Raw genomic sequence first — 72089 nt, 5'->3', positions numbered from 1 at the left:
CTATTTCATTAAAAAATTCTGACATGCAGACTGAAACATGCACTTTTAATACCAGGAGCAGACTTCCATGGTGAACAGTAGTTTTACTACAGTGATCTAATGAGCAACTAGAGTGCTAACTTTCAGAATTTATGGCAAATGTGTGACATATCTGAATACCTTCATGATGGAATCAAAGTAAAAAACTGAAAGCATTTCCTACTGAGGAGACTGCAGTACATGAGGAAATTAGGAAACTTCATATCAAATAAATCTCCCAAGATGGCCACCGGAGACAAAAGAGCCCAAATGTAGCCCAAAATCACCCAGATGTAGCCCAAATATAGCCCAATGACAGAAGTGTGCAAAACACTTATTATTTTGTGTTTTTGCAGTGTTATATAGTGCAGACTTGTCAGGTATTGGAGTGCTTTACATGAGCATTGGTTACATCACACAAGAACAAATTCATTTTGGTTGTAGACATGGGGAGACTAAGTGATTTGACCAGAATCACAGAATGTCGAGTTGAAGCAGAAACTCCAACCTGCTTCCCCAGTTGCAAAGTCTGCAGTTCTGGAAGTAACGCCACATCCTCTCCCCTAAGTGCAGCATTTAATCAAGTGGTCAACTGGATAAAAAAACATAAAGATAACAAATAATTTAAAAGTGCTTTATCACTATTTGAAAACTCAGAAAATATGTCCTTATTTTAGTCTTTTAGAGCACTAACCATAATTTTGATGCCAATAAGACCCTCTCATAAATGTAATTTCTAAAGGAAATGCTCTAGGTATTACAGTTTTGATTACATCAAGATGACGTCAGGCGTTCCACACTTTTGTAATAAATATAGAATGTTAGCAATCTAGTTGTTCATTAGGATACTGTTGAGAGGCAGAGGCCAGGGGCACGGACTCTGAAAATTGAAGGCAGGTAGGAGGGTGCAAAGGCAACAATTTAACCACACTGAGCAGGCAGGAAGGGCTGTGGCAGCACAACAGACTATGGAGGGCAGTGGAAAGGGGGGCAGGGGCAACAAACCAACAATACAGGACTTGCAAGAGAGGCTGTGGCAATGTAATAGACCATTGTGGGCAGAAGGAAGAGGCAATGGTAGTACAACCATACATGCCAACAGACCCGATTCAGCCAGGAAACGTCCAATGTTTTTAAGCTCAAATGGGCTTTATTTGATCTGTCTCCTGTCTACAATCTCCTCTTTTTCAATGTAACTCAAAGGGGAAAATCAATACCCCAGGTTTTTTTCAAAATCTCCCTCTTACCAAGTTCAAAATGTTAGCAAGTATGGTACATTGGATCATGGAAGGAAATGGGGTAGGGGCATGGACTTGGATAACAGAGGACAGGAGGGACATGGAGAGGTGCACCAAACTGACCCTGCAGGGCAGGCATCAGAGTTTGCAGCAGCACAATACACCACACAGGGCATGCGGGACGGGAGTGCAGCACAACAATCCATAGAAAGCAAGAGGGAGGGGACAGGACCATGCACATGGACAACAGAGAACAGAGGGGCAAGAGGCAATGGTAGCTAGCTGACCATAATGGACAGACAGGAGAGAAAGCTGCAGCATAACAGACCATAAAGGGCAGGAGGGACGGATCAGGGGCATTACAATGGAACAGACAAGCCAGGAGGGAGGGAGTAGGGGTCTGCACATGTAAACAGAGGGCTGGGGGCAAGGGGGCAGGGCAGGAGCAGCAAGATAGCCATGGAGGTCAGGCAGGATGGGCACTAGAAGCAAGACACACCATGAAGAGCAACAGTGAGACTGTGATGGCATACACACAGACCATGGAGGGAAGGTGGGAGTGGGTCAGGGGCAGCTAACTGACCACACAGGGAAGGTGGGAGGGGCCATGGCAGCACAGAAGACCATGCATGGCAAGTGGGAGGGTTAGTGGCAGCACAATGGCTATGATGGGCAAGAAGGAGGGTGCAGGGGCATGCACAAAGGACGATGGAGGATAGAAGGGAGGGTCAGGACCTGTGCACAGACAAGAAAGTTCAGGGGAAAGGGCCTCACAACAGACCGCACGGGGCAGGCAGGAGGAGCAGTTGCAGCACAACAGACAAGGGAGGGCAGAAGGGTGTGGCAGTACAATGGACCATGTAGGACAGGAGGAAGAGGATAGGGGCATGGCATGTGGACAGGCAGGGTGGAGGTGGCAGGGACAGGTTACAGTCATCTGACAATGCTAGGCAGGTGGGAGGGGAACACTCAGAGTAGATAGGAGTGGCAGGACATTGGAACATGGTGGGCAAAAAGGATGGAGCAGGGGCATGCACAAAGACATCGGAGGGCAGGGGGAAGGAGAATAGGGGCAGCAAGCTAAGCACAGAGTTTAAGCAGGTGGTCAATGATGTGGCATAGAATTGGGCAATGGAGGGCAGGAGGAGGGGACTGGTACATCATACTAAATTGAGGGCAGTGGCAGCACATCAGACCATGCATGGCAGGAGGGAGGAGGCTAGTCCATGGATTCACACAACAGAGGATAGGGAGGAGGGGGATGGAGCAGCAAGCTAACTGTTCAGAGAAGGCGGGTATTAGGAACTTTATTGTTTTTAAAACGTGTGTCTGTGCGAACTACTTAAAATATGAACAAGTATGCAGCATAATCTCACTTTTATTCAGGAAGAAGAGGACGTTTGTGACTGTGACTCCGAGCTCACTTGGCAGAAACACCCCCTGACCCTCCACCCCCTATCGCAAAATGTAATGCCCGTGAAAAGGGTAGGTGAACACAGTGTTATATAGAACATAGTCCTGAGAGCACGATTGAAAATGAAAACTAGATATAGTGTATGGTATAAACTATGCACCAAAAAGTGTGATATAAGATGAACCGGGCGTGAAATATAATATGCAATACATTGTGCGCAATGACAGATTCATTGGAGAGCGCGAGATAGCACAGGCACTAGCGCGTGCTATGCGATGTGCGCCTTGGAGTGTAATATGCACAGGGCAGTGTTGTGTAACCTAACTAGTCTCTAAAGTTGTAATATAAAATATGTGCTGGGGAGTGTAACGTTGCATATGCACTGTGACAAAGATATCGATCCCAGATTGTAATATGTATGGCATTGAGGAAGGCACGTTAGATGGGGCAATATAACCCGTGCGAAGACAAGTGTGGCATGACATATTCACGGGGTGGTGTTACAGTGCACATGGGCTAGAGAGTGTCATAGCATATGCACTAGCTGGTGGAATACAACACAGAGGTGTGTGGCACTCTGCAGGCAATGGTGGGTGTAACACAGCATTGGGCTCTGCCAGGAGCGCGCTGTGACTCTCAAGTGATGTTCGTCCCCTTTCCAGAGAGTAAAATAAAAAGTATTACACATCCGGCAGTGGATGTGTGTTTTATTAACCGTGAGGGGGGTTTCTTACATAGTTTTGGTCGAATTTTTGTCGAATCCCCTTTGAATGGCTTGGTGTGCATGTGTATTAAATGTGCCCGCCAATAGCTACCCATGTTTGTATAAATAAACGACAAGGGTGTCTACCGGGATTAGGCACGGTAGGGCATCAGACATGTCAGAGCTTCACTAGTGGTGTAAATACATTCCACGTGGATTCATTGTATGCATAGTCGCCTTTTAATGAATATCACTCAAATCGTCATGGTGATAGGTACGTACGGTTTGTCCAGCATGTCCAAGGTGTGTCTATAAATATATATTTTTTTAAATAATATAAAACAGTGGCCAGCCCTGGGATTGGGGTCAAAAAAATATAATTAGGAGACAGGCCCTGGGGGATGGGGTCATCAGGGCCAATAAATTAGAATAAGAAGGGGAACCACACAGCCCCCCTTCTTAAAAAATTAAAATAAATAAAAGACTGGCATCGTGCCGGAGGCCATGCCCCCACCTTGCAGCACTCTGCAAACGCGCCCCCTGGCGAGTTGTAAGTTGGGGAATTAATTCCTCTTCAATACTGAGGGTCCCTGAGGGCCAACTAGCCCAACAGGCATCTCCAGTATGCGCCAGGGAGCTGCGCTGCAGACAGGTGTTCTGAGGCCAAGCCCCTTTTTACACCTCTCTGCAACGCAGCTCTGTGGCACTTACTGGAGGTACCTAGTGGTCTAGTTTGACCCTAGGGATCCTTAGGATTCAAGGGGACTTAATCTCTCAACTTAGAACAGCCACAGGGCGCGTTTACACAGTGGTGAAGGGAGGGGACGGGGCCTGAGGTGACGTGTGCAAACACGCACTATGGCACGTTTTAAATTGGGGATATAATTTCCCTTCAATACTGAGGGCCCCTGGGGGCTAACTAGCCCACCAAGTGCTTCCAGTAAGCGCCACTGAGCTGCATTGCAGAGAGGTGGTCCAGGCTGTGCCACTTTTTACACCTCTCTGCAACGCAGCTCTGTGGCACTTATTGGAGGTACCTAGTGGGCTAGTTGGACCCTAGGGACCCTCAGGATTCAAATGAACTTAATCTCCCAACTAAAAACGGACACAGGGCGTGTTTACACAGTGGTGAAGGGAGGGGACGGGGCCTGAGTTAACGTGTGCAAAAACGCCCTGTGGCCTGTTTTAAGAGGTAGTTTTAATCCCCCTGCCCTATTATATACTAGGGGCTTACAGAGGAGGTCATGCTAATCACAGGGGGACCCCAACGCATAATGTTCCCTAGTGTATGTAGGTGTTTTCACTGTATTCTAAGTGTCTTTTTACATAGCACTGGCTCTAGGACTGGTTAGTCACACTCAGTTACCACCAGTATCCGTCTGAAAAAGTTGAGGGTACAGGATGATTTTGCAACAAGGATTCTTTCTGCTCTTCTTTTTGTTCTTTCTGCACGTTATCCTTCTTCCTGCACTTTTCTTCGTCTTTGAGGACTTCTGTTGCTTCTTTCTGCACTTCTTTTTTTTCTTTCTGTGCATTTTTTCTTCTTTCTTCACATGTCCTATCTCTGTAGGCATAGTTAGAAATTAGCATTTAAAAAACCATTGAAATTCACAGAAAAAACCATAGGTTTCAGGCACGTTATAGTTAGGAATTAGCATTTAAAAAACCTCAGAAATTCACTGAAAAAAACATAGGTTTCAGGGGTGTTATAGTTAGCTGGACTTTTCACTTGTACAAAACCATTGAAATTCCCCCATTATAGTTAGTTCAGCTAACTATAACTCGCGCGCCCGCAATGCACTGCTGATGACGTCACATATTACATCACTCATGACATGGTCAGTGACATGACTCATGACATCACTGATAACATCTCAAATGACATCACTGATGACATCATCCTTGTGATAGAGTGGCAGACCTCCTCTCACCCTAATATAACCTTTGATACACACATTCAAAAATAGAGACTAAAATTTTCAAAACAATGGACATACCAATACCAGTTACAACAACCTCTTCAGTAATTCTAAGATCCACATACACATCCACTCATTCACCAACAGTCCTATACAGTCACTCATACATGTACTCACTCATCATATGTACTCATACACCTATACATCCTGTTACACATTGCCACTCATCCATAGAGTTATTCACACACATAGTCACTCATGCTAATAAAGAATCAAACATACATTTACTTGCATATACAGTTATACACACACCACCACACTTACTTCTACGGAAACTTACACATAGTTAGTCTTTTAAACAATCACTTATAGAAACACATACTTATTCATACAGGAACTCTTTCAATCTCTCACTCTCACATATACTCACTTATATACACTAATAGTCACATATACTAGTTTAAAACATATGTAGTTACTCATAAAGACACTATTAAGACAGTCATTCACTCACTAATACACCCATACACACACTCATCCACCCATACAGTCCTGCACACATGCTGTCTTCAACACATACAAACAGTGAGTCACTCATTCATGCACCTATGTACTACGTAATACCCCCCACCGAACCATGCAGACACTCAGACTGATACTCACAAAACCAACTAATAACCTATATAGACACCCATGTAGCTACTCACCAACCCATGCAGCCACTTATACACAAAGTGAGAGACTGATACAGATATTTACATATTTAAACATTACTCATAATCATTATTCACTATGATACACTTAATCAGTCAGTTACACAATCAATTTTTCAAAAACAAATCATCCATTTAGACACTTATATACCCATTTATTCTTCCATCGACCTTGAGCTATACATATATAAAACATATTTAATTTTCAGAAAAACAGACATTCACTGGATGATGTCATCAGTGATGTCATCAGTGATGTCATTTGAGATGTCATCAGTGATGTCATGAGTGATGTCACTGACCATGTCATGAGTGATGTAACATGTGACGTCATCAGCAGTGCATTGCAGGCGCGCGAGTAGTTAGCTGAACTAACTATAACGGGGGAATTTCAATGGTTTTGTACAAGTGAAAAGTCCAGCTAACTATAACACCCCTGAAACCTATGTTTTTTTCAGTGAATAAATATACATATATATATATATATATATATATATATATATATATATATATATATATATATATATATATATATATATATATATTATATATATAAATATGTTATGTTTAGAATGTTTTTTCCTGTTTCTGTTTTTATATTTCTTTTATTATTAGTGTTTTACTTTTAAATTATTGAAGAAGGGAGATGTGTTATATTGTCTCTCATTAGGTCCTAATGGAATGTTGGTATTGGATTCGGGAGCCTGGCTTCAGTCAAGTTCTGGAACACTCTCCTCTTGGCAGTTAGCCGTCTGGTACCCTCTTGGCCAGACAAATAAAACATATATGTTTGTAACTCACCGTGTGCTGATCTTTTAACAGGGTGTATTAAGCTTTTCAACTACTAAGATCAAGAAAATTATTGCTTTTGTATTGTCATTTACACAGTCATTCTTGATGTTAATAAGGAATTTCCAGACATGTCATTGAGGAATGGACGGTACAGTGACAAGCCCATAATTTAGCAGCACTAAGAGACACTGGCAGCTAAAACCTTCGACCATTTTTGCCTTTCTAGCCTGGACCACTTGCATTTTGAACTCTTTAACGGCCACTTCTAAACTATTATATTATATAGAAGTGGATAGCTTCTGATATTTGTCTTATTACCTGACCATAACTACTTCGTTCTACACACGATGTCTAGCATTCTTTTGTAATCTTGTGCTCAAACACATTACGCTATGTTGTAACATGCAGTGTTTTTCATGTCTTTGTTCTGTTGTTTCAGTGGTGACCGGGAGAGCCTGATGTTCGACTCCAGGCAGTTGGCCTTGAGCTGGCGTGGAGAGGAGTCACGTTGGACCTTTAAGCTAAATAAAGCTTTCACTTTTAAAATCTATTAGTTGTATTGCTTCCCTACAACATAATTTTGGCGATGAGTTGCCAGCTCCAAGACGAGGTCGCAGCGTGAACTTCATGGTCCTGAGGAAGGCGTTCACATTTATGAGAAAGACTGTCTGCGGACTAATGGGAGTCGAGCCAAGCGTAGACAAGCAGTCAATCAAAGCGTGAAAATATGTCTGCATAGTAATGGTGAGTCGAGACAGGAGTACACAAGCAGTGAATTAAAGCACGGAAATAAGGAAATATTGAGTGGAGCAGAGTGACTCCACAAGGTAACCTAGCCAGCGTAATAGGTGCCAGTGCAATAAAGTGAGACAGCGTTGGAGTGAAGGGAGACGAAAGAGCGCATACTGTTGCTGCTCCTCAGCACAGACGGCGAAAGTGAAGGTGGAAGAATGAGGAAAGGCAAGCGAATGCAGTCACATCGAGCTTGAGCTACACTGGCCTACAGTTCACTGCAGGTGTGTGCTAATGCCGTATGGAAGGGCGCTGCCTTATCGAGCGAGAGGAACAACTGTCACTGTGAACCGCTGCTTATAATTGTACTGTAGCTACAGCTGCACCGCGCTCCGAGCGTAACAGAGCAAGGAAAGTCACCTTCTAATGAGAAATAAAGACTGTGCATAATATAGCAGTTACTCTACCATGCAAGGGGATCGGAAGGCTTCTTTCCAAAAATCCTGTTTCATCGATCGCATGGAGGTGCGTATGTCATGCTGTGCGTTGCTGAGTGTAAATTGGTGTCAGTGAGGAGCAGCCCTCTGGAGACTGTTGGGTGCAATTACAATTCAACGTGACACTTTAAAGGAAAGAACATTAGGCATCGAAATCACAGTCAGAAAAGCATGGAACTGCATGTCATTGACACATGTCAAGATTGAAATATACCTTTCTTGTGAGATCATTTAGGGAACTGTGTTGGTTTTTAAATTTACAGGTTTAAAATTTGAAAAAGGCACAGCATATTTTGGGAATTTTAGTACATTTTGGAGTCTGTGTGCATATATAGCTGTATTACACATTTAAAAATGAATACATCTGCAATAGCACCACCACCACCATTTTTGTCGCAACCAGGGGATCCGCCTATTGAGTTAGAAGAGTGGATGGATATTTTCGAGAATTAGTTAGAGGCCTTAGATGGCCAAGCATTCCGTCCAAATTGGAAAAGGGCTATGTTACTTAATGCCTTGAGGCAAGAAGGTCAACATATATTTAGATACCTACCGGCTTCAGAGGGTCATCAGGATTTGGATGTGCATGAGGAAGCTAGAAAGAATTTAGAGATAAGGTTTGTAAAAGAAAGGAATGTAGTAATGAGAAGGCACAACTTTTATACACAGCCTCAGCGGTCTGGTGAGTCGGTGGATGAATTTGTGACAGGGTTAAGAGAATTGTCATTGAGGTGCCAATTTGGTCAGATGGCTGAGGAAATTATGTGAGACCAATTAATAGTGCAATGTAAGAGTCGCAAGATGCAAGAGAGGTTGTGGGCAGCAAAAAATAGAACGTTAAATGAAGCAATAGCCATAGCGAAAATGGTTGAAGAGCCCGAGTATTGCATGAAAGAGATGGAGAAGAGGGAATCAAGAGTAGAAGTGGAGGAGGTAGATTCTACTAAACAAGAAATTGGGGCCACTGGGAAAGTGAGGCTTCAGTCAGTAAGTTTAATAAGAGTTTGCAAGTGAATAAAGCAAATAGTAGGATGTGTGGGAGGTGTGGCAGTCCGAATCACCCAACTGATGCAAAAAACTGCTTAGGGAAGGATTGCAGGAAGTGTCGGCACAAGGGGCACTTTCCCCATATGTGTCGTGGTGGAGGGACAAGCAGAGTGATGCCAATTTCAGAACAAGCACATTCTGGGAGTGGGTGTGTGGTCACTAACAGAATTTCATATGGAGATGGAGATGAAGACTGTCCAAATCGAAAGAACAGACCCAAAGCTGAATTTGAGATAAATGGGACATGTGTTTCTCTAATTGTAGATTCGGGGTCGCTCTACACAATTATTCCTAAAGTTATGTTCTGGAAGGAGTGGCCAAATATAGTTCTGATGCCAAAGGACATAAATCCAGGAGGATATCAGGGAGAGACAATCGAGATCCTGGGTTACATGGACTCTGAAATAACTTTTGGAGGAAGAAACATCTCTAGGAAAGTGTATGTGGCGGAATCTGGCCCCCCCTATACTAGGGAGGGTACCTCAGTATGATCTACATATTGTGATTAACCCACATGCACCTAATCAGGTCATGCTCATGGAGAACTTGAAGTTGACAGATATTGCTATGGGTGCAGAAGAGGTGTTTCATAATGAAATGGGTCAGTTGAAGGGTTATCTTCATAAGATAGAACTTAAAGAAAATGTTGTACCGATACAGCATAAGGTGAGAAGGGTACCCATAATGATTAGAGAGGATGTGAAGAAATTGCTGGATGAAATAATGGAGAGTGGGGTTATACAACCTGTAGAATTGTCCAGTTGGATTTCACCATTAGTCATTACACGGAAAGCTGATGGGAAGCTTAGGTTTGTGTCCACTTAAGGAGTCTTAATCAGATTGTTATAGCTGACAACTTTCCCCTTTGCAATATTAATGAACTGGTATCGAAGCTTAAGGGCGCGAAGTTCTTCACAAAGTTGGACCTAAAACACGCTTACCATCAGATCAAATTGCACAATGATTCAAAATCATTGACAGCATTCATTACTATGGAAGGCATATTCCAATTTACCGGCATGTCATTTGGACTATGTTCGGCAGCAAGTGTCTTTCAGAGAGTGATGTCAGAGGTGCTCAGGGGCATGACAAATGTTATATATTTCCAAGATGACATTCTTGTGTATGGTGACACCGAAGAGAACCACAACTTGGCATTGAAACAGGTTCTAAACAGAATTACGGAAGCAGGACTAACATTAAGGAGAGAAATTTGTTTTTCTTGCTGAGGCAATTGAATATTTGGGACACACGCTGTCAGCTAATAGAAACAGACCTAAGGAAGACTTGTTGGGGGCTATTAGATTGGTACCTTCACCTCAGGACAGGGAACAGCTGAGGTCTTTCTTGGGTCTGATTGAGTTCTATGCGAAATTCTTAAAGAACTTTGCTGCAAAAATGGAAGATATGAAGATCTTGCTGAGGAAGGGTGTGAAGTTTAGTTGGTCACCCATTCAAGAAAAGTATTTCAGCAATATTAAAAAGGACATATGTGAGACGGAGATGTTGGTTCCCTTTGACATAAGGCATAAGTCAATAATTACTGTGGATGCAAGTACCTGTGGTGTTGGAGCCATTCTGAACCAAGTTCAGACAGCAGAAGAAAGAACAGTGGCGTTTGCGTTGTGTACTGTGACGCCCACCGAACTGCACTCTTGGGTGATTGAAAGGGAGGCGTTGACAGCTGCATGGGGCATGGAACAATTCAGAATATACATGTGGGGTAGTCAGGTGATTTTGAGAACGGATCACAAACTTTTAATGAAAATCCTTTCACCAGGTGGTGCAGGGAAAGGTTCGGCGAGGCAGGCGAGACTGGCTGCGAGACTACAGGAGTACAATTACACCCTTGAGTTTATTTCTGGATGGAGGAACGTACCAGCAGACTGTCTCTCACGATTACCTTTGGACTGGGAAAGTGTGGACAGAAATGCTGTAAGGAGGAGTGAAAGTGAAGAGGTGGTGGACTGTGCTAGTGATGTACAGTGGTCTCTGGGGGCAGTAAGTGAAGGGGAGTGGAAGGTTGCGATGTCACAGGATGATGTGTTAAAAGGAGTTTCTGGACTAGTGATTAAGGGGGCGAGTAGGGAAGAGTACCTTTCCCTTATTGCTGAGACCATTTGCTAAGGTGTTGGTTGAGTTGTCCTTGGTTGGGGACGGTGTATTGGTCCGGTGCATTGTTCCACCCATCGGAGTGCATAGGAAGTTGTTTGCCATTGCTCATGAAGGACATTTTGGGCAAACAATGACGAAGAAGATCAAAGCAGAATTCAGTTGGCCAGGGATGGATGAGGAGGTGGTCCAATGGGTGGAGAGGTGTACAGTGTGCATCGAATGTGAGAAAAGACTGAAAGTTGGCTCTCAGAGTGATTTGGGGAGTAGTCATGATCCAGGACAGGCATAGAACACGGTTTGTGTGGATATTATTGGTCCATTTGAGGGGCTTAAGCATGGCAAAAAGTTTGCATTTGTGTCGCTAGATGTACATACGAGGTCGTTTGTGGTCAAGTTTATGGCTGAGATAAGCACATCCTCTACAATTGATAGCCTTACAGAAATGTTTATGGAGAAAGGGTATCCTATGAGCCTTATCAGAGACAATGAGACGCAGTTGGTCTCCCAAGAAATGAGAGAGTTTTTGGGAGCGTGTGGGGTGCAGCATTCTCGCACCGCACTATACTATCCTCAGGCAAACAGTATTGTAGAAAGGGCAAACAGGATGGTCAAAGGGGCTATCCAGTTGGCCGTGGTGAATGGTTTAAGTGTAGAAAGGACTGTGTCGCACCTGGTGGGGCGTATCGCACAACTGAGAACAGCGTAGCAAAAACTTCTCCTCTTAAATTGATGCGAGGTAGGGAGCCAAAAACAAGGTTAACTCACTTTTGGTTGAGGAATCTGTTGAAGGGGATCTGGAGCCCAGAAGTGTGGAAGGAAGGAAGAGAGATGTTCCTGCTTTTCAGAGCACAAGCGGGAGTGACAAGATAGTGCATAGTGAATGGGTGAAGATTAGATCTGGCAGGATTGTCAGAAGGTTGAGCAAATTTCGAGGATCATTTCAAGTCCGTAAGGTCTTCAAGCACTACTTGGTTCTCAACAATGATCAGAAATGGAATTTAAGGAAGGCGGCGAAGTTTGGATCGAAAGAACGGGTAAGGAACCACAGTGAGAGTGAGTGTGAGAGTTTCCCATGGGAAGATGTGTCAAGTGAAAACAGGGAAGTTGGGGCTCCTTCTTCAAGTGTGAGAGAGTCTGTTCTCACAAAGCCAGAACATCAGTTACCTGTTGTTGCTTCATCTTCTATTTCCACAAGTGTTACCTCGAAATGATGGTAGCGGGAGAGAATAAAGTATTAAGGGGCATATGTATCAAACTCCCCTCTAGCGAATCCTAATTTGCGATATTTTGCGAATCGCAAATTCAGATTCGCTAAACGGGATGTAAAAAATAAATCGCTAATCATTTTCGATTACTTAAAAGTCGCAAATAAATCGCAGAATCCCGTATTGCGATTTCTTAATAGCGAAATTCGCAAATTAAGAAATCGCAAAAACGGGAATCTGCAAGCCTGGTGCAGGCTGATGACATCACAAACAGGAAACTGGAGTGATTGCCTGCACTTGCTCACCTGAGCCACACCCAGAGGCTGCTTGTGGAGTGTGAGGAGGCTTTCCTGGAGACAGCAACCAGCAATGGATCCCAAACAACAACAGCAGGGCAAGGATGCTGAGAAAAGAAAGCGAAAACACAAGTTTTCTCAAAAGGAGCAGGTGGTCCTCATTGAGGAGATGGTCTGCAGCCATGAGCTCCTCTTTGGGAAGAAGGCACTCAAAGTCCCAGAGGCCAGGAAGAGGAAAATCTGGCTCGAAATACAGAGCAAGGTGAATGCTGTTGGAGTCACCACACGTACCATCGAGGAGCTGCGCAAGCGGTGGTACGATATGCGCCAGAGGTCCAAGGAGAGGGTGGCAGCCAGACTCAAGGATGCCAATCAGACTGGAGGAGGACCATCCACTGCAGAGCAGCCAACCCCCCATGAGGAGCTCGTGGAGTCTACCCTCCTGCCTGAGAGCGTTGGTGGTGTGGCTGCAATAGACAGCTCCGACCCCTCATCCAGCAGACAAGGTAAGATGCATGCAAAATCAACCTGCACTCCTCCCCATCCCTTGCACACTCCCCCAAATGCGCATAGTAAGCTCCCAAAATGTCAATCCAGGCCAGGTCTTACAGCACACACAGCAATGCATCATGGGACTCGTAGTACTGTGTCTGACTGTGTGTCCATGACACCATCAAAATTAAATGCAACATATGTGTTTTGGGGATCATTGAATGAAAATGTGTCAGAGGTTAGCCGTCAAAGAATTGTAACTTTATTGAGTGCCACATGCAGACAGTAACACAAACTCATGTAGTCCCCTTTACATCCACAGCACATGGCATGCCACAAGAAGACAGCGCAGAGGGAGAGGAGCCTGCAGACCCTGCGGACTCCAGCGATGACACAGACCAGCAGCCAATTCAGCGCAGGAAGCGCGCACATGTGCCCCCACTGCCTCCATTTGACGAGGAATTCCCAGCAACAGGCGATGACACCGACAGGAGAGAGGGGAGTCAGGGTGTGACAGAAATGCCCTGTCATGACGCACAAACATCAAGGCAAAGGGCACAAGCCACATCCAGATCAAGGCCCAGGAGCAGCACTGCAACAGAAGGAGAAGGGTCCGTGTTCTCCGGCTTGGAACAGTGCATGCTGCAGGAACAGCGCCTGCAAAGCAAGGCAATGCGGTCAATAAATCGCCAGCTATGCAGCATACATCAGGACAATAGGAACATGGTAGCGGCAATACATGAGCTCTGTGCCACTTTGAGGGACACCCAAGCTGCCAATGACAGGGCTGGACGACGTGCCAATGCACGCCTACACAATTATACAAAGGCAGTCAACCGCCTCTGCACCACCACCAGTGCACTCACACGCAGAAGCGTAACAATGCAGGTGGACATGGCACATTGCTGCCAGGACATTGCACGAGGGCTTGCGCAGGTAACCACTGCTGTGGAACAGCTGCAGACAGCCAATGCTGGTGGCAGCGCACTAATGGCCTCTGCTGAGAGTGAGGACACATCAAGTCGCAGCAGCATCACTCCAACCTTGCCAGGTGAAAGACGCCACAGTGGCAGACAAGTAGCAGGCCAAGGGAGCACCATGGGGGGCACTCACCCTGGACGGCAGCACCAGAGGTGATCATCTGCGGGGACACTGCCTGCAATACGGGTGCATTAACCCGAAAAGGCTGTTTGCCCTATTACTTGTGCCTTCTCTGCACTGTGTGTACAACATGTGCTGGGGACAATTACTATTTCTTGCATGTGAAGTGTGATTAAACACTTGACACATCATCAGGCTTTGTTGTCTCATTTCATCCATACTCACCTAAAAGTAGTTTTGTGTGATCTCAGTCCGTCTCTGGCGTCCAGCAGCTGCCCCAACTCCTGGTGCTGGTCTGGCAGGGGGAGCAGGGCGCTCGTCATCCGATGTGTCTGTATCGGTCACATGAATTGTGGTGCCTTTCCTCATTGCCATGTTATGTAGCATTGCACAGCTTGCCACAATTTTACAGCAGGTCTCAGGGCTGTATTGCAGTGCGCCTCCACTTTTATGCAGGCACCGGAAGCGGCTCTTCAGGATTCCAAAGGTTCGCTCAATGACGCAGTGTGTAGATCTGTGTGCCCTGTTGTAGCTCCTCTCACTAGCATTTGCAGGATCCAGGTATGGGGTCAGGATGAAGTCGCGCACTGCATAGGCACTGTCACCTGCATGGAAAAAAACACAATAGGTAAGTCAATGTCCCCCCCCTCAAGTGATGTAGTGGATGTATTGATGTGTGCAATGTATTTACCAAGCAGGTACCCCTCCCCAAAGTCTCCAGCACTCAGACGTCTGTGTATTCCACTGTGTCTGAAGATGAAGGAGTCATGTGTACTGACGGGGTATTTGGCTACGATGTCTGTGATGTGATACTTAGCGTTGCACACAATCTGTATGTTGAGGGAATGGTAGCATTTCCGATTCCTGTAGACATATTCAGTTTCTGCTGGGGGTGTGATGGCCACATGGGTCCCGTCAATGCAGCCAATGACGTGGGGGAAACGTGCAATCTGGTAGAAGTCCAGTATCGTTTGCTGTAATGCCTGTTGGGTGGTGGGAAAGTAAATGTGATGTGAGAGCCTCAGTAGCATTGCATCTAGGAAGGCATGGAAGAAGCGCGAAAGTGCACTCTGTGACACCCCACCAACCTCCGCTATGACCCGTTGAAAACTCCCTGACGCCAGGAGGTGCAGGGAGCACAGGACCTGCACATGTGTGGGAATTGTTTGTGTCCTGCGTGTAGGGTGCTCCAAGGGGGGTTTCAGCTCCTCAATCAGGTCCATAATGGTCTGTGGGTGCAGTCTGTACTTGTCATAGATGTCCTCTTCAGTGTTCTGGAACAGGGTGATGCGCAGCCTGAATATACGTTCCTGTCTCCTTCTCCTCTGAGCAAGGGCCCGAATACGCAGCCTCCTGGCTATCACGAACATTGCTGCCATTGTGGGTGGGTCTGTTGCATTGTGGGGTGGTTTAAGTACCTTGCACCAGTTTATCACCTGCAAGCAATTGGTGTTAATAGCGATTTCTTAATTAGCGAATTTCGTAAAATCGCAATTTGCGATTTTTTCATACATGTGCTTGCGATTTCTTAGTTAGCGATTTCTTTTTAGCGATTTTCGCTAAGCTAAGAAATCGCAAATTAAGTATTCGCAAGCAAAATCGCAGTTTTCATGTTTCGCAGCCTAAGAAATCGCTAATTTAGCGATTTCTTATTTTTCTGTGTGGAAGTGGGTCATACATATGAAATAGCGAAAAATCAGTCGCAAACGCTGTTTTTTACGATTCGCAGCGTTTGCGACTAATTTTTCCTTTCATACATATGCCCCTAAGGGTCCTCCAATGTATTTAAAGGATTTTGTGATGTAATATGTGCTTAATTTGTTCGCCATAAGTTGGCAGGGTATGCTCAGACGTGAGTCCCTTGCTCACTTTGCCACTGGATTCAAGCAAGCCTGGCTGAAGACGGCTGAAATGCCAGAAACCGGTCCTAGGTAGCTTGTTTCCGGTCCAGGGAAGGCATGGCTTGGCAGTTCGGACTGGACTGTTCCCATGAGGCACAGGGTCAGACTGATTTGCATATGGCCATGTCTGAACTGGGGTGGCAGAGTGGGCTAAAGAATGGTGATGGATAAAACCCAGATCTGTTGACTGGGTGTGAGTGTTTGATTGGTTCTGATGCTCCGTCCAGCACCACCCCCTTTTGTACCGCTTTGTTCGCCATAAGTTGGCAGGGTATGCTCAGACGTGAGTCCCTTGCTCACTTTGCCACTGGATTCAAGCAAGCCTGGCTGAAGACGGCTGAAATGCCAGAAACCGGTCCTAGGTAGCTTGTTTCCGGTCCAGGGAAGGCATGGCTTGGCAGTTTGGACTGGACTGTTCCCATGAGGCAGAGGGTCAGACTGATTTGCATATGGCCATGTCTGAACTGGGGTGGCAGAGTGGGCTAAAGAACGGTGATGGATAAAACCCAGATCTGTTGACTGGGTGTGAGTGTTTGATTGGTTCTGATGCTCCGTCCATCACCACCCCCTTTTGTACCGCTTTGTTCGCCATAAGTTGGTAGGGTATGCTCAGACGTGAGTCCCTTGCTCACTTTGCCACTGGATTCAAGCACGCCTGGCTGAAGACGGCTGAAATGCCAGAAACCGGTCCTAGTTAGCTTGTTTCCGGTCCAGGGAAGGCATGGCTTGGCAGTTCGGACTGGACTGTTCCCATGAGGCACAGGGTCAGACTGATTTGCATATGGCCATGTCTGAACTGGGGTGGCAGAGTGGGCTAAAGAACGGTGATGGATAAAACCCAGATCTGTTCACTGGGTGTGAGTGTTTGATTGGTTCTGATGCTCCGTCCATCACCACCCCCTTTTGTACCGCTTTGTTCGCCATAAGTTGGCAGGGTATGCTCAGACGTGAGTCCCTTGCTCACTTTGCCACTGGATTCAAGCAAGCCTGGCTGAAGACGGCTGAAATGCCAGAAACCGGTCCTAGGTAGCTTGTTTCCGGTCCAGGGAAGGGAAGGCATGGCTTGGCAGTTCGGACTGGACTGTTCCCATGAGGCACAGGGTCAGACTGATTTGCATATGGCCATGTCTGAACTGGGGTGGCAGAGTGGGCTAAAGAACGGTGATGGTTAAAACCCAGATCTGTTGACTGGGTGTGAGTGTTTGATTGGTTCTGATGCTCCGTCCATCACCACCCCCTTTTGTACCGCTTTGTTCGCCATAAGTTGGCAGGGTATGCTCAGACGTGAGTCCCTTGCTCACTTTGCCACTGGATTCAAGCAAGCCTGGCTGAAGACGGCTGAAATGGCAGAAACCGGTCCTAGGTAGCTTGTTTCCGGTCCAGGGAAGGCATGGCTTGGCAGTTCGGACTGGACTGTTCCCATGAGGCACAGGGTCAGACTGATTTGCATATGGCCATGTCTGAACTGGGGTGGCAGAGTGGGCTAAAGAACGGTGATGGATAAAACCCAGATCTGTTGACTGGGTGTGAGTGTTTGATTGGTTCTGATGCTCCGTCCATCACCACCCCCTTTTGTACCGCTTTGTTCGCCATAAGTTGGCAGGGTATGCTCAGACGTGAGTCCCTTGCTCACGTTGCCACTGGATTCAAGCAAGCCTGGCTGAAGATGGCTGAAATGCCAAAAACCGGTCCTAGGTAGCTTGTTTCCGGTCCAGGGAAGGCATGGCTTGGCAGTTCGGACTGGACTGTTCCCATGAGGCACAGGGTCAGACTGATTTGCATATGGCCATGTCTGAACTGGGGTGGCAGAGTGGGCTAAAGAACGGTGATGGATAAAACCCAGATCTGTTGACTGGGTGTGAGTGTTTGATTGGTTCTGATGCTCCGTCCATCACCACCCCCTTTTGTACCGCTTTGTTCGCCATAAGTTGGCAGGGTATGCTCAGATGTGAGTCCCTTGCTCACTTTGCCACTGGATTCAAGCAAGCCTGGCTGAAGACGGCTGAAATGCCAGAAACCGGTCCTAGGTAGCTTGTTTCCGGTCCAGGGAAGGCATGGCTTGGCAGTTCGGACTGGACTGTTCCCATGAGGCACAGGGTCAGACTGATTTGCATATGGCCATGTCTGAACTGGGGTGGCAGAGTGGGCTAAAGAACGGTGATGGATAAAACCCAGATCTGTTGACTGGGTGTGAGTGTTTGATTGGTTCTGATGCTCCGTCCATCACCACCCCCTTTTGTACCGCTTTGTTCGCCATAAGTTGGCAGGGTATGCTCAGACGTGAGTCCCTTGCTCACTTTGCCACTGGATTCAAGCAAGCCTGGCTGAAGACGGCTGAAATGCCAGAAACCGGTCCTAGGTAGCTTGTTTCCGGTCCAGGGAAGGCATGGCTTGGCAGTTCGGACTGGACTGTTCCCATGAGGCACAGGGTCAGACTGATTTGCATATGGCCATGTCTGAACTGGGGTGGCAGAGTGGGCTAAAGAACGGTGATGGATAAAACCCAGATCTGTTGACTGGGTGTGAGTGTTTGATTGGTTCTGATGCTCCGTCCATCACCACCCCCTTTTGTACCGCTTAATTCTGGAGAGTGGCATACATGTTTGGTATTTGAGGAAAGATGAAAGGAAAGGAGGAAGATATGTTGTAATATTGTGCTCAAACAAATTACCTTATGTCGTTACATGCAGTGTTATTCATGTCTTTGTTCTATTCCCGTGGTGACCGGGAGAGTCTGACGTTCGACTCCCGGCAGTTGGGCTTGAGTTGGCGTGGAGCGAAGTCACGTTCGACGACCTTTGAGCTAAATAAATCTTTTTCTTTAAAATCCACGAGTTCTATATTGCTTCCCTAAAACACACACACTCACTCATATCACAATCAAGGCATTAAAATATCTCACATAAGCGCACCAAAACTACAGAAATATCACATATAGAAAAGAGCGAAACTTGTCTGCTGTGGAATCTCTTAATATCCGAGCGACAAAATAATTCTGTAACGTAGTCGCAGTTTGTTGTAGACCACGCTCAAGCCCACGGGCCAACTTCACGCTATTCAAAACTTTTTCTTAAATGCAGCAGTTTCAAATATTTTAATTTTTAATAAACAGAGAAGCGATGACAATAGGGCTACAGCCATCCAGGCCTAATTGCTAATGTATTAAAGTACGGGATTTCCCTTCTAACATGTCCACTGCGTGACTCTGATGTCGAATCTGAGAGACGCGTAGTGACCATTTTGGATTGGTGCGGTGCGGCTCAACGGACAGCTGTGCAGCAGCATTTCCGGGTCAGCGTTGACAGTTGTGCATCAGTACTTCCGGGTCGGTGGTAATCCTCGTGTAGTCTGCATTTACATTCCCCGGAAGTGCTCAGTACCGGTGGTGTGCAACATGTCTACCATAGAATCCACCGAAGCCCGTGGGGCGGCGTTTAAGGACCTGGGCGAGGAGCAGCAGCCCGACGAGTTGGAGAGCCTGTGCATGCGGTGCTACCGTAATGTGAGTGGGGCGGAGTGTGCCTTGAATACGACAGAAGGGAGTTGAATTTACTGGGGTGAGGTGGACGGAACCGAGCGGATTGAGGCATTGGGGTGGCAAGCGACTGGGGAAGCGAACGTCTGAACCTGCATATGCGTCAGGAGGAAGAGAGGAGGTTTAGCGACCTTTGGTGAAAATAGGGATTAGTTACTGTTGTATTCACTAATGTTAAATTAACTTGGGAGACCTCTGGAGGGGTGGAGTGGAGAACATGTGTATGTCGGACTGCTCCCAAGATAGATTCAGCAGCTAACATAGTGAGTGGCTCAGGGCCAAAAATTGCTACTCCATAAGTGGCTTGTGCGTGAAAGTGAATGGGAATAGAGGTTATAGAGAAGGTGAAGCTTTTATAGGTGAGAGAAGTGCGGCTGGGTGGGCTTAGCAGTGGATGATTGGTGCCTCCGTTCATACGTTAGGAATTGTGCCATGGTAAGCAAAAGAATGATGGATTTAACCCACATCTATTGACTAAGGGTGAATGTTTGATTTGAGTTGCATTCCGTCCGTCATCTGTGTGTCTTTTGCATTTGTTTTACAAGCCACAAACTGTTCCACTTTAAACCAATACTTTTGTAATCGGTGCTGTTAGACCCTTTCACAGAATTAACTGGCTGTAATACCATCGACAAACATTTTTGGGTAGTGACGTAAGGAAACTAGCCATTGGAGGTCATATACCTGGGACTGCACATAACATTAACTAAGATGGAAAATACAGATCAGTGGTACTGTTGTCGGGTGAGTCACTGAGACATGCGACCACACCGACACGTGTGTAGGGTTCAAGGGACGGCCTATGGCTGAAATGAAGACAGTAGCCGGGAGTGTGCTTCAGTGGATAGCGCCGTCGTACGCCCAACTGGCCTTACGTATGCGCGTTCCCCTTTATTATAACTGGGGTCACATGACCCTGCGCGGCGTGCCCGTTGCGTCACGGGCACAACACAACATTCCTCCCCAACAAACATCAAACCAATATCAGTTCGCAAATGCCGCGTCTAATCATGCTTAGCCTTTCCTAATAACTTCTGGCGCACTCTGAACAACATTTAATCATGCAATTGGGAACAGTCTTGCGTGAAATAATCTCGCAAACGACGAGTGGGCTCCGGATTCTCTCGCAGGCGGTACTGGGACCTGCCATGCCCTAGAGTCTCTCTTGCTTCCGCACCAGACGTCACCTCACCTCGATCATTCCCGAAGCTGCCATGCTCTTCTTCGGACGCTTCACTCACAGACCCTTTGTTGGGAGTCGAAGCACTGTCGATTGATTGATTGAACACGACTCCCGGCTGGGGATGTCTCTACTCTCTGGTCCGGTTGGCCTCGGTCAGTGCCATGGCACCTGGACAGTGATCCACGCTGGCCGGCTCGGGCTGTGAGGCTGTCGGCTGGTATTTCTTAAAGCATGACACATTTCTGGTCACGGTCTCTCTTCCTCGGGTCGCGATGATTCGGGTACCCTTGACATCCACAACAGTCCACGGGTTCTTTTCATAGGGCAATCGGAACTTGCCGCTGGTTATCCTGTTTTTGAGTAGCAACTTTCGCAAACTGCACGGGTTGCGCACGCTGCTGTTGACTGACTTGAGCGTGGGCCCGTAGACATCGAGCATCTACTTGAGTCGTCGGGCACCACAGGGGGCCACTGGGGGTGATGTGGGATTGAGTCTTTGATTACTCTCCCCATGAGCAGATGTGCAGGGGCCACTCCAGTGGTAGTGTGGGGCGTCTGGCGATAACTCCGTAGAAATGTGAAGATGGCCAACTCTACAGACTGACCCTTGTCATGAGCAATGCGTATCACTTTATTTAAGGTCTGCATAAACCCTTCCACTTCCCCATTAGCTTGTGGCCACCTTGGGATAATCCTCCTGTGTCGAATGCCCAGCGCGACGAGGTAGGTAGCCAGTTCCTGCCCTTGGTAGGGGGGTCCATTGTCTGTCCTCAACTCCTGTATGAGGTCGTGAGTCGCCATGATTTTTTCAAGTTTGGGGATCACTTCAGCGACGCGGGGCGATGATCTCGACTTCGGGGTATTTGGAGTGATCATCAATAGCTACAAACATGTGTCGGGCATCAGGGAGGCTGCCAAAGTCTAAGCTGACACATGACCAGGGCGACCAAGGTCTCGGTTCGGCAATTATTGGGGCCGGACGAGGGACGTCTCCGGTTACTTGGCATGACGAGCAGGAGCGGACCGTGGCTTCTACTAGCTCGTCCAGGAGTGGGAACCATACCTTGGTTCGAAGCCGCGACTTTGTCTTGACCATCCCGTGGTGCCCAATGTGGGCCAGCTGAACGACTCAGGCTGTTAGGGCCGTCTGGATTACCAGTCGGTGTCCCATCAGTAGACATCCAGTTGTGTCCTCAGTGAGTTCGTCCCGGACGCGGTACAAGCTGTCCATTTATGCGCTGGGCTTCTACCGTCAGGAATTTCCACTCCTCTTTGGCTCTGTGCCAGTTGCCATGTTTTACAGCCACTTTGGCCCGTCGTAAGCAGTCGTCCTTGTTCGTCTCCTCTCGGAGGTCTTCCATGGAGATTGGTAGAGGGCAAGACTGGGCTGTGACACACCTGACCTATTCCTTTGTGTCATCAGCATCTTCCTTCTCCTGCTGTGTGGCTGCTCTAGGGTGACGGGATAGATAGTCCGCCGGATTCCTGGACCCTGGCTGATACTCCACCCGGCAGTTGTAATTTTGTAGCTGCAACATCCATTTCTCGATCCGGGGTGGAGGTTTGGTGGATGTCCCCGAGAAGAGGGCCACTAGGGGCTTGTGATCAGTCGCCACCACATACATCTTGCCATATACATAGAGATGAAAGTGACGGCACCCTCAATGAATGGCATTGGCCTCCTTCTCGATCTGGTAGTACCGCTGCTCCGTGTCCATGAGGGATCTGCTGGCAAAAGCTATCAGAGCCCAGTCTTCTTCCGGGTGCCGTCGTTGTAGTAGCACGGCACCTAGTCCAGTCAGACCGGCGTCTACTGAAATCAATGTAATCTCCCTGGGATCGAAGAATGCGAACATGGTCGCCTCTGAGAGTGCATCCTTGATGTCCCTAAAGACCGTGGCTTGTTCTTGGTTCCACTTCCAGGGAGTGGAGTCTTTTTTGTGAGTTCCCTCAGTGGTTGGGTGAGTGTTGTGAGGTCTCGAATGAACCGCCCGCAGTAGTTCACCATACCAAGGAAACTGCGGACCTCGGTGACATTGGTGGGGGCAGCAGCGTCCTTAATGTCACGGACCTTTTCAGGGTCAGGGTTGACTCCCTCAGTAGAGAAGGTGTAGCCAAAGAACTGTAGTTTTTTGTTCGGAAATTTGCACTTCTCCCGGTGGAGAGTAAGTCTGGCATCCTGTGGTTGGCGAAGTACCTGAGACAACCGTGAGTTGTGTTCCAGGATGGTCTTGGCGTGCACCATAATGTCATCGCTGACATTGATGACTCCCGGGATGTCTATGATTAGTTAGTGTATGATGTTTTGAAACACTTCCGCCGCACTGGACACCCAAAGCTCAGGCGGGTATATCTCCGAAGACCAACGTGAGCTGAGAATATAGTAATGTTGCGGGACGCCTCATCCAGCACTAGCTGATGGTACCCAGATCTCAGGTCTAACTTGGAGAAGCAACAGGCCCCTACCATTTCCCCAATCAAGTCCTCTATGGTCGGGGTAATGTGACGCTCCCTTTTGATGGCCGCATTTGGCAGCCTCATGTCCACGCAGATTCTGACTGCGCCTGGTTGCTTGGGCTTCCTGGTGACAACAATTGGGGAGACTCACGGGGTGGGCCCAGTCACCTTTTCGATGATGCCAGCTGCTTCTAAATTTTTCAGTTCCTCCTCCACCAGAGGACGAAGGTGGAAAGCTATTTGCCGGTGACGTAGAGCCACAGGTTGTACCGTGGGGTCGATTCCTTCGAATACATCTGAGAATTGCACCAAGATGTGTTGGACAGATTCCTGGTGCACTCCAAATGCAAATGTCACGACTCCCAAGTCTTCCGCCGCTCTGCAGCCTAATAGCATGCCCTGCCCATCCACCATAACATACACGTAGGTGTTGATGGAGTGTGTGCCATGGGAGATCAGGGTCCTGAACCGGCCCCGTATCCTCCGGGGAGTGTCTTGGCCATAGGCGAATATTATGATTGCAGTAGGCAATAGCGTTGGCGCAGGATTCATGGTCTCATACAGAGCAGAGGCCATGAGGTTGATGGTGGCACCCGTGTCAACCACGGCCATGACGTCTTGAGGGCCCACTCGGATGTTGCATTGGGGCAGTCGTCGTGCCTTCCGGGTTGTCGTTCCAATCATGTGCACTTTGTGTACCACCCGTTGTTCCTCGTCATCATCATCCATGTCACTGGGCTCTCTCGCCTTCTGGTACCATGTTGACCACTTGTCGGGGTTTCCGATACCTCTTGGACCTGCAGACCTTTTCGAAGTGATTGAATCGCCCACATCCTGAGCATCTTTTGCCCTTTGCTGGACATTCCGCTGCTTTGTGGGGTGGTCCTCTGCAGTACCCATAGGTTTTCGCCTGCCCTGGGGACGCGGTTCCTGCTTCTTTCCTGTCCACCGAGTCGCTGGCTTGGTCGTCGCCGCATTCACCGGTTCCGTCTTGACTGGGGACTTGAGGGCCGCTTCCATGTGGGCTGCTCGGGCCTTGGACAATCCTTTGGTGCGTCCCAGTGTCAGTATATCTGTTAGGGGCTTCCCAGACTCTTCTAGAATCCGTTCACGGAGCTTGGGAGACAACAGCCCTGAATTATCTGTCCCCTAATCTCTTCAGTTTCGTCACGGAATCCGCACGTGGATGTTAGATTCTTAAGTCGGGCATGGAAGGTATAGAGGGATTCTTCGGGGAGTTGGCGCGCTTGCCGGAATATGAACCTTTCATAGTTCTGATTAGCCATCGGTTCAAAGTGTCCGTTGAGAGCATTTATCAGTGTGTGGTGAGTTCTTGACGTAGCCTCTGCAAGCGTTTTGGTTATATTGTGTATGTCCTTGCCCCCCAGATGTAATAGCATGGCTCTTTTCTGATCCTTATGAATCTTAGTGGCCTCGAAGAAGAAAATGAGTAAGCGTTCCACCCAGTCTTTCCACTTAGGTGCAAGTGAAGAAGGGGAACATCCCACTATGAAGGATTCTATCGGGGGAATCGTGGACATGGTGACTCACTGCTGCCTTTTATTGTCTCCTTCCTGACACTGGTGTTTTTTATTTTTTGTGTTGCATTCTTCACTACCAACACTGCTGGTGCTCACCGCTCTGCACACTCTTTCCTTTCCCCAGAACTCGGTACTATGTGCACTGTTTCTTCTTTATTTTTCAAAAACGTTTGTGCTGACTTGCCTCTTGTAGCCCATTTCCTTTTCACAACGCTTCCTATCCACTGTGCCTGCCACTGCACGAGGAGGCAGCTCGCAGGGAGGACTGCCAATCGCAGTCGCGGGAGTCTTGAGCACGTGGCTGCTCTGAGCAGGCTCCCGTGTGCATGAGGGTGCGTGCCTCTGCGCTACCACAGCCCAGCAGCGGAGCGGCTCACACGCGGCAGACGGCCGTGAAGACGGCAGCGCAACAGCAACTCACCCCTGCGGTCGTCGGCAACCCGGGTCCAACTCTTGACACGCGGCAGCAACGGCCAGGACTACTCTGCCTTAACCTGCCGACCGCCGTACTCCCAGGCACCGGTGCACCGTGACACAAGCACTGCAAGGTCGGTGGGAGACCCTCGCGGCCACCACGCGGTGCGAGAACGGAGCACACCACCCTCGTCGCCAGCTGTTTAGTCGGGTGAGTCACTGAGACATGCTACCACACTGACACGTGTGTAGGGTTCAAGGGGCGGCCTATGGCTGAAATGAAGACCGTAGCTGGGAGTGTGCTTCAGTGGGTAGCGCCGTCGTACGCCCAACTGGCCTTACGTACGCGTGTTCCCCTTCATTATAACTGGTGTCACATGACCCTGCCTGTTGCGTCACAGACACAACATGTACAAGGCACTGTATAAAACAGGTTATGATATTTTTAACATCCTAAAATCGGACTTCAAAATTCCCGTGCATAACGCTCACTGCCCAAATTATTAGTTTGTAATTAGCTTTCTTAAATTTTTTTTAAGTGGCTCACCTAATGCTGCCATGTAGATTTGTGATGCTAAAGTTGTATCTGTCACACAGGATCTGAAAAAATGGGTGTATTGGTTTATAAGAGGCATTAAAGAATGTTTTGTTTTGGGAAGAACGGCATCTTTTGCATCAAGTGTTCATGTTTTATTTTTCTACCAGACGCCTCACTAAAATCTTTTTCCTGTTTTCAAAGGGTGTGACCAGGCTGCTCCTGACAAAAATCCCATTTTTTAAGGAAATCATTGTGAGCTCTTTCAAGTGTGATGAGTGCGGCTGGGCCAATACAGAAATACAATCTGCTGGTCGGATTCAAGACCAGGGAGTGCACTATGTCCTCTCCGTTCGTACCAAGCAGGTGACTAATTCATCATTTTAAGTTATTTTCCAGCTTGTTGAGTGACACAACCACAATATAATAAAATTAGTTTCTTGTGTGTACTACCATATTTGTTTCTGATTACCTGTTTTGCCAAGCTTATGGCTAGTACGATTCAGATCTCATAAATAAATCAGCCTTATGGATCCTTCTGAACCTAGTGTACCCAAACTGATTCAATTGGAATACAGGACTTTATTTGATATGACATACAGGGGATGATTTCAAAACTAAAAAACAATCCATCTTATAATGGGCTTGCATATGATGAAGCTAAACTGTCTTTTAAGCCTGTAGGTCTTTCTGCTGCTAAAGCGTTAGCTCTATGTCCCTCATAGTAGTCATTACCTCATGAGGATCTCTATTTGTCAGACCACCGCAAACCTTACCTGGAACCCGCAGAGTCACCTTGCAGAGACGATATGAACCAATTCCGCAGTCCCTTTCCTCCCCTTTGCATGTGTGTATATACTGAACAAGTCAAAAGGCTGGGGCACGGGAGAGGAAGTTCTAGATCTTTTGTAGGGTGTCTTCAAGGCTGTACTTTATAATATATAGGACATGGAGGACATGGTCGGTGTCTATGGGAAATTTATGATAATCCTGTATACTTCCCCCCCCCCCCCCCCCCCTAATTCCTGATATCTACCTGAGTATGAACAAATGTGATCTACTGGCCACTCACACACCCATAGCAGGAAAATAATGCAAGTATATTAAACTTGGCATGATGTAACCACCCATAGTCCAGGAATACAACAAGTGAATACTCAGTTGCTTTTCTCGTAAACTGCACTCATCTTGGCTCTTGTAAATCCAATATAGAAAGGACAAATGACTTATATTGTGGTACTGTAATGATGAACTAGCGCGTTCAACACTGAGATGCCAAAGAAACGAGACGTGTTCCAAGTGCGTACTGAAAAATGCCACAACCAGCGCTTCATGCGCAGAAAGCAACATCAAAACAAAAGCGCTTCCAAGCACATGCTGAAATGTTACAATAAGTGATCCGTGTACTGCAATTGAATATGAAAATAAAGCGCTTCCAAGCGGGTGCTTGCCAACATCCGGGTTAAGTTCTCCAAGTGTGTACTTGCTAACATCATGGTTAAGCTCTCCAAGCGCGTGCTTGCCAACATCAGGGTTAAGCTTTCCAAGCGCGTGCTTGCCAACATCAGGGTTAAGCTTTCCAAGCGCGTGCTTGCCAACATCCGGGTTAAGCTCTCCAAGCGCGTGTTTGCCAACATCAGGGTTAAGCGCTCTTAAGCACGTGTTTGCCAACATCAGGGTTAAGCGCTCTTAAGCACATGTTTGCCAACATCAGGGTTAAGCGCTCCAAGCGCGTGCTAACCAAAAATCAGGGTTCAGTGCTTCTACCGCGTATTTTTCATTGTACAAAGCAAGCGCTCCTAGAGCAGTTACTCACTGTGAGCAAGAAATGCAGGGAAGTCTTGAAGATGTGTGCAGTGGCATTCTTGAGTAAAGCTGTAGGAAGGCAAGGAATACCGCTTAGCAAGCCGCTGAGGAAACGTTCCAGCAATAGTGGAGTAACCTGGATGAGTCATTCTATGCCGTCCTCGTAACTTCGCGAAATACAAGGCAGCTTTGAGTACTTGGATGCAGGTTATATGCCATGCAACCCGGAAGTCCAACCCCTGCTGTTGGCCTCAAAGGATGCGAGAGCTGCACCGCTGACTTGAAAGCGGTTTTGCTCGTATATATTCTGCACACGGCCATGGACCAGGTTGTGTAAACAACACAACACAGGACTGGCCGGCAGAGGAATCGAAACAGTAAGGTAACGACATTACTGTATCACACGTCATTCACACCGATGGACTCGGAACCATGACACTATTGACTCTGAAAACAGCTAACAAAATAATAATTTAAGCCTTAATTAACCCACCCACCCTCAATTGGGTGCTATACAAAGCCTAGCATTCCACAGCACTTCTGTTTTGTTGGATAAGGACAGGGGAGTGCTGAAACTGTGGCTGAGCTATGGCTTCCATTACATACTATGCTTCAGAGTTTCTCTCCCTACTGGACTTGGGTAGAACTGTGGTACCTACATAGGTGGTACAAGCTAGGAAAGTCTTTTGAATGGATTCCAAGTTGTTCTTTGGCAAAGAGAAGTGGTAATTATATGGATATACTTTATTTGCCTTGTTCGCTTTGGATTCCAGTGTAACCTGCCTGCGCTTCGGTTGCATATTGGGGGTATTTGATTTTGATTACATAAGTCTTTAGTGATTCTTTGCGCATGGACGTTGAACTGTGTCTTAGATGCATGTTCAATGCACATACTTTTATTTCTGGGTCATGCCTTAGCAGACCCTGCTGCTAAGGCATGCCCTTTTTTGGATATTTATCTATTTTTATTTTCTTATTCTAGTGCTTTCTCAACCTGTTCTGTGTTGTTTTGCGGTGCCATGGCATAATTTGGCTTATCAGTCATGCTAATGGCCAAACAGTGTAAATGAGGCATGTGTTCCCTCCATCATCTTCCTCTGCTAGATCTCCTTTCCCTCCTCTAAAAAGAAGCAGAATTATTTGTCTGATTTATCTGTCCCATCCTGCTCAGTTGGTTCCTGTTCTCCTCCTTAATAAATAAAAAAAAAATGGAAACCTATTTTCGAGGAACTGTTGGTTCACAGCAGTGGTACAACATTAAGGAGAATATGGGATTTTTGGTTGAGAAGGATGCTGGTTCTTCTAAAGATCCTATCTTGAGACTGTTTTGGAAATCTCCTAATATTGGACTTCCAATATAAGATTATCTCAATGGAGGTGGTTTTTAATGAACAGAATGACCCAGATAATGTTAACCTACCCTGGTTAATGGCTAATGTAAGTAAATTTGCTTGACTCTGTGTCGATTGAGTGATCACCAGAATTAAGGGAAAATCTTCCATGGAGGCAGAGAATATCTGAAAGCATCTAGCTGAAAAGACAGTTGATGTAGCCCTCAACAAGGTGTACTCTGCTTCATTTGGCTTTGCGCACTGGAGTGTATGGAGCCTATAGAACATAATTCCTCCTTTATGACTTCGGCAGTCTTTTTAAAGCCATTCGGGAGAGAAGAGAGTTGCAAGAAAATATTGACCAACAAGTAGATTTCCCCTCTGTTATCTCCTTTTAATACAGTTGGAGGATTAGCTCTAGCTTTTGGAGTTTCAGTGACTGCTCATCGCAATGTGTTCCACAAAGACTTGAGTACAGATGCAGCACAGAGATCTTCTGCTCTTAGGATGCCATTTGAATGAACAAGACTTTTTCGCTCTGGGTTGGAAGATACGTTTCCTAAAATCTTTAGACCTTCAGAAAGCAACAATCAAAGTCTTTGTATTCCTCTTTTAATCACACAAATTGTTTCAGACAACCAACCGGAAGACAACATTTCAAAGTTTCATTTAAAACCTTCCTCCCAAGTTACAAAGAAAGCCGAGGCAAGATGGCAGTAAGGAGCAGTGACCCCGACCATGCCAAATACCAGGAAGCAGGCAGATGGTACATCTGGGCTGTAAGGATCCATCTCTCCTTGTAGGTTTGAGAGAAGTCCACCACTGACTAGCATCATAGAGTACAAATATCAGATAGAGTTCACTCCAGTCCAGTGGATACTAGGATTATTCCTATGCCGTATCTAAGGATTCAGGAAAAAAGATTGGCTAGGAGGAAAGGATTGCTGTCTTAACTCCAAAAGAAAGCGTTTGCCCCTGTTCCAGAAGATCTGAAGGGGAAGTGGATCTGTTCTATCATGCCCATAGTCCCCAAACTGAAGGGTGATTGCATGATGGTTATCACTCTGAAGTTTCTGAACAAATGTCACAGGAAGAGCTTGTTTAAGTTCGAGACCCTTCAAAGGACAATTCCTTTGATTGAAAAAGATTACTTCCTTGTTACTCTGGACTTAATGGACGCATGCCTGCACATTCCGATTGCCGAGGATCTTTAAATGGATCTTTGATTTTGCATCAAGGTTTAACATTGGTAGTTCGGAGTTCTTTCTGTTGGGTGACATTCAGCCCCAAGAGTGTTTATAAAGGTGGTGCTCCCCTTGTCGCTCAACTGCATTTAGAAGGAATACTGATCGAACCCAGTCTATACTATTAATTGGTTTAAGCTCGATCAAAAGAATAGTTCCATCTGACAATAACTACTCTAAATTACTATGGATACCTGGTGAACTTCCCAAAGTTCCAACTCCCACCCATGAAACACCTCATCTTCATTGGAGGAATGTTCAGAACTTACCTAGACATGGTTTTATTACCATCAGAAAGAGCAGGCCGCCTCCAGAAATTATTGAACTCTATTCAAGCTTTAGAAAGCCACAGCTTAATGTTGGAGGAAAATCAAGGGTCACATGACCTCAAGTGTTTTCATGTGACTGGACAAGGCTTCATATTCGTACCCCGTTATGCCATTTAAACATGTATTGGTCCCCAGTGTCTAAAAATATGGCGAATATGATCCTCGTCATTCCAGAAATCAAACTGCATTTCAGTGGTGGATGCCATGGCGAACGTACTAGAGGGAGTGCCATTTCATCCAGAAACATAGAAGATTCTAACTACAGATGCCAGCACATGTTTTGGTCTCTCCTACAGACTGCTTTTAGTTTTCTATTTTGGAAGACCTATTGTTGAAAATACAAATAGTTAGTAGGCTTGGGGTTAGCCCATTGCTTACCATTGGTTTGATTTCTTGTTGGTCTGATTTGCGTACTTCCTATTTGTTGGTTTTCTTTCCTCTTCTTGGGTGCATCCCTCCCCTTGTTCGCCATCCTTTAATTGAATGACTTCTATCCTTCAAAGGCTCACTTTCATGGAAATGGTTTTTCTTTTTAATGTATTGCTGTGCATGTGTGTTCCTGCTCTCCCTTCCGTGCTGCCGCCCCACCTCCTCAAATTCTTGCCCGTTATTGTTTCTTCCTCTCCTAGTTCGTCTGTTGCTTACCGAACCACCCAGTCTACTTAAAAAAAAAAAAAAAAAAAAAAGCGAGGAGTCGCAGGAGGACCTGACACCCAAGATCTGCATTGCTCAACACCTACTCTCTGCTTCAGCGTAGATTACCTCCCACGACTCCACCATTGCTCCTCTATCATCTCATTTTTATTTCTGTTTTCGAGGGCCCTGCACCTGAGACCGACTGCTAAGAAGGTTATTTCTTAAAAAGCAATTTTGTGCTCAATAAAATTAATTTTTTTTAAATGTACCACCCCAAGAAGGGCATATGCGTCACACTGGGTCGCTGTTGCATCATGACCCTTACCGACGCATGCTTTACGATGCATGTGTGTGTACTCCTCATCTCATTTTTTTTTCTTTCTTTGCCAAGGCTGTTCAGCATGCAAACATGTTTTTCCCAGTGCACAGCATCATCGGCAAAATGTTTTGGCAAAGCCAAGAGTTCTGCATTGGAAAGGCCAAAATTCAGCATATTGGATTTGACAGTGCTTGTTGTACAGGGGAATTGTACTTTAACAGTATCTTTTTAATTCAATTTTTTCCTTCAGTTTTAAATATTTTATACCTCTGCTCAAACTTAAATTTCAGTGCAGTGAATTTCTGTGTGGACGCAATGAACTGCATGTACAAGATATTCTGTGAAATGTATTAATTTGACATCTTATGACGTAATCGGGCCTATGCTCACAGGTGGTGCCTCAAATTCTCTCTCGCAGAAGTCAGTGATTGAAGCAGCAAGAGCACGGGGTAAATAAGTTGTTCAGGTCAAACGTCTGCTCAACATTTGGATTTTTACCATAGAATGCTTTTTTTTGTTTACATGCATTTAGGATCTTGACAGGGAGGTGGTGAAAATGGATAGTGCAACAACTAGAATACCAGACCTTGACTTTGAAATTCCACCCTTTACACAGAAAGGAGGTGAGTGTTCTGTGGTCGTCCGTTCAATCAGTGAGAGGGATATACAGATCCCACTCTGAGTGAGTAATGCTTTCTGTATCCTACAGCTTGCGGCTAGCAAGGGATTGTTTTTTTTTTTATCAAACAAAATTTAATGAATGGATTATTATTGTTTTTGGTGCAGGGTAGAGTAATGCATCAAATTGGTGTTTTTGTAAGTATGTTTTTGCTTGACTCAAGATTTCTCATAGCCAACAGAATGTATTTTTTGTTGATTAATTTCCTTTTAAAATAGCCTGGTTTGCATACTCTTGTGTGCCTTTCTGATTTATAGTGTAAATATGATTTACAAAATGCTGTCACGGTATTGATTGGTTCTGTCACTGGAAGCATATATTTGTAGCCTCAGTGTTTGTATAAAGCATGCATTATTGCACAGAACATATGGCTAATTGTGACTTGACATGATCTTCACAGTCTGATAACCTGTGAGGCACTGAAAAATTGATAACTGAACATAAAACAATCTTTGTGATCGTTGTTAGAGTTGATATGTTTTTATGAAATCCAAATCTGAAGCATGGGATTTTGTGCGTTTTCATTTGCCAAATGGCCGTAACATTTTAAAAAATCCAGATTCGCAAATGGAATTAGTGCATGTTGCCAAAGGACAATACAGAAAGTTGAAGTTATGAATTTGCGCCCACAAGCCTCAATATAAGCCAGCTCCAGGTTGCTTGTGAAGAAGGTTTTCGATCGCCATTTATGACGATATGCTGTAATCAGTTTCTTGATTCGCTTTTGTGAGCGTCTTGTTTCTAATCTTCTTTTAATCTTTTGTTTTCAAAACTGATTTTGCTCTTATATGTGGTGATTTGCAGGTCCTAAACATGAGTCCACTTCAATAATTGTCTTGTTTATTTGCCATTTTGTCTGCATTGCAGTCCGTGCTTTTTTTGATGCACGATGGATTGTTGCTAAGGTCTATTTCTCTTGTTATTCTTTTTGATATGCTAGATGAGGTTTAGTTTAGAGGTGAGCACATTTTTTTTTTTTTTTATTTCGCGGGCTGAATGTAAAAAGTTTGCATGTTTGCAGATATTACCTTTTTGTTCACTTACACGTCTTACAAACTTTTTCCTAGACAAGAAGCAAAGGCATGTGAGGAGCAACCTGATTTTTTTTAAAATGTCTTTTAATGAAAGCGAAGCATGTTTGTTAGCTTACGATTCAAGTATAGTGTTTTTTGTTTAATTGCTGATTTGTGACGGTCCTAATACAAAAACGCAAGGAAAGTCCACTCTGGGGTCTTGTACTGAAACCGTTCAAGATACTTTAGATCTTCCTTCTCGCCTATCATAGACACATGTTTGAGTCCTCATTGTCCATCTTCTCTCCACAAGACCAATGGTAGTAGATTTATCATGCTATAGTAACTGTACTGGGGTCTGAGTGCACACCATTTGTTGGATGCATAGTGAATTCTGTAAAATGTTGAAATACTGATAAGCTTTTAGTCAGTGATTTGCTCATACCAGCTTATTTTAATTTCCTTCCAGCTCTGACTACAATCGAAGGTCTCATCATGAGAGCCATAGCTGGGCTGGAGCAGGACCAGGCAGCCCGACGGGTAACAGTGACTTTGGGTTTTGGGGGTGCAGTACAGGAATGGTTTTCATTTTGTGGTTGCGAAACTCAACAGTATGCATGGTATCGTACCAACACCCCCTACCCAATGAGTGTTGTTTTATAGGGGCTGGCTGTGCAATGAGATGGCTTTTAGCACCCCACCCAGCATTGTTAAGGTGCTTGACCTCCATCTTAGCAGAGTGCTGTGTTAATAGGCTCGCTCTGGGTTCTTAGCAGGGTGTCTTCTACAGTGCTTCCACTCAGCTCTTTATTTATGTAAGTAGCATAATATAGGAGTGGCTGAGCTTCTAGATTGGATTAAGAAATGTGGTAGTAAATCGCTTGGAATTCCATAAATCAGCCCTGACCTACAACAAGGTATAAATTGTAGTGGCAAAGAGCAGCCTGGCATTAGAAACTATCCTTAATAGCTTAGAGCAGCAGTGATTGGGTAGGTGATTGGTAGGTTAGCTGAATATAACACACAGCTGAATTTTGTTGTCTCTGGTGCTTGATAGAAGATGATTACATTTCTTAGGAACAACCATCAATGTGATAGCTGTCTTTGACGGTTAGCTTGGTGGAGCTAGTCTGTTCTTAGCACAAACTGGGCTTTTTGGCTATTCTTATGCTGATCGGAACTTAGTTGGCTATCTGTGACACCCTCTGGGGCTTAGTTTGCACCTTATGTGAAGGGTAGACTTGATCTGCAATGTCAAGGCATTGTTGTATTGGATTTTGCTGTTTAACTAGAAGCATGTGGCCTGGGATACGACCATTTAGATTTGTGCAGAACAGATTTGCACCAGTTTGTTGGCAGTGTATTTGGCTGTTGCTTTGGTTTATGGTACCCGCTGTGGTGCAGATTGAGCATGTAGCACTCGCATGTGATCTGTGGTATATTTATTTCATAGTTTATAGTACATCTGCACCACAGGATATGTTGGTGTGCTTTACAGAGTACCTATTCTGAACTTGAATAAGTAATTGCTTATCATCATGCAAGAGAAACTTCAGCAATGGACCTGCAGTATAGGCTAGAAAGCGTGTGTGAAAGGGTCAGTGTCGGTCAGTTGTCATAGCCAAAAAAAAAGGGGAGGGGGGTTAGATTGGTATAAGTGCAGAAAAAGGTGGTATGTTAGTAGATGTTTCCTGAGTGTTGGTAGTGAGAGTACAGTTCTTATCTTGGTGGGCAGTGAGTACCAAACAGAGGTGGTAGGTCCTGAAAAGGAGTGTTTCTGTGCATGAGCAGCTTTGAAACAAGAATTTCCAGCTGTAGTGTGATACAACTCTCATATCCCTTTGACCCCCTCAGGGTAATAAGGAGCTTGGAGAAGTTACTGTTTTCCCCCAGACTTTATAGATGAGACCTCCCCAATTCAAACTAATCCTTGCAGGACAAGGTAATCAAAGTAAAATCTCATAAAATTGGTGTCATTGTTGAACTTTTCACGCCTGTGACAGTTGGACTGCAGAGAGTAGAATGGCCTTAAACAGTGGCAAAAGAAGATTAAAGGCCACAAGCCAATATGGCATTTCCAAAACCTAGCCTAGCGATTGCCAAGGCTTTGACAGCAGGCTAGCTTATCCGAGGAGAGAAGATGCTTGACTTCTTAGAGTGATTGGAGAAATAACTTTTTGGACTTTGATACTTGAAGTATAAGGGTGAAGGTAAAGTCTTTAGTGAACCCCAAGGGTTTCTTTTTTGAAGGGGCTATAGATGGTGAGAAGTCTTCATTCCATAATATTCAACACTGTGGCATCAGATTTGTTTCAACATTTGAGTGAGATGAGGAGTTCAACATTTTGTACATTGAGCTTTACAAAATTAACTGCCATTCAATTGTTGAGTTTTTCAAAGCATGAGCTGAGAGGAGTGGGTCCCTGAGGGGAGAGGTTATTAATTACAAGTGTGTCTTCTATGTATTGTTGTACTGGGCTTTCTCAGATTTCAGAAATCAAGCTTACTGGCTCCATGTACATGTTGAACAGCCTAGGGGCTAGAATTAAACCCAGAGGAACACCACCAAGATGTAGAAGTGCTTGCCGGGATGAAATTATCCATCTTTACCACTTTGTTTTGTGAAAGAGGAAAAAACGCTCAGAACATTACCATGAAAGACACTGCAATCTTCTAAATTATTGTTCGGTGTACTGTGATCTTACCATATCAAAGGCCCTGGTGGTACCAGAAAATTGAGTAAGCAGAAGTCAGTCTTCGAGTATGCAGTGGACATCTTCCCGAATCTGTAGAGTGATTATTTCAATGCTAAAATCTGGACAGAATCCAGATTAATAGTTGGTAATTAGCTGTTCTTAGGCTATGATGGTTTTCATGTGGATAACCACACATCTTACTATCACTGTAGTTAGAAAGAAAGTTGTCCCAGGTCTAGATTTTTCTTTTTAGATGCGGTGATCCGGATGGTTTTGAATGTGTCTCAAAACTCCTTCGGTTACAGATTGTTATTAATGGCCACCACGTCGAGTTGAAGATATGGGAGTGGGTTCTAATGATTCTGGCTAGTAGTCAAGTAACTAAGTTGTAGGATTGATATGTTTGATGTGAGTAAGATCATGTGTGTTACTGAAGAGGAAGACATTCCAGTGAATAGAAGTTTTTCATGGTAGAAAAACATTACCCCAAGTATCGGAAATGATATTTTCTCAAATGGATGTTATTTCGTCAGTAAAGTAGTTGAGGATTTTTAGCTGAAGGAGAGTGAATCAATACTTTTTTCGGATAACATTGTTTTAGTACAAGATTGTAGTCATGCCTGCAGAATATTTTAATTGATTTAGTTTCATACAACTAAGGTCATAAGTAGGTCAGAAGATACTTTTATTAGCAGACAGATCCTGCTTTTCACGCATGGGGAAACCACTGTGGTGGTGTAGAGACCAAACTCTGGGAGGGGATGGGGAAGTGGCCGGACCAGTTGATGACATTGGGTGGGAAGCATGTGACATTAGTAGGATCTTAAACTATGAGGTTCAGAATTTTGCCTTTGTGTCATTGGGGTAAAAGGTCAACTGAGTTTGCATATGAGTGCAGTGCTTTCTATTGTAATATAATTTATATTTTTGTAAGGTTGTTGAGGCTTACTGTCAATTACACCAGTGGATGATGATCCAGGAATATAGGACGGTGTATCATCAAAGTGTAATACTTTGTTTTAAAGCAAACCTTTATTTTTCACAGGAGAAGGAGCAAGACGTTGCAGCCAAAATTGATGAGTTTATTGCAAAATTGGAAAAACTGAAAGAAGTCAATTCACCATTCACTTTGGTGAGTAGAGCTTGAAGTAATGTATGGAGTGCCCAGTTAAAATCATGTGCAACACTCCTAAGAGGTTATTGACATTAATAAAATCAGATTTTACAACTCTAAGTCAATTCCTGGATGAAGGAAAACGCAAAGGCAGTGATTCCTAGCGGTGCAGAGTAGGGTGTGGTATTTATTGCACTCATTAAAAACCAATACCACATGTTACTGGGTGTGGTAAATTCCTCCTATTCGGAGTTTCCCACTTTGGAATGAGCCATGACATGCCACTTTTAGAACAATTACACATAAACAGTTGACCACTAAATTGGGTACCTGAAAAGGAAGCACTCCGAAATGATCAATGTGTACTTCACCTTACCAAAAAACAGGTCTGCACATGCGTTGAAACATTTCTTTAAGTAGAATCAACAAGCCTGAACGTACCAATGATACTTTAAAGTCCATAACATGCAAACTGAATAAATGTGTCCCGTAACAAATTGTCGGAACTATTGTATTTTCTCTTATTTCTGATACATTGTTTAATGTTGCTGTTTTTCTGATGCAGTTTCTTTACGAATCTTGAGCTCTCGCTTATTGCTACAAAAAAAGAATAGAAATCAGTATAACTAGGTTGAAAAACAGAAAAAGATTAATCTTAAGTGATAAAAGTTAAAGACCCAACAAGGCTAGCGGAAGATACAAGGATTCAGACAGTTCCAAATGAAATTATTTTGTAACCAAGTGTTGGTATTCTGGCATGGTTATGTTATTTTAAGGGGATTTATATAGCGCACGATTACCCGAGGGTGTCCTGACGCTACCCATGGCGACACTATTCTCTAGACTGCAGTCTGGAGGTTGACGACTTTTGTTTTTTACCTCACCCAGATAATAGATGATCCTTCAGGAAACAGCTTTGTGGAAAATCCGTCCTTTCCTCGGAAGGACGAGGCCATGACTGTGACTCACTATAAACGAAACACAGAGCAGGACACCATGCTAGGCCTCGAGGTAAGCAGAGCTCTCTAAAGGTGACTCTTCCCACATGTTTGTCAGTGCATGGCCTCAATAGCCATTGGTTGAATTTGAACACCGAGGCTGATTTCAGGTTTGCAACTACTGCTTGAAACTGAGATGCTGATTACAGTATTGTTGCCAGGAAATGCTGCTGTTCTGTTTTATTTGTGGTCAAGGTGATTTTTTGTGTGTAAATGTTGATCCCAGAGACATTTGGTGTGACCACCCTGATCTTGTGCCTTTTTGTGTCCAGTAGACCATTCTCTAGTGGCTTGTTTGTAAACTGCTGCGGTGCTGTGTCGGTTCACCATACAGAAGTGATGAGAGGAGGTCCTTTTGAATGTTACTGGATAAAAATATACCATTACCTGAAGGTTTCTTAAGTGCCCTACATGTGGCTATGTATGAATGTGTTCTTTCCTACCACAATGCTTGGATCTAATTGTTAAATCATGTATTATTCACAGGATACTACATTAAGGCTTCAGGCTGTGCAGTTTAGAAGCTATAGTGGGCAGTACTATGGAAATTAAGGCTTCCTGCTGGGTGATGCAAGAGGTGCATTGGACAGTACTTAAGAAAAGCTGTGCAAACCACGGTGTGCACTTTGAATGCGACTTCGGCTGGATTTTTGGAGACTTTTTCTGAGGTTTTGGGGAATTATCAATCCGGCTATTGCATGAAGAAAGGGATGCAAAGTGGACGGGACCAAGATCTCGAATCCCTTTGTTACCCCAGCCACTTCTCTACGTTAAAGCAACCTTTTGCGCCAAAATCTAATGGGCTTGGTGGAATCTTTTCAAGGGCAAGACGTTGTTGCTGCGCTTGTTCTGATGTTAGAAGAAGTAATTACGAAACACATGCTGTTGGTGTTTCTACAGCCTGTCATCATTTTTAACATAGACAAAACATTTAAAATTGTAGGATGTTTAACTTTCTGGTTAGTTTTTAGGAACAGTGTAGCATTTAATGAGTCAACTCCAAATGTTTTTGTTTTTAGCCAGAGGACCATGAATCAGAACCAGAAGAAACTCCACCCGCCACTTTGGATGAATTGAGAAATGAGGTACTGATCACTTCCCATAATGTTTGACTCACGTTGGTCAGCTCTGATAGTCACCCTTTCTGGGCATTCAAGTGGTGCCTGCATGTGTAGGGGACTGGACAAAGGATATTTGCAATGGGTGAGGATGGGGAATATTACCTGGGAGCCCGGGCAGCTCTGCCTCTAGTTCTGGCAACACAGTGGCAATCTGTAGCAGAAATTATTTCTCATTACAATCTTAACCATAAATTGATGGGATTGCTGACTGTTTTCTATCTCTTTGTTTAGGTGTTGCAGTTTGGAACTAATTGCCCTGAATGCAATTCCCCAGCTAGTACCAATATGAAGTTAGTACGTATCCTTTGCGGTAATAGGATTAGAAACGTGTACAGAAGGCCTTATGCTATGCTAAATGACTAATACAAAGGATGAAATCTGCGTTGAAATGAAGACTACAGCTACAGGTCTGTGTTCTACAGCTGAAATGACCTTTAGATATGAAGCTCCAGCCAAGGTTTTGGGTCCTGTATTTCTATTGAATATTTCTCTGCTGGAAGGGATAGCTTGGGCAATGCCATTGCGGTTCTGTGGGGTTAATAGTAAGTTGTGGCTTATGCCCAGGATATACTGAAAGTGTTTTCGAGTGAATAGTAAGTAGGGCTATAAAGGGGCATGCTACAATATGTGAAGTGATAACGACAAATGTGCTTCTGGTAGACAGTGAACAGAAGTAGGACCCAGCTATTTTTTTCATTTTGACCAACCTGGAAGTTACATCTCATTAAAATGGGGAGGATGAGAGTAATTCTGGCTCAAGACTGTTTGATAGAAATTCTTTGTCGGTCTTTCCTGATCCTTTTTAAACCACTGAGTTATTGTGAAACTGTGGGACTTGCAGTGCCCAAGAGAGTAATTTCTCAAACTGCCCTTATTGTGTTATTTATGAAAACCATTGTCCTTTGTTTGATGTTAAACACCTGCCTTGCCATGTCCAGAGATACCTTCTGTTTGAATCTGTGCTTGTGTCTAAGTTATCTTGATATAACTTTATCAGAATTATACTTGTTTTGAAAGAATTGTACAGCTGCCCTCTTTGGTTTGCCCAAAGTCCACAATACAAGAGTGGTCCCCAAGTTTGAATACCTTTTTCAGCCTTGTTCTTCAATTAGTTGTATTGTTGAGATTCAGGAGCTGTTTCCTTAACTCTCCTTGCTGCAGAAATCCCACACTTCAAGGAGGTGATCATTATGGCAACAAACTGTGATACCTGTGGACATCGGACCAATGAGGTGAGTTGGGGAATCAGACCTTTAAGTCATTTAGTTTGCTTGGTTTGTTGTGCTGTCAGCATGGAAATTGGCCATAACTGGCTCTCGGAGGCACACTAAGCATTATCACAATAGTGGGGCGACATGGAACTACCAACATACAGATCATGAATTTGATGTCCTAGGCACAAGTGTGCATTATCCTCTTGCATTGCCCTATCAGATCACGGGGAATGTTTAGATTTCTAGGCTGGGTGTGTGGACCCGCCTGTTGGAACCAGGAAAGCCAGTATCACCTTTGCTATTCTGACATGAGGTCCCAAGTCCAATTATGAATTTGAATGTAAATGTATTTATTTTTCTGTCATTGGCCTTCAGTGTGACCTCATGCGATACCTATATGGTGTGGCCCATTATCCTTTGCACTGCCTGCTGGATCAATTTCCAGGGTTTCTGTTGTTCTTCTGCAGCTTTCGAGGCTCATCTTGTTGCTGTGCTGCATGTCTGATTCACATTGCATTCTTCTATTGTTTGTGCACTCCTCAAAAGTGGTGGTGGTGGTGGGTAAGTGGCACAGTGCTTTTGCAACATTGTTCTTTAATCCAAGTTTACTCCTTTTTTTTTTTTTCTTCTCTTAAACAAATGCTCTTAAGAGACTATATTTTCTTAGTGCAGTGTAACCATTTTAAGGATTACACCATACAACCTTGCATTCATACATACCGTTCATACATAGCTTTCACCACATTTCCTCTGTGTTACTAGTTGTTAAACCAGGTGTGACGTGGTTGTGCTAATTAGAGGATGTTCACCACTGCACAATGGATTGCTTGTCCTTGGTGCTTTGATTTTTACTAATAATTCTTTTGAGACAAGTTTGGCACTCCTACTGTTTCGAAATGCTTCTAGACATAGGAGCAGCCTATTATTTTGCAGTTTCAAGTTAGTGTCCAGCCTTCCCCTCTCATTGAAAAAGTCTAATAGAATCATGAGCGTGAGTGTTCTGAAGCCTAACCAAGATTGTGGTCTAAATCATAGAAAACCTAGGTGATCATTTCAGAGTTATTTCACAAATGAAAGATATTTGTACTGTGTGGACCTAGGAACATTGGATTTGGGATGCGGAGCGCTTCACGTGCAACAAGAAATGGCGAAATGCAATTGTAGTTACCAACCAGTACCAACAGGATTCATCTCTTTGGAAGGTTTTGAAAGTGGGTTTTGAGTTTTTGCCAAAAGGAGAGGAGGTTGATCTTGAGTTGGAGATTCTCTGGGACATTATAATTTGTTTTGTATAATTAATAACTTTTACTATACTTAACATTCACTAGAAAATGAGATAGTAGAGGTCTGAATAGCATGAAAGCTATTCATGAGCTATTGCAAAAATGTAACTGTATCTTCTGATGGATACTTCTACCTGCAGATTGCTTACCTGTAGAATAATTTCAAATGTCATACTGGATCAGGAAGCTTAAAAGCGGGAGTTTGGAGGGGGGGGGGGGGGGAGGAGAGAGAGGCACTGTCTTCGTATTGATGCTGTAAGTGATGTCTGGTGACACAACCCAAACTATTTCCTGAGTTTTAAGTTTTCATCACAGAAATGTAACTTAAATGATTGCAGTAAAATGTCCCTTTAGAAGCTCTTGGCGTCAAGCCATTTAGGGACTGTGAGGGACAGATGTTGATTACTGACCCACATTTCTGTTGTATTTGGTGCGTACAATTAGACCATGACTCCCGGTCACGGGAATCCTCCCTAAGTGTGCGCCCGAAGGCCATCAAAGATCGTGAAGCCAAATTGTTCAAGGCCCGGGACCATCATGACAGCCACAGCAGTCCATTGTCAAGGCCACTCTCCGGGTTACCGTCCACGCATTCTGTGGGAAGTCAGAGAAGCATAAAAACATACGTCCACAAAAGGTAAGTCTCCAAAACCCCTACATCATCCACAAAATCTTCATATTCAGAGCTGGAGTTGATCGTTGTGGAGCTGGCAGATCCTCCTCTGAGCAGCCCCGTGCCAGTATCTCCAAAGAACAGGGAACCATATTGATCACCTCCTGCACCACCTTTGGTGCTCTGGCTCCATCATTTCTAGCTTTCCCGGCATTGACACCATCTTAAACAGAGTTCCTAACAGGCTCGGACCTGGTGGTATTCCCGAATGCCATGTATGCTATTTTTGCCCGCACCACAATGCCATCCAGCACACCCCATGGTCCATGACACCTTATGGCCTGCCAAACTTTGCCTTTTGCCCTGATTCAAATGCCGTTCTGTTTGTCTTGCACTGGCTTCTCCATCTTTCTGTGCGGCACTCAACTATGCAATGCCTCAGCTATTCACACCACAGAATCCACTGATGCTGCTAACTCTGACACCGAACATGGACCCATTGGCGCCGCTTCCTTCTTTTCCTGAGACTATACATTGAAACATGTCCAGATGGGAGGCCCAGAAACTCTTAAAGCAAGAAGTGTCAGGCACTAGATCACAAACTTTTTGAATCGGACTCTGTTCCTTTGAGTGATTATGCCTATGACAATGATGGGGGAAATCAAATCTATGAGCTACCATGCCTTTCATCAGCCAGTAGACTGAACACCTCCTTCAGAGATGTAGTTGGAGCTCCCTATAGGGCCTCTCATTCCAGAAGTCATGTCCTTCCACTCAGTGGTTAAGAAAGCTTCTGCGGTGCTGGAGATGCAGCTCCGGATGGTAGATGTCAAAACGAATATCCTCAAGGTTCTCCTTCCAGCTTCATCGTTGTCAGAACCTCTGTTGCTTTTTAAATGAGGCCTTGCTGTCCCTGGTCATGGCATCCAGGGACAAGCCCACCTCACCATTCAGCAGTAGGTCTGGTGGCACGGCACTATCTTTTCTCTCTGCATATCCACTGACTGAAAGTTTGGTTACTGAAGCATCCTGCTCTTCTGGACAGTCAACCGGCACCTTCCCTTTTTGCTGAAATATAATCAAAACGCCCGGAAACGTGGAGAAAGGAAACCTTTTCAAGCGGGCAGCATGGCTCTCAAATCCCTCAATGCCACCTGTCTCTTTGCACAATGCAGTCATGCCTTATGGGATCTAGCCCAGCTGGTTAACCCTCCCCACCAACAACCTGGATGGCATGAGGACCCACTTCCATGTTGTTGTGGGACATGAATAAAGCATCTCGTTGCATCATAAAATCCAGACTGGACGCTGTAAACTCCATGTCGCATGCCATGGTTAACTCTGTCTCTTGAGATGAAATGCCTGGCTTCAAATCTCCTACTACTACTTGGATGTGCAGGCTAACTTGATAGCTCTCTCCTTCAATGGAGAAAATCTGTTTCGGGAGAGAGCTGACTTCGCTTTGGAACGGTGAGAGGCTTTAGCCTGACTGCTATAGCGGTCGACCTCGAAGCTGGGGAACCGGGTTAGAGTCTCGGCATGGACGCTCAACATCCTGTGATTCTGGGCAAATCACTTAATGTTCCTGGGCCTAACAAAATTAATGTGTCCATCTGTAACGCAACTGGTTCTCATGTAAAGTACTCTGATACCTTTGGGTCGAGTTCGCGCTATATCAAACCCCCCAATAAAGTAAGGCAACGCCCATCCTTGGGATTCCCAACAGCCTCAGCCAACTTGGCACTATCTCCAGTTACAGCACTTTTGGAGGTTTGCAAGAGGATTCATCTTCCCCCCCCCCCCCCCCCCCCCCGGGTTAATTATTGCAGCCCCAGAATATGCTGATCAAGCAATACAGGGGCAGAGCCAGAGGTAAGGGCTGCAAATCCCTCCAGCAATTTACCTCCTCCTCTTCCTCCCCTGCACTACCAGGAAAGCAGGTCTAGTTTGCTTCTCCGAGCCCTTGTGGAGCATGTGGGGCAGGGGCAGGGTGGGGGTGTTTCAAGCCAAGTCCTCCTTTCTGCCAGCCTGGAAGGCCATTACTTAGGACCATACACCCTACTCTTTCATCAGACGCCACATCTGATCCTCCCTTATCCTCTGGCCTTCTGCTAGACCATCTTTCCATCCTGCTGCTAGAAGTGGGAGCACTCCTCCTGAAGGGAGCTGTGGAGTTAGTGCTACAGCCAGAAATGGGACATGGATGTTACTGTCCATATTTCCTTTTTCCCAAGAGAGACACCGGTCCACTTCCGATGCTGGACCTCAAGGACTTGAATTTCTATCTAAGGAAGAAGTTCCAGATGATGACTCTAGTTCAGGTGGTGTTGACATTGGAAGCTGGAAACGTAATGGTGTCACTCGACCTACTGGACCCACATTTAGGTGGTATAGTCCCATCTGACGTACTTGCGCTTTGTAGAGCATTCTAAGAACCTCCAGTTTGTGGTACTCCCATTTGGTTAGTCATCGTCACCATGAGTCTTCACCAAGGTGACGGTGGGGGTTGCGGCCTATTGGACATGGCCTTTTAAGCAGGGTCACCACAGATTGTTTTGCCTTCCTTTGCTGAACCTGTTTTTTGTTGGAGTTTAGAACGCTGTGCACATTTCACCTGCTAACCAGTGATCGTGTTAGTGCTCAGCCTTGAAAACATGGTAAAATTGACCTAAACCTTAATGGCACATTTAATTTACTTGTAAGTCCGTAGTATATGGTAATACATGTACACTGGGCTTGTAAATGATCTGCTACTAGTAGGCAGCAGATTCATTGGGCCACCCACTATAGTAGCCTTTAAAACACGTTTCTGGCCTGCCACCAGGGCCGGCTCCTCCACTAATTCAGAGAAGGGTTGCCTCACTGCTCTGCCAGCAGTGTAAAAGGAAAACTAAAACGATAGTAACGTTATAGTTTTAGTTTTCCTTCCTGCTCGGTTGCGGGCTGGTTGGCCGGGCTGGCCAGTGCAGGGGACAGGGGAAGAGTGTAAAGCACACTCTAAAGTGCACATCACGGTTTGACCTGCCCAAGAGGGCCGGTCAAACAGTCATGTGCACTTTGCATGTTCCCACCAGGCTGTGTAATGCAGCTTGGTGGGGAAAATGCAAAGTCTCCAAGCTCTTGTCTGAGCGTCATTCCATGGTGCTCAGACCAATCACAACGCTGCTTAAGGCAGCTTGTAATTGGACAAGGGATTTTGGGAGCTTCCTGTTGCACCACAGAGGAGGCGGAGCAGAGGCAGCAGCACCCAGGTAAGTCAGTATATTTTTATTTGTTTTATTACCCCCTCCGCTTCCCACCACGCCCAACCACCCACACTTAGTAGCGGCCTCTACTGCCTGCCACAGCAGCCTGTACTTAAGTTTTAAACTGACATATAGACCTGGCAAAATAAACATTTTTGCCAGGCCTAAAATTCCTTTTTAATACTTATACGTCACCCTTGAGTTGGCCTCTAAAAGCTCTTAGGGTAGGGTGCATTGTATTAAAAAAGTAGGACATATGGGTATAATGTCCTGGCAGTGAAAAGTTCCTAAACTTGTTGTTCAGTGTTGTAGGGCTATCCTAAGTATCCCATAGACTAACACGGTAGTACCCCATTACACTTTATAAATGCTAATTTCAGTTTGAGACCAGATAGAGATGCTGTTTATACTGTAATGAATTGTAATTTAAAATCCTCTCTAATGGAAAAGTCAGATTTTAAGTTACTATTCTGAAAAGCCACTTTTTGAAATTTGGCAATTTTCTACCCTAATCAAATGTGCCTTTCTGCTAGTGTCCAGAGTCACAAGACTAAAAATGGTTCTCTTGTTGTGTTTGGTACATTGCTTCCTGACATTGAGTCAAAAGAAACCTAGGGGTGAGGAAAGTGAGTTTTCCTGACAGGATGGCTGGGGAGGTGCTTCACCCTGCACTGATTACACGTTAGAGGGGTCTGACTGCTACACACACAAAGGAACCTGATACCAGACCTGCCCTTGCCTTTGTCCCCTTAGACAGTTTGGAGCCAATGCAAGGGTAAGTGCATGAACTGACCACAACCTGTTTTGGGGGAATATCAGGGAATGCCCACCACACAAAGGCTGCTACCAGATATAAAAGTGGGACCTTCACATCCTCTCATCAGAATACTCCTGGACTTGTGGAAGATTCAGAATGACTGCCCTGCTGTCTGAGGAAGAGTGACTATGCTGCTTAGAGTAGAAATATTGCACCTGCTTGCCTTGAACCCATACTACCCAGAGTGACTCAAAGGGTCAGTTAACTGATCTGTGTGAGCTTCAAGGACACAACAAGCTTCCACAAGCTACAAATGCACAGCAGACCAGCACCAACTTGACATGTTTGGACCTGTGTGAGCCCTGCTGCTAGCCTCTACTGGAGTCCTGATCCCCAAGAGGTACCCTCCAGGTCCTGGACCCTTGGCTGGCATCAGTGTGAACTCCTCCTGAAGATAAGGTGGAGGTACAGACGTTGGGCTTCTCACCACCGCAAAGTAACCTCTTTGCTCCAAAAATCAACCAGCTGTAATGCAAAGTTCCAGCAGGACCTGCTCTTTGCTCTGACAGTGACCAGTAACGCAGGACTTGCACTTCACACTAAAAGTGACAGGATGCAGTGATTGCCACGCAAAGCTCCAGGGACTTTGCGCTACAGTGACAACTGTCCGCGCCGCTCGACCTGCTCTCGCACCAACAGTGACCTCTTCGCTTCCCCCGTCAACACCAACATTTTTGTTGTTCTGGTATCATTTTATCTATTAAATCTTGCTCTATCAAATTTGGTTTGAGATTTGTTTTGTTGTGTTTTCACTTTATTACTGTTTGAGTGCTGCATAAATACTTTACACAGTGCCTTGACTGCTTTGTGCCAAGCTGCCAGAGTGTTGAGCACAGGTAATTTTAGTGACTTTTGTGTTTCACCCTCACCAAGATTGTGTTTAATATTTGAGTGGGACTTCCACCCCTCTTTATTAATAGCCCAATTTCTTACAGTGCCCATCTCAGAAGGTCGGAATATCACAATCTTCCCATACCTGGCTGGCTGGCCAAAAGCTGGAACGTCAGTGGTGGTGACGCGTCCCCGTCAGCCAATAGTCTTGATAATGTTCTACCTGGACATTTCAGTCGACAGACCCAAATCTCACCTGGTGCCTTCTCCGCACCTCCAATTTATAGGGTCTGTACTGGAGGGCGCGCACGTTCCAGTTCTGAAGAGCCTATGTCTGCTGACTTCTTGGTTACGCATAGCTGTTGGAATATGGGAGCTATACAGTGGTGCCTCTGCACGCAGTGATTGCAGCATGGGACATACCTCTGATTATTGTAATCTCCCCAAGCACTGCAGCGGACGTAGTTTGGTGGGGGAACGAGGTGAATCTTTGCCGTGAATGGCCTTCACTCCCCTCACCTTGTGGCAAGGTAGTGACTGAAGCTTCTACCCTATACTGGGGTGGGAGAAGGGCTCATCAGGAGGACCTGGAGACCAGGGGACTTTGGTCTCCAGGGGAGCAGGTGATTTACATCAACCTGCTGGAACTGCAGCCAATTTGGCTGGTGCTCAAGGCCTTCCTCCCGTCCATCCAAGGTCGGTCCGTATAGATCTGATGGACAATACTACTGCAATTTGATATGTAAACAAACCATGGGGCGAAGGGTCTCCGCTCCTCTGCTTAGAAGCATTGAGGTGTGGTCTTGGGCAAACCATCAAGTGATATGGTTGACAGCCAGTCACCAGGCAGGTCCTCTGAATGTCAGAGCCAGCAGTCTGGGCCAGCGTCATCATGCTGACACTCCTACCAAAAGTTCCTCCGGACATCTTTGCCCTGTAGGGCACTACTCAAGTGGTTTTTTGGCCTTCTTGGAGAATGCTTAATGCTACCAGTTCTGTGCCCTCCTGCAGTGTCAGTTGTGGAGAGCTTTGGTTGGACGCATTTCAGTTGAGGTCGAACTTTCAGCTGCACTACACGTTTCCCACCCACACCCTTGATTCCTTAAATTTTGAAGAAAAATTTTCAAGACCCAAGCAAGTCTTTCTAATTGCCCCGGATTGGACCAGAAGTGTGTAGTATACAGCCCTTCAGTGCATCCCCCTTTGTCCACAGCTCGAGCTGCTATTCAGACCATACCTTCTCTCTCAGTTGGAGGGAATGGTGCTTCCACCTCAAGCTACGAATGCTCCAACTTCGTGTCTAGAGAGTAAGCAGGAACACATAAGCTCTTCATTTTTTTTTTTTAAACTAATTTTATTGAGTTATCCAAAGACATAGGCACATACACATACTCAAAGAAAGCTGCAAATAGACAGATTAAGTACAAACTTAGTGTGTTGAGTAGGATATTACAGTACCACAAGGCAGCACCAATCAACTGCAAGCAAAGAAGAAAGGAACTCCCGCCTACCATGGGGAAATGTAATCAAATTAGGGGGTAATCCCCGGCGCCTCTTTCACCATCTGGCAGTAGGAGTTAACGAAATCTATTAATAGGTATCTCTCCGATCAACTGCTGTAGCTTGGAACTCACCCAGCCCCCATCCCCCCTACCCCAACTAACCCCTCCTCCCACTCCCCCCTCCCCCCTTGGCATGCCGCTGAGCTAAGAGCAGATTCAGAGCTGAAGCCACTGGCAGGATAGTGATAGTCCACAGTTCATGCATTCCGAACCGCCAATGTCTGTGTGAGGGACAAGTATTCACCAAAGAGCATACCATCGTATCGGCGCCCTACTCCATGCATTATCAGTGCCACCCAGCCTTAAGTATCCGCTGCTGACTCCCCCCGGTCAGAAGAGCCGTCCGTATCTCCAGGCGGGTGTTTTACCAGCTCCACCAATGCAACCCACGCTAGCGCCATCTCCAGAGATTTGTCACTCCCAGTGCAGGCGGCCATAAGCAACCTACAGCTCCCCTCTGCCTCTGCCCATTTCACTAACTCCCTAGTCCATTGTGCTAAGTTGGGACCCGTCCTTGACTTCCAGTGGCTAGTAATCTCCCTCTGGGCCAAGACCAGCCCCAGGTCAATAAACTTGCTAGTGATTTTGGTCTTGGCAGTGTGTGGAAACCAATGTAACAAACAACAACTCGGCGTCAGCGCTACACCTCTTTCAGTTGTGGCCGCCAATCCAGACGTCACTCCCCGCCAGAACTCTCCCAGGAGCGGGCAATCCCAAAGCATGTGGAGGAACCCCGCCCCCTCCAGGCAGCACCGCGGGCACGCTGCAGAAACCCCGAAGTAGTCACTCACCTTGCCCGGGATGAGGTAAGCCCTATGTAGCACGTAAAAGTGGATTAACTGGAACCGGGCGTTCCCAGAACACTTCCAGGCCCGCTCTACTAATTCCCCCCCATGGCTTGTCCCCGATGGGCTCCCCCAAGTCCTTCTCCCACTTGAGACGTAGGGCCACCAGTGGCTTTCGCAGGCTGTGGGTAATCCGCCTGTAGAGACACGTGACCGCCTTGAACGTTCCCGCCGCAATTGCAACATATTGGCAGGCCAGCGAGGTCCGAGGTTCTGCCATCCCCTCCCGCCTGTGTCTCCTAATGGCTGCCGTCAGTGCGGCATGAAGCAGGAAATCCCCTCGCGGTATATCATGGCGCTCCACCAGGTCATTAAAAGGAAGGAGGGTGCCGTCTTCAAATAGGTCCCCTACCGCAAGTATCCCCGTCTCCTCCCAGTCCCGTAGTCTACCCCAGTCACCTCCGTGTGGTAGGGCCTCACACACCACCAGCGGGATCTCCGGAGCTCAGGGGGTACGCATGCCCGAGCGCCTGGCCAAACGGTTCCAGCACTTGCGCACCACCTGTAAGTCAGTCGGGAGCTCCCTATTCCTTATGGGTAAGCACAGCAGTACCCGGGATAGAAGCGCCAAGGGAGGGTCCGGCCCATCAGACTCTTCTCGATGTCTAAGTCTGCCCGCCATCCACTTAGTGAACCACTGGAACTGCGCTGCGTGATAATGCGCCTCTAGATCCGGCAAGGCACATCCCCCCCCCCTCCGCCCTGGGGCGCTGCATGGTGATCAGGGCCACCCTCCGACGCCCCGCACCCCATAAGAATCCCGTGAGCAATGTGTTGAGCTGCGCGAACACCTGTGTTGGGACCCAGATCGGAAGCGTCCCAAAAAAAATAGAGGAGTCTGGGTAGTGTGACCATTTTTACCAAGGCAACCCTGCCCGCTACCGATAGCGGAAGCTGTCCCCAAAACTCAAAACAGGCCTTAACCTTGCGTATAGCCCGCCCTATGTTACCCTCCAGCATGTCATTAGGGTTGTGATAGATCTGGACTCCAAGGTAAGGCAAGCAGCGAGCCTCCCACGGGACCCCCTCCACCGGCTGCGTATCATCCCTGCCTGGGCGAGTCGGGAAAAGACAGGACTTGAACCAGTTCACACGAAGCCCTGCGGCCTCTCCCAAAGAGTGCAACAGTCCCTTGGCTCCCCGGAGGGCCTCCTCCGAGTCGGCCAGAAAAAGTAGTAAATCATCGGCATACAGCGCTATGTGGTGCATTTGTCCCTCCACTACCACCCCGGGTAGTGCCGTCCCGATTGTGCCCGAACAGCCATGGGCTCCATTGCCAGAGCAAAGAGCAGAGGTGACAGTGGGCATCCCTGCCTCGTCCCCCTACCCACTGTGCAAGCAATCAGCCCCCCCGTTCGGACCCTGGCAGTAGAGTTATTATACAAGATTGCACATAAGCTCTTTTCATATGCCATCACAGGTTGTCAGCGTAATCCTGTCAGCTCGTCGCCCCTTTACTAAATCTATTTACTCTGCGAGATGGAAATCTTTGTTTCATAGTGCGCAGACAACAACGTAGACCCTCTTCGGGATTGTCTGTTTCAGATACTACAGTTTGCACTTTCTCTCAAGTGGTGTGCGATTGGCACTGTAAAATATTTAGCTGCGTTGTTGATGTTACAATGTCTCCCTGACCAGCCTGCCCTGTTTAAATCCCTTATTGTGGTGTTTTTACTCAAGGGATTGACTAAATTGTACCTTCCAACTCCCTTTGTCGTGCCCTAGTGGAGCCTTAGTCTTGTTTTTGATATTTTTAATGGGGTCTCTGTTTGGAGCCTCTTCAGAGTTGCCAGTCTCCCATGTTAACCCTCAAAGCAGTATTTTTGGTGGCCATCACCTTGGGAGATGATTCAGTGGGTTACAGGCCTGCTATTCACCTTATTTTTCTCTAAAAAATGGGTGTTGAGAATGAGACTACTTTTCTGTCTAAAGTAGTGACTACCTTTCATTTAGGCCAGACAATCCCTCTCCCAACCTTCTTTTCCCCACCCCACCCTACAAAGGAGCTTCATAGGCTGGTTCCTAAGCAAGCGTCTGCTTTTACCTAGCCATACTAATGAAATAATAAAATACCAGTATTTGTAAAGCGCACAGCTACCTCCGAAGTGGTGTCCCGGCGCTGGGGGCCGTCGGGAAGATTAAGCGAGCTAATGCCCAGAGTCACATGGTGCTGGGCTAACTTGCCGCCGGCACCAGGGATGGAACCCTGAACCCTGTAGTCCGGAGTCAGTCACCCTGGCCGCTGCGCCACATCTCTTCCACAAGAAATGGGACTGCGCGACCAGCACTTCGAGTACTGTGGTTTCCAGCAAGGCAAAGCGGACACTGTCAAGATGGACCATTCTCTGCATCAAGACACATTGTTCAAGAAAGAACTCCCAGAAGGAGTTGGGGCTCATTCCACCAAGGCAAAATCATCAACTTATACCCTTGCCAGAGGGGTTCCAGTTTAAAAATCTGCAAAGCAGCTACGTGGGCATCCCCATACACTTTTGCCAAGCTGGATTCCGGAGTACATAGGGATGGCCACTTGCCAGTTCTGTTCTGCAGGACTTTCTCATTTAACCATCCTTCAACCCTCCTTCAATGGTGTACTGCTGGTGAGGAATCTGCAGGTGGAAGTATGCATCAGAGGGAAGTTACTTGTCTGCCATGATGATACTCTTTCTACCTGTAAATTTCTCGTTCATCCCATCTGCCTCCCCATTTGATAGCATCAGAATAATCTTTATTCAGTAAAAATAACATTAAAAAATGCTCAATATAAAAACATTGCAGTGTTTGGGCCTGTAAAAATGAGCAGCGAGCAATACACAATATAAAATCATCATCACAAGACATCGGGGTATTGAGTCATATTAAAACAATATATCCACATAAAATCTCAATCATAGAAAACACCATCTCTAACAAATGACGCATAAAAATGGCCAACTCAAATCCGCTAGTAGTGAATGTCTTTAGACCCAACTATTCCACCCATAGTCAGGTTAAAAAATGCATTGTGCAAAAGTGACTGAAAGAAAGAGGAAAGAGATCATCTTATCGTAATCTTCGCCCGGCCATTCCATCATAACAAATCTTGTGCAGATCTATGCATTTAAAATAACTAGATAGCACAATGATCAAAGTAAGAAGTACATTGTGCAAAAGAGAGTGAAGGGATAAAGAGAGAGCTCCAAGATACTATTTCCCCACTCGGGTCCTCAATCTCATGGCAGTGTAAATAAATGTATAGATCATCAGACATATATATTCAGTTTGTAAAAGTTGTAGGTAAAACAGGGCAGGTCTGCATCTCCTAATATTAACACATCTTAACTGGATTAGAAGTGTATTCCTAGGCAAATTGTACAGCTTACAAAAAAACAGAAAGGGCAGCATAGGCTCACAGGGGCACAATTGAAGGGTAGAGTCGGAGTGGGCATCCGTTTGATGGATATGTTATAGGGAATGTTCAATAAGGTTCCATTAGGTTTGGAACTTTACTACTTGCTGTTTAAGCCAGTCCATCCTTTCGCTTTGAAGGCTTGGAAACATGTATGGAAAGTGATGTTGCACCATGGTGGGCACTATATGGTTTTGGTGACATCACCTGACTTCATTTCTGGCATTGATGCCAAGCCTGCATCTACCTACCAGCTATCCCACAGTCCTGAAGATCTCAGATAAGGAAAGCGTCTAAGGAAATGGTTATAGCTATAACACCAGGGTTTTGTACTACAAAACTTTACCACACCTGGAAAAGCATATGACAACCCGCTTTAATTTATTTGGTTGGGTCTTTGTAATCACTATCTTGTAAGAGGACAGGATAGCACCTTTAGTCATAAGACTGGTAAACACCTAGAGTAATGTTCAGGCTTTTGTTCAATAGTTTTATTCAATGTGGATGCTAATATCTTTATTAAGATTCTGACAGATTGGTTAAGCTGAGGCCTTACGTGATTGAAGCCGACAAAGTGGGTTTTCTAAAAAGGCAGACAGAGTGGTGATGTATGACTAGGGGCACACTTCATTGAAAAGGTATCCTGTAAAAAAAATTCCTGACCATCCTACTGAGCTTTGATGCTAAAAAGGCACTTGATAGTGAGTTTGCAGTATCTGACAGAGGTCTTAAGAGAGATCGTGTTTAGCATGAAGATGAGGGGCGGATCCTGGCAAATTACAGGGCTCCAGAAGCCTGTATTCACCATAGTAGCCCAACACTGTGCTCTTTTAATCTTCTGAGGGAACAATGCAATGATGTTCATTCTTCCATCTTCTCTTTGATGTAGCGGTATAATCACTAGTAATTTAAATATGTCAGCAGGAGACAATTCATGGATTTGTATTTGGTCGTGAACAATATAAGGTCTGCACTTTCGCAGAGGATATCTTATTGACTTTGACAAATCCAGATATCTCCCTGCCATGGTAGCTGAGGCTTTGAGGAATTTGATACTCTATCAAGTTTAAAGTTATCCCTATAAAGTTGGAGATGCTGAACCTACCCATCACAATTATTGCGATGCATTAAATTAGCTCCTTATTCCCATTTGGTTAGGCTATAACCTCAATCAAATTCCTATGTTTACATTTAACCAATAATCTACAGTGGTGGAGTACGGCAATTTGATCAGAGCTAAAGAAACAACTGAAAGAGATCTGGCAAAGTGGAAATCGCTATGTATTTCATGGCTGGGACAGTACCATAATTGAAACTAATGGTCAACATCACACCTTATACCCTTTTCACTATCTCTGTAGACATCCCTTAAAGGGAAGTAAAGGATCTGCAGGTGGACTTGATGTAATTTGTTAGGGCAGGTAAAAGACGTAAGATAAGTGTGAATATCTTAGAATCTACTAGACTGAAGGGTGGGTTAGTTTGCCCCTATGTCTTGCCCTACTACAGAGTAATTCACCCGATTGTGGTCATCGAATGGACCACAAGGAAACTGAAAAAAATTATTTCTTTGGATAGGGCATTCACAGGACGACCACTATGAGAGCGGATCGGGACACTTGGAATAGAGTCTCAAACAGCCACTTTCACCACATTGCCTCCCCTAACAATGAATGAAAATCCAGAACTTTGCTGCTCCGGAGAGAGCTACACTACTGTATCTTTAACTAAGACATTGGCTCATGCAGCCACAAATAAACCGCCGCGATTTGAGACCTAATGTCCATTGGAAAAAAAATATATATATCCATATCCATAATGCACAAAAGTATTTCCCATGGGGAGTCAGGATATATAATACTATGCCACTGGAAGATGACCCAAGAAATACTACATCATATTTACCCAACAACCTTTAAAAATATGCTGGAGATGGAAAAATAGAGGCTCAATGCTACATGTGATGGGACTGCCCTTTTTCTCAGAATCTTTTGAAAAGAGGTACCTTGTTACATCATAAGGGGCGTTGGTATTCGAGATTCCCGCTGACCCTGGCATGACACTTTTTGGTATACAAGCAGTCCATCTTTATTTGGTTGCATCAACTATAAAAGTTACAAACCATACATCAACAATCTTTAAACACATGCTAGAATACAGCAAAAATGTTCAAATGGTAATGGATTAAAATTCCTCATCAAAAGCACATTTATAAATGATGAGTGAACTAACTATTAATGCTGACAAGTATACATCAACAAAGTGATTAAAGGCCTTTCATGGATTTTCTACACTTAACTAGTGATTTAGAAAAGGAGCAAACTCCTAAAACAAACATCTAAGCTATTGAGTTGCTAAAATACAATAAGGCTTCATTACGCTTCCTAAAACCTAAACATTTTAAAATCTGTTTGAGAAAGAGGATAATATATAACCTATAAAATGTATACACAAAGTGCAGCAGATATTGTGCAGAGGCCCCATTACAAGGGCAGGAGGGTGTACTAGTTCCCCAAAGATAAGCATCTCCTTAAACACTGCAATCTCCATGCGGTACCTGCCCTGAAACGAAACAGAAGAGATCTTTCCCAACTGTTGTGTTTCAGGGCAAGATAGGACACTGGCTCTGAAGATGCTATGGTCACAAGTTAGTCTTTCACAGAACATTCAAGAAATTATTGATCACATCGTTGGTTTAAGAAGAGTTCTCTTAATTTGCCTTTAACCAATAGTTTATCTGAACTAACTATGTTGTGTAGTGCAGAAAATAAATCCGGCAGACCTATTTCAGTCCTGTATACATAGTTCAACAAGGGGAATAAAGAGGCCCCTATAAAGTTGAAGGCAATCTAGAATAACCTTCCTGTTAAAACCAGTGTCGGATTTGGCCCAAACACCAACCTATAACCGATTATGTTTCGGACAGAATTAGGTTGGCACCTTTACGAAGTTCATCTCGGAGTGTAGAATAAAATGGGAGCTAGCCAGAGGGAGACCTAGAAGACACCTACACATACGATGATTTGCATTGCTCTCAAGAGCAGATGTATTATGGTATCCCCAAAGAGACTCCGAATTGCCCCAGCATCCCTACTAAGTTTCATACATGAAATATTCATCTGGGGCTGCCACGACCCTCCCAAGCTATAAGTGTCTTCAAGGTAGCAAAAGTTATTCATACAACTCTGGGCCTGACCCCTAACTGTCGTAGATGCCATAGTTCTTCCCTAGGCCGCACACCAATATGTCCGACTTTCCAAAATTTGTTGCCAAATCGAGCATTCCCATATATGAAACAAATGTTTCAACCAAACTATGAAAGGCTTGGAGTTCTAGCCAGCAGAACAGTGTTGTCGGTGTAAAGTAGCGCCGGTACCGGAATGTTAGCAATTTTTGGCGTGTCGTTTGTAACTGTATTCAAATGGGGGCATAGGTTATTGACATGTAAAATAAACAGGAGGGGAGCCAAAATACACTCTTGATGCACTCCTCGAGCCAATGAAAAGGTATTGGTGGTTTCACCCGCAGCACCATACCGCACTGGGGTGATAAATTCTCATGCAAAATCTGTAGGAAGTTTACGATGTAGTCTTCTACACCCATATCCAACAACTTCAAACGCAGCTTAGGCCTGTTAACGGAATCAAAAGCTGCATAAAAAATCCATGAATGCCATTTACAAAGGGCAGTGCTTGGCAGACGTATATTTACCCAAGATCAACTGTACATTTAAATATTGTCCCACTGTATCTTTTCCTGGACAAAAACCATATTGAAAGAGGATAATATTTTGGCAAGTCCAGTCTCTAATTCGCTAGAAAGTTACCCTGCATATGACCTTTAATGTGCTGTCGATGAGAGAAATCGAACGATAGTATATATGCAGGTTCCTAGCCCCTTTTTAAAGATAGGGACAATGGTCGAAAGTGTCCATGACATTGGTATCTTATGGCAAAAGGAGTTGTTGAATAAAGTTACAAACAAGGTGCCCCATGGATCAATCTTAAATTAAATAAGGTCCATTAGGAACCTGTCTGGCCCTGGCGCTTTACCACCAGGGCTTTGGGGGATGCAATCCTCAACTTCTGGGAATGTAATTTGCAAGGGTGGTGCTTCGCGCAGCCTGTCACTCAGTAAGCTAGTTAATGATGTATCTTCAGCTATTTGGTACATAGAGGTGAAATGTGCTACCCAAGCGAAACCAGTTATGTTACATGTCAACAGAGGGTTAACCGGTATATCTCTCATTTGGATATTGTTTACTGTTTCTCAAAAAGCTTTACTACTGCTTCCTGAAGTTGCCTGCTCAAGTTGGTCACAATCTTTAAGTAGGAAATGCCTCCTACACCTTAGGGTAAGTTAGTAGGATTTACTCACCTCTCGAACTTCCTCAGGGTCCCTGGGATTCGAGGCTGAACCCTTTTCAAATGGCAGTTCGCCACTGAACATAAACCATCTTGGACATTTAGGGGTTGGTGTGATTGGTTTCATCATGTGCCTCTTAATACTAACACATAAGGAAGTATAATGATCTGAGCGAGCTTCTTCACTGCCCTCAGCCAAACACCCCAAGAAAAGGGACGGGTGATTTTTCACCAAAAGGTAAAGTGTTGTACTGGGTTCCTTGAGACACCAATTCAGTCTCAAACCATTACTAGAATGCTAAGAGATCTCGATTAAAGCTGCCGGGGATATTGTCTTCCTAACCGGAAAATAGCCGATGGCCTAAAGGGCATTGTGACCCCCGCCCTCCTCCCCCCCCATCGGGTCTTTGCTACCGTGGTCTGGCTTCCCCATGGGCGAAAACATTTTGTTACAAAGATATAGTCTATCTGTAAGTTGGTATAGTTGGGCTGTCCTATTCCAAACTGCCGAAGTCCAACAGATCAAATTCCACTAGGTAAAGACTCCGCTCTACCCCTCCGCATTTGTAGACTGAGGAGTCTATGACAAGACCTTTGGTACCCAAATGCTCAGAATTAATAAGTTTAGTATTAAAATCTGCACAAATGATTAATTTTGGCTGTACTACAGATGTTGATTGAAGTCTGCTTTAAAATATGAATAACTCCTTAAAATAACGTACAGGTATTATTGGTAAAATTGTTATAAAATGTATTAAAAAATGGCAAAGACACAAATTATACTTGATACACAAAACTTGAAACGTCAAACAGCTAGAGTCAATCATGGTCACCTTTACATTAAGGTTTGACTGGAACCAGACCAAGCGACCTCCCCTAGTTATGTCCCGAATAGCTGATACAGCTGAACAAGAGTAACAAGCGAGTCCAGAGCAAGAATGTGGAGAGGTGGCTCATGTGTCCTGAAAGGCAATAATATTGTAGGTAACAATAATATTGAATCAGTCGGGGTCTGTTTTCTTCCATTTTAAGCCTGCTACATTCAAGCTCAAAAAGGAAAGAGGGCCCCTCTTGCCATTAATTTCCACTGAGCTGGACCTGTATAAAGTAGCTGACCCGTTGTTGAGCGCTGTTAAAAACGGAAAGAGCGGATTCGCTGATGGTCAGTCAACATCGGATAGAACCTCAAAACGATTAACCGGTACCAAGAACAGATCCCTTGGTTGCTTCAAATAGGAACTTGACAGCTCCTGCAGTGCAGCCAAATTATCAGGACGGTGGTTGCGAAAGATTTTGGGGCCACCCTCGCTGGACTTGGATGCTAGATGGATTGAATTTGGAGCTAAGACCTGGTGAGGCTTGTAAAACTAGCCAAGAGGTACCAGCTAGATGACGCTCGTCACATGCAAGGGGTTTGATTTGTCAAACAAAAGCCTTTAGACGAGTTGCGGGGATCCGAAGTCAATAATACCGCATTCACCTGTGGCTTCCACAAGCCCAGCCTCTGTGGCCTGCTAACCATTGTAGAACCTTATTTACTAGCTGTGCATGAGACTCCAACTGATTTTCCTATAAGGAAGGCACTCCGGTAAGAACAGCAACATATACAGGCAATATGCAGGAGGGAGGTTGATAAAGTGCTAGCCACGGGGTACTTTTAGTACTATCTCCATTCCTGTTAGCCTGTACTTGCTGATCTGTTGTTGACCCAGTTGATTATGTTGACCTTGTGTACACCTCCCCCCTCCAACTTGGGGGACCTACTTGGCTATAAGTTAGTTAGTATGTGTGGAAATACAGATTGGCCCCTGTGATGGCACAGCCATCTGAGATCTGGATTCCGAAGCACCCCTCGTCGCTCCCCCTTGACTTTGGCAGATCATGGACGGCCTGCCTACCAACATATGGTGAACATCCTTAAGGACTCCCACATCTTTACACGCTCTTCTGCGGACTGGTGGGGCTCAGACCAGCAAGCTGGGTTTAAATAGTTTCCAGTGTACTATGGAAACTAGCTCGGTCTGCATCAAATCTTTAAGACTAGAACTAAAAGCGTAAGAAGGAGCTCGCTCTGAGGCTCACAAGTTCCTGCACCAGCCTCATTCAGACTTCACAGCCAACTTGGGGTGAAGCACTTCTGTTTTTATGGAGCCCACCTCCAGAGGGTCCTCTCAGGAACAGGGGACGACAACACCAAGGTTGAGGGAACTTAATTCACAGCAGCAGATAAGTCGGGTACAGCACCCAAGTTCAGTGAGAGCCTTCTCTCAGTAAGAGCGATTTCCGTGCTGAATATCCCTCAGCCCGTTCTAACATCCTGTCTTAGGAGGTACTCTTGGTGGGACGGACAGGTGGGCCATTAGTAGTTTTCTTTTTCCCCAACCTAGTCGGCAACAGTGCCTCGATTGTAGTACCCTGAATGTGAAAAGCGCTTCACCTTCTTCGGTGTTACGATATGGGTTCCGGAGTAGCGTGATACTGGCCAAAAAATCACTTTGATGGCTCGTCAGGGGTAGTAAGCGCTATATAAATGCAATTACAATACGAAAAATATCTGGGGGCTGGCTGAGAGAAAATGTGCAGGTATCTTTCGTGGGTACAAGTCTGATCAAAAGGGGGGGGGGGGGGGGGGGGGAGTCCGGCTCAGCCTCCTCCAGGCTCTGAAAAGTGTAGACAAGTCCACTCTTGGCACGGTCTTCGCCCAGGCACGACCTGCACAGCAGCTTTGCGCTTTTGTAGCACATGGGGAGGCCCAGCACAGTCCAAAAAGCCCTATACTGCAGGATGGCACTGTGCGAATAAATCACACTGTACAGAGCTTTCATGTGGAAGATGTTGCTGCGGCTAGATGGTAAGTGTTGTATTGGAATTGCAAAGTGCCCCTGGAGATAGCATAGTGGTTTGGGAAGCTTTGATAACTTATCCTCTGTGAAAATCTGTTGCATGACCTTAACCATACGAAAAGAAATTCTCCAATCTTGAAGCTAGTCAATTACTAGAAGACCGTTGCGAATGAATAAGGGCATAAACAGTGTAGGCGAGGATTATAGGGCCCACTTACATCATGAGTGCTGTGAATGGTAGGTAGGGTTGCACTTGAAGGTCTAAAAGGTGACTAAGTAAGGGGGAATTCAATATGTGAAAATGTGTTTTCCTTCTGTTATTGTTTTCTCTCCTATTTTATGTAAAACTACGGAAAAAGCTTAATTTACGAATTTGAGTAAAGAAATGTATTTCAATTAGTAAACCTTGGTTGTTATTAAATTGAGACACATCATTCAGTCTGAAAAAGTTGTTCTTGCCATGGCTTGATCTCGTTCCAGTACCCGACTATCAAACGTTTCACTGTTCTGACCTAGTATATTTCTTTGCTATCATCTTTTCTGCCTAGGTGAAGTCAGGAGGTGCCATTGAGGCACGTGGCACCAAAATAACCTTACGTATTACAGACTCTTCGGATATGACTCGAGATTTGTTAAAGGTAAGAGCTGAATAGCCAGTATTTGGGAGATTACCATGTAAATATTTTATTTTTATCTTGATTGGTAGATGTGTGGTTGAGTCATGGTTATATTATTATTCTTGGATTTTGACGTCTTGTATATTTAAATCCAAAACCTAATATTTTTGGAATATACCAACTGAGTCTCTACTAACGACCATGGTACCCAAAATTACCTGCTACTACAGCGTGACAAGACTGAAAATAGACTACAGATGATTTTTCATCACATTCTCAATGTCTACGGTTTTGGATTTAAAAGGGGGATAACAACTTGCCACATCACATGATGCATATGATTAAGACTAAGGAGGGTAGAAACGTGTGATGCACAAAACTCTCTGCTAATTAAATAATTTTTTATGCTACTTACCGGCTGGTGGGCTCTCTTTATCAAGCGGTGTTTTCTCTTTGGAATATATCGGTGAGATGCCTGCTTACGAGCGCTGATCCGCCAGGAAGGGCGTTCTTTTAGCATTTTGTGTGTGTGTATATATATATAGAGAGAGATATATCACACACAGAGTACCTCAGGTAGAAAATTATATGGTACAGATGGCAGAAAAAAACGAATTGATGCAGCATATTACTCAATTCATTGTTAATTTTTCCTTCATTAACAACAAATCAGTTCATTCATATTGCAATGTAGTTATCGCACAGAAAGAACATTAACTTTTAGGTTAAATGCATATCAAACCTCTAAAGGTGAAATGCGTGAGCGCTGCCATCGGTGATTGATGCTCTTTCTTCTTTTGTAAAAATCTGCTTTTGTTGTTATGCTCACTGAGGCACAAAGTGCCAGTTTACACTTTCATAAATGTATGACTCCTTCTTCTATATTTAACTGCAAGACCCTCCTGCATATGTGCCTAAAGCATGCAGAAGCAAAGGCTTCCTGGGGCTGAATAAGAATATTAAAAGGGTGCTGAGGCAAAACTGTGCTATCTGTGTGCATAGCTGCCGCCTTAGCAGGCGCAAGGCAAGGCTTGAGAAAGGAAAATTGTGTGTGCCTTTCAGTGTATCTTGTGAACACTATCTAGAAAATGTCTACGGTCTCTGTGTTTTTCTATAGTTTGTGCTGTAGGAATTGCCTGCTAAGCCTGCATGTAAAGTCATTCTGGCTGGGAGTATCTCCAGCTGCGTGTGAACGTACAGTGCAAATAAGTTGAATGAAAGGACAACTGATGCTTTATGAAAGTACATTAGCACCTTATTGAAGGGCAAGGCTGTGGGCATATCGGTGGAAAATGTCTTCTAATCTTCAATTCGTTGAGTAGGAGGCACACAAAAATGCCTGGAATCGGATGTTGTTCTTGAAAAGAATTGCTTTTCCTGTGCCTTAAGACTTAAACTTAGCAGGCGATCCCATTTATTCATAAGCTTTGCAAGAAGTTATTTTTAATCTGCTGTCAACCATCTTCCTCAAAACGTATTTCAATCAAAACTCTGCATTAATTCTGTTGGTTAATTATTATTTTTGATTTGTTGAGGTGAACATGGACAAGCGCAAATCATGAGCAGACCTTTCTCTGTTACTATGCTGCTTCACAGCAGAGATAACATTGGTATCTGTCTGTGGTGGACTTCAAGGTTTCCAACTGCTCCAGTGAGATGTCTTTATTGAACTACCAGCAGACACTGGCTTTGGACCCATGATGATGAGGTTTTAGCTCTACAGACTGGGAAAAAAGAGTCCTCGTTACATTAATTTCTTTGGGGTTTGGGATCACGTTCTTTGCATTAGGGGCTTGATACAGCTGTGGATTTGTTTGCATCTAAAATCTGTAATGTTTCGTACCAAGATATTGCATACCTGGGCTGAATTCTTTTTTACTTTACCCTACAAAAAGATGTTATTTATAAACTATATTTTTTGCATATCAATTTTTGAGTGGTTAGCACTAGCTTTATCCCTGCAGTATAGATTTGAGTTGTTTTCTCAAAATTCACTAAAATCTTGTGCTTTAAAATAAGATATTGAAAGACTACTCCAAAGAAAATAGTGTTTCCAATGTGGACTTGAGAGAAAAATAGGTGTTTTGTCTTTGGCCTTATAGATTGTCCTGTTTGGTTCCTCCTATATTTAAGAGCCCACGTACATTCACTTTGCCACAAACCACAGCTGTAAGACTGATGTTTCCTCTTAAAGCACTTTGAGCCAACAAAAATTGACTATGTTGTCTTCAACAGATCAAACATGCCTTGGTTATGTAATCTTTGTGCTATATGGCCCAACTCTCCATCCCACTATGTCACTGTTGCTTTAGAAATTTCTCTGATGTTTATACTTTTGCTCCTAACAGTCAGAGACATGCAACATCTACATTCCGGAGCTGGAGTTCGAGCTGGGCATGGGTGCTCTTGGCGGGAAGTTCACCACTGTGGAAGGACTACTGAAAGATATCCGAGAACTGGTAAGGGAGCATCTGGTTATACCATCTAGGGCCTGGAACATGCATATTGTTCACTGATTCTTTGAAGATCCTTTGCTCAGCCACACAAGTGGAAGTGAGAAAATATTGTTCCAGGTTCTGCCATGGAAAGAAGGGCTACTACAAACACTCTGAATTAGTATGCAGCCTTGCACAGTTCTACCCATTGATTGTAAGCATAAGCTTAAATATATCCCCAAATTGTAAGGTTAACCAGCTAGTCTCCACTGTGGAGTCATTTCGGCACTTTGTGAAATCGTTCGATCATAAAACTGCACTTATTTGCAACTTGAGAGCCATCCTTCCACTTCTTAATCAATCAGTTGTCTTGTAAAGCGTGACGATCTCCCGTAAGGGTCTCAAGGCGCAGCCCGGATGGGGAGGGGGGTAGGGGGTGGTCACACCCATTTATCTTTTCTACTTTTTTCCCCCCCATGATTTGTCCATGCTATTCGCCACAGAATTTCTCGTTACTGGGTGGTTAGAACTACTGTTTGAAACTATGCACCGCATCACACTTGAAACTAACCCCATTTCACTTAAAATCTCTATGCTAACCAGATGACAGCAAGAGTCTTCATTCATTCTTTGAGCCGCCCACCTTAGCTGCCACTAAGCTTGAGCCAATTTATTCAGAATAAATATACTTTTTGTAACACCATATTAACGATGTAGAAATCATCTACAGAACTAATTATTTCTCTTCCTGTTTTATAGATTGTGTCGAAAAACCCCTTCACAGTGGGAGACAGCTCCATCCCAGGCAGAGCAGAAAAATTACAAGAATTTGGAAGGAAGCTTGACCAGGTTTGCATCGTATTTTACAGGATTTTTAAAGGAAACATCTCGTGTCCATTGAGGGTCTCTCCCTTGTTTTGTCTGCATTTATTTAAAAGATGTGTTCATGTATTTATAAAAAGGGTAGCGGGGACAAGTCATTGTGCGCTGGTCATCAAAGCAGGGACAGACCTCACTGATGCCACAACACTGCAGGTCCCACAGCTAGAAAAAAACAAGCATTTTCAATGCAATCGGTCTCGCCCTTGGGACCTTATATGTATTTAGCTATGCAACACATTAGTCTGGGTGCTGAAACATCTACTGTTTTTTTAGCATGGAGGGAAAGTAAGTACCAAACTGCATGACATGCCAGGTATGGGAGAAATATTGACTTTCAGCAGGAAATGGTGTGTTCAGATCACTGACAATACAAGATTTGAAAAAAATACTATTGTCTACGGGTGCTCGTGGAAGACCGTTTCTATGGACTGGAATCTAGAGAACGCTAAAGTGATTCTGGTATTTTACTGACCTCTGCTGGTCGTTTTCTATCAAAGTTAAATAGAGGCAGTTGCCAGAATTAAAAAAAAAAAAAAAAAAGAAAGTCCCTAAGCAGAAAGCTATTCTGGTATTTTACTGACCTCTGCTGGTCGTTTTCTATCAAGACCGTTAAATAGAGGCAGTTGAACTGAAAAAAAAAGTCCCTAAGCGGAAGCAGACCAGTCCCAGGGCTGATGTCCAGAGCCCACAAAGTACATACACATTTAAGTATATACTAAAGTATGTACAAGAGGTCTCGAATACCCGACCTAAAAAAGGCTTGGACGGCTCAATTCAATTAACCAGACAACTATGTATAGTATTAATAAGAGATCTGAAAGACTTAAGTTGCACTATAATACATAGACTATTGCCGAGCCAATCTCTTAGTCTGCCAGAGTTCAATAAAATGTCAAATGTCTTCATTTTATGATTTATTATTTATTTAGGTTTTTTTTTTTAATCTATTTTTTATTTTACAAAGGTTGTATGTGGTTTTTGAAGGGCTGGGGTGGCTTGGGTGGGAGGTATTTGGAATGTGTGGGAGTTGGGTGTGTTTCATTTAGGGAGCGTTTGTGATTCTTCACAAGAGTAGCTCTGGGTAATCCAAACGCCAATCCTCTCACTGTTCCACCTAATGGTTCTTGGCCCTGTCAGGTGCACCACAACAGTTATCTGGTATTTTATACCCTGTGAGTCCTGTTCGCAAACGTTTGCAGTTATTTATGAAATGCAAGCAATTTGGTTGTGTCCTCTGGTTGACACGTGGTAATGAGGGCATCCACTGAAGGTCTTACTTCCGCTGTTCACAGTGCTCTTTAGCGTCTTCGTGTGAATCGTCAAGAGCCCTTGGTTTCGTACTATTGCATATTATTGCAAACGGGTAGAATTTATAACTACTGATCGCGCATAGTGCTCTTTCTGTAGGTGATTATTTTAAACCTTTCTCATAGTCTAGTGTGTTGTATGGGGTGTCCTTTGTTCATGATGGACTATAGAAAGGTGAGTGTAAAAGCATGGGTGGCAGTGTTGGTCAGGGGGCATTCACTGTGCACCAGTCTGCACTGCACTTAGGAGCATCAATCTGCAATCTTAGTAAACCTAAGTGTGACCTGCCCTCTTTATTTTGTCCAATTGCAGATCATAGAGGGGAAGATGGAAGTTCACTTGGTGCTTGATGACCTAGCGGGGAACAGTTACCTTCAGGTAAGTCTAGTCAAAAATCAATATGTGTCTGTTTCACCCAGGTAGCCAAGTTTTAGAGATATTATGTAACACTACAAGGTGCTGCAGCTGCACAAAGCAGGCTGGCTGCTGGGGGAGATGCTAGTGTTTGTTAAACCAACACGTTTAAAAGTGCCAAGGAAAGTATTTTCCCATTTGCAATCATTGCACAAGATTAGAGGTGATTGGGCTGTAATGTGCGTAGCGCAAGCTGGTTCATGCTTTCCAGTTATTCCAAATCTGTTAGACATCGCCACCTTCCCGACACAAACTCCAACACACACTCCATGCAACAAGTAAGCCCACTTTAGAACGGAGTTATAGGTTTTCAGCAGTCCATTGTTTTAATAAACCTTTTCGGGGAGCACCCGTCTTCTACTTCAAGTTGCATTTTTGAGTTTATAATACTGTTTTTTGTACATTTTTGCTAACTTAATATGTTGTGGTTGCAGAATGTGTATGCCCCTGAGGAGGATCCAGAGATGAAGGTGGAGCATTATGAGCGCTCGTTCGAGCAGAATGAAGAGCTGGGCTTGAACGACATGAAGACCGAGGGGTATGAAGGCGAAGCAGAGACCAGCAGCCGGTAGCAGTGGCTCTTTCATCACTTAATATTAATCATTTTACATGGGTGAAAGATACTGACCTTTTCATTTTGGATGTTAGAAAAGCCCATGTCATAGGCCGCATTTCTAACTCGGCTGGACATCTGGAAGAGCGAAGTTTCTTCGGTTAGGAGACAATTCTGTCTCTGTTCGCTTGAAACGTTCAAAAGGTGTTTCTGGATAAAAAGAACCATGTACTGGCATTAAAAAAAGACAAATAATCCAAGAGAGACAAAGAATGTAATGAAAATATGAATTCCAGTCAAAATTCCAGGATCATTTTCTCTTACCAACCTTGCTTTCTGGAATGGCTTCTCGTGGAGTCATGGAAAGACCTATTGGGCTTGTTACATGATTTGCTTCAATACAAAGAGCAAGCACTAAGGATTTTGAGTGAGAATTCTAATGTGGATGCAGTTTATATGATTTTAAAGAGAGCTTCTAGACCATCCTAGTGAGGATGCAAATGCTCTCCCGTCAAAGGAGGCCAATGGAAAAAAATTAGAGATAATGGAATGTTTCATGTCAGCCAGCCGCTTTCGATCGCCAGAAGGTTCAGGATCCAAAGTTTTGCTTTTGTTATTTTCCCCACTGCTCTGAAAAATTATATTCGTGTGCCATATTTTTACCAGCGTTTGCTTTTCCTTAACTGTATTTCTAATGTATAAATACATCTGTTGTGTCAAATATAATGCTGAAGAGGTCCAGGAAGCCTCTTGCAGCTAAACTTTCTCTGAAATTGGAACAGTTGCTTTGATGCGCTTTTGAGCACCTGGGTGGGGGAAATTGTGTCAGCAACGTTCAGTTCAGCCTTTTCACTTGCCTTTCCTGCAATTTTCTCCACAATATTGTGGGATGTCTAAGATAGACAACATTGCAGTGGTTTGCTGAAGTGCATCTGGTGAAAGCAGAACAGCTCAAGCAATAGCAAAATGGCAGTTGGTTTTTAATTTGCTTCAAAATAATGAGGAACTTTGCAGAAAATGAGAGCGTTTAAGTGGTGACGCTTCTATGCTCTTGAGACCTTTCCCTACCTGTTTCATAGTTCCCGACATTTTTGTTGTTAGCACTAGAGGCAAGGTGTGATTTCTAACCACACTTAAGCTGGACACCTGCTGTTGAGTAGGTATCTGGAAAACTTACTGTCTGGTGTTGAAAAAGCCTGTGTGATGCAGTCTATCTGCATTCGATTGGATGGAGAGAAAAAAGTGAAATTCTCACAAAACCACATCAAATAGATTCTTGAAGACGGGCCTTACTTCTGATAGCACTTATAATTAAATGTCTGTATTTGCGCACCAGGAATGACGCCTCCTACTTAGTTGTAGGTGGTTTTCAAGTTTAATCTATGCCAAATCCATGCTGACGGGCATTACTTCCTCTACAGTAATGCCAGTCAGCATGGATTTTGCATAGATTTTGTACAGGTGTTTAGGGGATAGTTACCATATAACATTTAGCTTGTAACAAAAATATTCACACTAAAGGTTTGGCTATTGTTAGAAGGAAGCACAATGATGTCGATCATACAGTAAATGCAATGCATTTTTTGCTTCAATTGAAAAGAGTAGGCTATTTAATTCTTCCTAGTTCCTTCTGGATTCTCCAACACAGGAAGTGAGATATTGGTAGAGTAATTCTCTCTTCCACCTCCGCTCGCCCATTGGGCTCGAACTATATTTTGGGACCCACAATACATGTGGGCGTCTAGACAAGTAGAAAAAGAATTAGTCTAACTCTATTAAAAAAGGGTCCTCCGTCCTAGTCAAATCTTACTCTTATTTCCAAAAAAACATGTTGTAGAAAAATGCAAATGAGACAAAACCAGTAGACGTTATACTGTCCAATGAGTTTACTTTTGTTAGAGCGAGAACAAATGGATAAATTGAGAGCGAGGCATCATTGAATTTTCTTTACTTTGAATGCTTAAATTGGTCAAAGCAGTTATCAAAGTAGTGTCGAAATATTGGAAGATGGTGAGAACCGGCAAGTGTTTTTAACCTCCATCTCCGAGACATCTTTTACTTTTGCTAAACACAACTGTTTGAGTTAGGTTGAAATAAATAAATTATTTTAAGTTCAGGATGATACGTGTTGTGGAATTTATATTTCTTCTCACGGGTGCGGGCGTGAGATTAATGGTTTGGAAGAGAGTAAAGACGCATGGACGTGGGACAGAGTGGCCATAACACACGGTATTTGGTTAAAAAGAAAAAAAACATAATAGTTGTTTTATTTTTAATGTTCTATTTTCCTCAGCTTTATAAGCAATATGTTATTGTATTAACTATATATGTCAGAATAAAAAGGCAAATGAGGCGAGAGTGTTTTGACGCAATGCTGGGAATAGGGCAACTGAGGCTTCCTTCCACTTAGAACTCTTCCTGATTCTTTCAAATGCAAAATTTAGGGGCACTCTAGATCTTGAGTTGAACAGAGCTCCATGTCTGTTGCTAATCCCCGATGAAGTTTGCAGTAAGGAGGCATGCAGTCACCTTTAAAATCTTCTGTATGTATTTAGCCCCGACCACAGTAGAGACCAGAAGCTCCATACTAGCCAGCAGACACCAATTGAGCAAGAGCTCCCAGCAGCTATGGAGCCCATTATATAATGACTTTACTTAAATAAACTGCTCAAGGTAAAACAAGTAACCTGACAACACACATCCCTTCTTTCCAACCTTACTAAACCTAAAATGCAAGTTGAAAAAGTCAGGTGTAGTGGTATAGAAGAAGTGGGAACACAACATAAACTAAAGGAAGCATATGTGTGTGCAACAGGTGGACATAAACAAAACCCCAAAATATGGAAACTTCCCAATATACAAAGTTATTGGCTGGTGTTACCAAACATTGTCTTCCAGCCTAACAGGTGCCCTTCTTGTCCTAGGTCGAATCTCATCCTGAGTAGTGTTCCTTTGTCTGTCTACCATACTTTTTTTTGTTAATTGGACTTTATTGGAATGGGCCAAAACAAAACAGCTGCAACCTAGATACATCATATGTAAAGTGTAGCTGTCCTTCATACCCATGTACAATGGTATGTCCATGCAATCCCGTTTCCTCCTCTAACCAGCACCATGCAGATAGTAATCGCAGGCATAAAAGGAAATAACCATCTCATTGAGACAATAGTCCAGGTAGCAGGCTGCTGTTGAACCGTTGTCCATTATGGCAAAGGGTACTTACGCTCAGATGCGTCTCAATATAATGCCAGAAGATTCACCCGGGGCAGGTTGTACATTCTAAACAGGAAGATACTGAAGATGGTTGTGGATGGGCTGCCAGATATCCCTGGGTCTCGAGGGGATAGGTAGAAGTTCAGCATACAATGTTAACTGTTTGTTACAGTATATTAGATCTGTGATCCAGTCCTTGATCTTGGGTGCCTATCCTCGTCCCCAGCGACAGGCGACCCGTCTTTTGGCAAGCAGCAGTGCCAGTGCAACACATCGCCTATTGGAGGCAGACAAGTCTTTAACATGCCCTAGGAGAGCCATTAGAGGAGTCAGCTGCACCTCTTCTTTCATGATGGAGAGGGCAGCTTGCATCTCTAGCCAGTAAGAATGCAATGTCCCACAGGACCATGCCAAGTGTAAAAAATAAATCTGCCCACCCATGCCACATCTGGCACATCGGGTGGAAGACCAAACCTGTGCTGTTTGACAGGGTTACCGTATGTCTTCTGAAGGAACTTCTAGTGGATTATCCTGAGTCTACTACTGGAAGATATCTGGCCTGTCTGCATACAGCAGAAATGCCAGTGTTCATCAGGGAGGGCAGCTCACAATTCCTCTTATCTCTGACGAGCCGTACCCCGCGGCCTGGATAATTAGCCTTCGCAGAGCATCAGAGAGAAAACCACGTGCTCGGTGCTTGTGGCCTGCAACATGCTGAGCAGTGCAGTAAAATTAGGAGGTTGAGCTGGGAAATCTAGGACGGCTGCTTTAGAATTACATTTCAGTCTGAAGTACGTAAATACATCCAGAGTAAAGCCTATACCACTCCTATATAGTCTGCTTGCGTAAGGACTAAACAGTCACAATTCGAATCACCCCAATGAGTTAGTCCTCTTATTTTGAGTTTATAGAGTCTGCTTGAGGATACATGTGTGACCCACAACAGGGGGTGATATTCCACAGGGAGCCGAGATGAATAAACAATGTGCTTTCCCACTTTATGGCATAGTCTGTCATGCTGCAGTTGTGCATGCAACCCTGGATAAAGTAGTTCAGGGGCTAGCAGAAAGGATGCCAGTGAAGGGGGCGCGGGGATGGGTACCATATAACCTTGTTCAATAGCCAGTTTGGGGAGAAAAGGGGTGGAGCCAGATTAGTGAATAGCATGGTGAGGTTAAGCTCATAGATAATAAAGCCCCACGTCCAGTGCACCAATATATGTGGACAGGCTAAAGGATAAGGTATCCAGCCATGATGAACGCATTGGTCAAGTCGAACAACGCTCGTCCGCGCTGGAGGATGAGGACGCAGCAACGTGGGGAAAAACTGCTCAGTATGGAAAAGGTCCTGGAAGTGATCAGAAACCAGTATGAGGACTGAGTAGCTAGATGTAACAACTTGCACATTGTGGGAATCCCGGAATCCACCGCCATGAACCATGTTGAAGAATATGTGGAGGACATGTTGCGCTCCCTGTACGGTGACTTCCTGTCAGCGGATTCTATTGTAGAGCGGGCTCACAGAGCCCTGGGCGCAAGACCTCCCCTGGGAGCCCCAGCTAGGCCGATAATAGCCCATTTATTAAACTACAGGGACTGAGACACTGTGCTGCGCAAGGCCAGGGATCAGCAAGAAACAATATACCAGGGAAACGCTGTCTCGTTCTATCCGGATTTTATCCTGGTCGTACACGCTGCCAGATGGAAATTTGTGCCAGTAAAAAGTATGCTCCAGAAACAGGACATTAAATACTCTCTGCTCTACTCCGCACAACTACGCATTTTCCATTTGGGCAAAGGTTTGTATTTCTCCGACCCCTAGTTAGCAGCGAAATTTGTCCGGGATCTTCGACCAGTCAAGCCGCCTTCGCGATCGGAGAGGAACACGGCGGAGGGAGACCCCCTCAGTGAAAATGACTGAATATCGGTCAGTTGCTGGCCTAAGGATAAATACTCTGCGGGTTGGCATGGCTGGGCCTCCTCTCTCATCTTATCTTAATGTCGAACTTACCCTTTCAGGTCACCCTTTAAAGATTTGTATTGTCTGCCTTGTTGACAGCGGGGACTCCCCTGCTGAGCTAACCTCGTCCAGCCACCCAGCTTCCACCAGCTGCGCTACGCTGGGCCCCAAGTGGTTCCCCCTCCGGGATGAGTCTTACTCTCGTTTTGCTGGTGGGCCGCTCGTAGCCATATTGGGGAGGGGAATTGCCACGAGCCAAGTTGGGCGGATGTAGTAGGAGGTGGGTGGTGTTTTTGGGCATCTTTTTGTTTACTGTTGTCCTGTCCCCCCCCCCCCCCCCCTTCCCCCACCCCTCTGGTCCCCTCTCTGGCCTTCTGTCACATTAATTGATGCTGAGCTGGTAAGCATGCCAGAGACTGCAGCTGAGTGCATGGGCGTACCCACTGACAATGTGACCACTCTGAAAGCAATAATGTGGAATGTCCTCAGCCTGAATTATAGCAGGAAAGTGAGGCTGGTTGCTGCCTATTTTTTCTGTCATGGGGTGGATATATGTTTTTTTGCAAGAG

At 44.9% G+C, this 72089-nt stretch overlaps 1 protein-coding gene and 1 long non-coding RNA gene across 2 annotated transcripts; one reads left to right on the top strand and one right to left on the bottom strand.

The window, feature by feature from the left end:
• Positions 1-13423: 13423 nt before the first annotated feature.
• On the bottom strand, positions 13424-19059 carry LOC146861421 (uncharacterized). Its single transcript, XR_014979257.1, has 3 exons — positions 18855-19059; positions 14508-14887; positions 13424-13838 (listed from the first exon to the last, which is right to left on the bottom strand). It is a non-coding gene; the product is annotated as an uncharacterized LOC146861421 (long non-coding RNA).
• A 418-nt stretch (positions 19060-19477) lies between these two features.
• Positions 19478-68470, top strand: ZPR1 (ZPR1 zinc finger). Its single transcript, XM_085645722.1, has 14 exons — positions 19478-19685; positions 26053-26214; positions 32046-32136; positions 33675-33745; positions 36947-37033; positions 37904-38026; positions 39033-39098; positions 39366-39432; positions 40296-40366; positions 60688-60777; positions 63105-63215; positions 63951-64040; positions 65694-65759; positions 66230-68470. The coding sequence occupies exons 1-14, from the start codon at positions 19578-19580 to the stop codon at positions 66365-66367; spliced, it is 1341 nt and encodes a 446-aa protein (XP_085501848.1). The 5' UTR covers positions 19478-19577; the 3' UTR covers positions 66368-68470.
• Positions 68471-72089: the final 3619 nt, after the last annotated feature.

Source organism: Triturus cristatus, chromosome 3_1 (assembly GCF_964204655.1).
Source record: "Triturus cristatus chromosome 3_1, aTriCri1.1, whole genome shotgun sequence".
Taxonomy (NCBI): Eukaryota; Metazoa; Chordata; class Amphibia; order Caudata; family Salamandridae; genus Triturus; species Triturus cristatus.
The sequence above is the reverse complement of the archived record's forward strand: the minus strand, read 5'-3'. Positions and strand labels throughout refer to the sequence as shown.

Excerpts from the sequence above, each read along its gene's own strand:
- ZPR1 (XM_085645722.1), top strand. The coding sequence starts at position 19,578 with ATGTCTACCATAGAATCCACCGAAGCCCGTGGGGCGGCGTTTAAGGAC. Across the intron at positions 37,034-37,903 it reads TCAATTCACCATTCACTTTG|ATAATAGATGATCCTTCAGG; the intron begins GTGAGTAGAGCT and ends TACCTCACCCAG. Across the intron at positions 38,027-39,032 it reads ACACCATGCTAGGCCTCGAG|CCAGAGGACCATGAATCAGA; the intron begins GTAAGCAGAGCT and ends TTTTGTTTTTAG.